At 42.7% G+C, this 72,089-nt stretch overlaps 3 protein-coding genes across 6 annotated transcripts; 1 reads left to right on the top strand and 2 right to left on the bottom strand.

The window, feature by feature from the left end:
• Positions 1-25,981: 25,981 nt before the first annotated feature.
• Positions 25,982-27,978, bottom strand: LOC124049104 (cytochrome c oxidase subunit 5B, mitochondrial-like). The gene is made up of 4 exons (XM_046370452.1): positions 27,822-27,978; positions 27,127-27,197; positions 26,766-26,865; positions 25,982-26,553 (listed from the first exon to the last, which is right to left on the bottom strand). Exons 1-4 carry the CDS (start codon positions 27,916-27,918, stop codon positions 26,441-26,443), a joined length of 381 nt encoding a protein of 126 aa, XP_046226408.1. The 5' UTR covers positions 27,919-27,978; the 3' UTR covers positions 25,982-26,440.
• Positions 27,979-28,324: 346 nt separating this feature from the next.
• Positions 28,325-40,275, bottom strand: LOC124049103 (drebrin-like protein A). Of its 2 annotated transcripts, none has more exons than XM_046370450.1 (16): positions 40,162-40,275; positions 36,968-37,023; positions 36,684-36,796; positions 36,379-36,453; positions 36,138-36,281; positions 35,970-36,056; positions 31,364-31,441; positions 30,966-31,117; positions 30,818-30,872; positions 30,632-30,697; positions 30,259-30,361; positions 29,850-30,035; positions 29,539-29,619; positions 29,300-29,433; positions 29,078-29,147; positions 28,325-28,852 (listed from the first exon to the last, which is right to left on the bottom strand). In XM_046370450.1, the coding sequence occupies exons 1-16, from the start codon at positions 40,257-40,259 to the stop codon at positions 28,716-28,718; spliced, it is 1,635 nt and encodes a 544-aa protein (XP_046226406.1). In that variant the 5' UTR covers positions 40,260-40,275; the 3' UTR covers positions 28,325-28,715. The 2 variants fall into 2 exon arrangements, with proteins under 2 accessions (XP_046226406.1, XP_046226407.1); XM_046370451.1 differs by lacking the exon at positions 40,162-40,275 and adding an exon at positions 37,154-38,920.
• On the top strand, positions 39,139-71,024 carry LOC124049101 (transcription factor 7-like 1-B). Of its 3 annotated transcripts, none has more exons than XM_046370448.1 (12): positions 39,139-40,089; positions 40,233-40,311; positions 41,172-41,338; positions 66,755-66,838; positions 68,061-68,178; positions 68,334-68,427; positions 68,567-68,653; positions 68,795-68,911; positions 68,998-69,160; positions 69,303-69,410; positions 69,493-69,580; positions 69,712-71,024. In XM_046370448.1, exons 1-12 carry the CDS (start codon positions 39,904-39,906, stop codon positions 70,284-70,286), a joined length of 1,866 nt encoding a protein of 621 aa, XP_046226404.1. In that variant the 5' UTR covers positions 39,139-39,903; the 3' UTR covers positions 70,287-71,024. The 3 variants fall into 3 exon arrangements, with proteins under 3 accessions (XP_046226404.1, XP_046226405.1, XP_046226403.1); XM_046370447.1 differs by having other exon boundaries at positions 39,140-40,089; positions 40,230-40,311; XM_046370449.1 differs by lacking the exon at positions 66,755-66,838 and having other exon boundaries at positions 40,230-40,311.
• Positions 71,025-72,089: the final 1,065 nt, after the last annotated feature.

Genomic DNA, 72,089 nt, shown 5'->3' with positions numbered 1-72,089 from the left:
AAAACCAAGATTCAGTCATTTTTTTCAAGAGTGCAGTTAGAGTGGAACGTTAGTAGGTTGGAGAATTAGGGTGGCGAGTTGGTGAATAAGTGGTTGGAGAATTAGGGTGGCGAGTTGGTGAATAAGTGCACAGGGTTATGGTGTTTAGGGTGCCAACTTAGCTGATAGTGAAGGTAGATTGAGTCTGAAGTTATCAGTGTTGGACCAGACCTGGGGGTACCACTTTTTCCAGACCTGGGAGTTAGTTCTGAGGATAAATAGTTTGTTTTAGCTTGAACATGAGCATCTACAGATATACAAACTCCAAAACGAGAATGGTGTAATAACATGCTGTTATACACAACACACACACTCCCCCGCCTCGACATTTGCTTGTTGGCAGATACACCCTCTCCACTGCAATCACAGGACTGTAGGGGCCCGGTTTCCATGACAGCAATTATCACTTTGATCCTCCAATCAGGGGGCGGCGTCAACAGTAAATGTGCTAAATGAAGTAAGTGGTGGCACTGGCTCGCGATGACAGGCTGTGTGTTTTGGTGTAACGGACACCACACTGTCTGCTTAGCGAGGAAGCTGTACTCAAACCCATAACCTCTGACCTGCTAGCACATGAATGCCCTCCTGAAGCATCTTACCTGTCGTGCCACATGAAAAGCTAACTATTGGAACACTTCAGGCTGAGGTGTGTTTCACACATCCCCATGTGCAACAATCAAGTTATATGCTAGTGCTTAGCGAGGCAGACGGGTGTTCGCGCGCACGAGACATTTTTGGATTTTTTTTTGCAACACTCGTGTACTGCAACATGGCAGGTGAGGTTTGGATGAAAGAGAGACAGAGGAAAAAAAGAGAGGTGGGGTGTGTGGGTGGGTGGGAGACTGACAGGCTAGAGATTACACCGATCTGCTCTATCTGTATGCAGACTATGCTGTCTGCCTTCACCATAATAACCACCATGCTAATATTGACATGGTTGATAGAGGTTAATAATTGAAAGTGTTGACTATTTATCTCTCTCTCTCTCTCTCTGTGTAATATTTCCATATTCAGGCAGCCTGCAGGCCAGTGCTTTTGTTCCCATCTCTCAGCTGCGTATCAAATAGAGAAATACATGTGTTAATGAGCTGGACGTGATGGGTGGCATGTGGGCGTGTTAATAGGCTAATGAGCAACAGCTTGATACAACCTCAGTGTGTATGTGTCTGGGAATAAGTTAAACAGACCATCAGCTATCCTTCACAATCATTTACAGCCAGATGTCAATGAAGTGGCCAAGGCGTCGGGGGTCAACTTTAATTTTCACAAAAGAGACACCGAAATACAGCGATGTACCAAGAGAACCTGTAGTGAGAACACACACACAAACATAAATACAGCAGGGTCAGGGAGAGGAAGGTCTGACTGACTCAGATGCATCGGGCTGATCTGACCCTAGTAGCCCCGGGCTGGAGCTGACAGGAGGCTCTTGCAGCAGACATGCCCATAGACATTAAGCCCTCCATGGGGTGGATGACAGGGTCAGACACCCTGGACCTCAAGGAGGGGAGACCAGGCCAGCAGCAGCCTGAAGGCAGGACAATTTCCTCCACATCAGACCTCTGTGTCTGGAAAGAAGGAGAGAAGAGAGAGAGAGACAGGAGTTGCATTGCAAAAGAGTGAGAGTGAGCGAGAGAGAGAAAAAGGAATGAGAAGGAAAGAGCAGTAAACAAGTAGCATCCTCTGCATCTTAAAGTCATTTAAAAAGCTTACATAATCCTCCTGGGTTCTCGTCCCTAAACCCATAGCCTTTCTCCCTCCTTTCTATATACCTCTTCACCTCTCTATGCCATTCACCCTCTCCCTTATCACTCATCATACCCCCCCCCTCTTGTTCTCTCTACACCCTCCCAACCTCCTTTCCTTCAGTATAAATCATTTCCCAAGTTGCCCTGCAAGTCTGGCATTTCTCAGACCTGTAGGACGTGACTGTCCTTCTCTCTTCCACCCCCTCCCTCCCCTTTCATCCTATCCACTCTTCCTCCTCTCAAACTCTCCCCTCTAAGTGAGAGTAAATTACTAGTAATGTGTAGAGGAGAGGACAGTAAAGAAGGACCAGGAATGATTCCTAAATACGCAGAAAAAAGCATACACACACACACACACACACACACACACACACACACACACACACACACACACACACACACACACACACAATGATTAATTGGGCATCAATGTCCTTTCCTTTCAGTAACCATGGAAACCCAACTTCATAGGCCACAGGGGATTATAGCCCTGGGCAAATATCCAGTGACAACCTAAACCTAGGCTATTCCCTCTCCATTTAGTTGCCCTATATGGGGACCAGGGTGCCATTTAAATGTAGTCCACTCTATGGGGATATGGTGTCATTTAAAAGGAGTGCACTCTACGTGATGTGTCATTTAAAAGGAGTGCACTCTACAGATGTGTCATTTAAAAGGAGTGCACTATATGGGATGTGTCATTTAAAAGGAGTGCACTATACAGTATGTGTCATTTAAAAGGAGTGCACTATATGGGATGTGTCATTTAAAAGGAGTGCACTATACAGATGTGTCATTTAAAAGGAGTGCACTATATGGGATGTGTCATTTAAAAGGAGTGCACTATACAGATGTGTCATTTAAAAGGAGTGCACAATATGGGATGTGTCATCTAAAAGGAGTGCACTATACAGTATGTGTCATTTAAAAGGAGTGCACTATATGGGATGTGTCATCTAAAAGGAGTGCACTATACAGATGTGTCATTTAAAAGGAGTGCACTATATGGGATGTGTCATCTAAAAGGAGTGCACTATACAGTATGTGTCATTTAAAAGGAGTGCACTATATGGGATGTGTCATTTAAAAGGAGTGCACTATACAGTATGTGTCATTTAAAAGGAGTGCACTATACAGTATGTGTCATTTAAAAGGAATGCACTATACAGATGTGTCATTTAAAAGGAGTGCACTATATGGGATGTGTCATTTAAAAGGAGTGCACTATACAGATGTGTCATTTAAAAGGAGTGCACTATACGGGATGTGTCATTTAAAAGGAGTGCACTATATGGGATGTGTCATTTAAAAGGAGTGCACTATACGGGATGTGTCATTTAAAAGGAGTGCACTATACAGATGTGTCATTTAAAAGGAGTGCACTATACAGTATGTGTCATTTAAAAGGAGTGCACTATATGGGATGTGTCATTTAAAAGGAGTGCACTATATGGGATGTGTCATTTAAAAGGAGTGCACTATACAGTATGTGTCATTTAAAAGGAGTGCACTATATGGGATGTGTCATTTAAAAGGAGTGCACTATACAGTATGTGTCATTTAAAAGGAGTGCACTATATGGGATGTGTCATTTAAAAGGAGTGCACTATATGGGATGTGTCATTTAAAAGGAGTGCACTATACAGTATGTGTCATTTAAAAGGAGTGCACTATACGGGATGTGTCATTTAAAAGGAGTGCACTATACAGTATGTGTCATTTAAAAGGAGTGCACTATATGGGATGTGTCATTTAAAAGGAGTGCACTATACAGTATGTGTCATTTAAAAGGAGTGCACTATACGGGATGTGTCATTTAAAAGGAGTGCACTATACAGATGTGTCATTTAAAAGGAGTGCACTATACGGGATGTGTCATTTAAAAGGAGTGCACTATACCGTATGTGTCATTTAAAAGGAGTGCACTATACAGATGTGTCATTTAAAAGGAGTGCACTATATGGGATGTGTCATTTAAAAGGAGTGCACTATATGGGATGTGTCATTTAAAAGGAGTGCACTATACAGATGTGTCATTTAAAAGGAGTGCACTATACGGGATGTGTCATTTAAAAGGAGTGCACTATACAGTATGTGTCATTTAAAAGGAGTGCACTATATGGGATGTGTCATTTAAAAGGAGTGCACTATACAGTATGTGTCATTTAAAAGGAGTGCACTATACAGTATGTGTCATTTAAAAGGAGTGCACTATACAGTATGTGTCATTTAAAAGGAGTGCACTATACAGATGTGTCATTTAAAAGGAGTGCACTATATGGGATGTGTCATCTAAAAGGAGTGCACTATACAGATGTGTCATTTAAAAGGAGTGCACTATATGGGATGTGTCATTTAAAAGGAGTGCACTATACGGGATGTGTCATTTAAAAGGAGTGCACTATACAGATGTGTCATTTAAAAGGAGTGCACTATACAGTATGTGTCATTTAAAAGGAGTGCACTATATGGGATGTGTCATTTAAAAGGAGTGCACTATACAGTATGTGTCATTTAAAAGGAGTGCACTATATGGGATGTGTCATTTAAAAGGAGTGCACTATACAGTGCATGGGATGTGTCATTTGTGCACTATATGGGATGTGTCATTTAAAAGGAGTGCACTATACATGGGATGTGTCATTTAAAAGGAGTGCACTATATGGGATGTGTCATTTAAAAGGAGTGCACTATATGGGATGTGTCATTTAAAAGGAGTGCACTATATGGGATGTGTCATTTAAAAGGAGTGCACTATACAGATGTGTCATTTAAAAGGAGTGCACTATATGGGATGTGTCATCTAAAAGGAGTGCACTATACAGTATGTGTCATTTAAAAGGAGTGCACTATATGGGATGTGTCATCTAAAAGGAGTGCACTATACAGATGTGTCATTTAAAAGGAGTGCACTATATGGGATGTGTCATCTAAAAGGAGTGCACTATACAGTATGTGTCATTTAAAAGGAGTGCACTATATGGGATGTGTCATTTAAAAGGAGTGCACTATACAGTATGTGTCATTTAAAAGGAGTGCACTATACAGTATGTGTCATTTAAAAGGAGTGCACTATACAGATGTGTCATTTAAAAGGAGTGCACTATATGGGATGTGTCATTTAAAAGGAAAACAGATGTGCACTATACGGGATGTGTCATTTAAAAGGAGTGCACTATATGGGATGTGTCATTTAAAAGGAGTGCACTATATTTGGGATGTGTCATTTAAAAGGAGTGCACTATATGGGATGTGTCATTTAAAAGGAGTGCACTATATTTAAAAGGAGGATGTGTCATTTAAAAAGTGCACTATACAGATGTGTCACTATATGGCACTATATGTGTCATTTAAAAGGAGTGCACTATATGGGATGTGTCATCATTTAAAAGGAGTGCACTATACAGGATGTGTCATTTTAAAAGGCACTATATGGGATGTGTCATTAAAAGGAGTGCACTATACAGTATGTGTCATTTAAAAGGAGTGCACTATACAGTATGTGTCATTTAAAAGGAGTGCACATTTAGTGCACTATGGGATGTGTCATTTAAAAGGAGTGCACTATATGGGATGTGTCATTTAAAAGGAGTGCACTATACAGTATGTGTCATTTAAAAGGAGTGCACTATACGGGATGTCATTTAAAAGGAGTGCACTATACAGTATGTGTCATTTACAGTATGTGTCATTTAAAAGGAGTGCACTATATGGGATGTGTCATTTAAAAGGAGTGCACTATACAGTATGTGTCATTTAAAAGGAGTGCACTATACGGGATGTGTCATTTAAAAGGAGTGCACTATACAGATGTGTCATTTAAAAGGAGTGCACTATACGGGATGTGTCATTTAAAAGGAGTGCACTATACAGTATGTGTCATTTAAAAGGAGTGCACTATACAGATGTGTCATTTAAAAGGAGTGCACTATATGGGATGTGTCATTTAAAAGGAGTGCACTATACAGATGTGTCATTTAAAAGGAGTGCACTATATGGGATGTGTCATTTAAAAGGAGTGCACTATATGGGATGTGTCATTTAAAAGGAGTGCACTATACAGATGTGTCATTTAAAAGGAGTGCACTATATGGGATGTGTCATTTAAAAGGAGTGCACTATCATTTGGGATGTGTCATTTAAAAGGAGTGCACTATACAGATGTGTCATTTAAAAGGAGTGCACTATATGGGATGTGTCATTTAAAAAACTATGGGATGTGTCATTTGCACTATATGTGTCATTTAAAAGGATATGATGTGTCATTTAAAAGGAGTGCACTATACAGATGTGTCATTTAAAAGGAGTGCAAAGTATGTGTCATTTAAAAGTGCACTATATGGGATGTGTCATTTAAAAGGAGTGCACTATACAGCACTATATGTGTCATTTCATTTAAAAGGAGTGCACTATACAGTATGTGTCATTTAAAAGGAGTGCACTATATGGGATGTGTCATTTAAAAGGAGTGCACTATATGGGATGTGTCATTTAAAAGGAGTGCACTATATGGGATGTGTCATTTAAAAGGAGTGCACTATACAGATGTGTCATTTAAAAGGAGTGCACTATATGGGATGTGTCATTTAAAAGGAGTGCACTATACAGATGTGTCATTTAAAAGGAGTGCACTATACAGGATGTGTCATTTAAAAGGAGTGCACTATATGGGATGTGTCATTTAAAAGGAGTGCACTATATGGGATGTGTCATTTAAAAGAGTGCACTATACAGATGTATGTGTCATTTAAAAGGAGTGGGATGTGTCATTTAAAATGTGTCATTTAAAAGGAGTGCACTATACATGGATGTGTCATTTAAAAGGAGTGCACTATACAGTATGTGTCATTTAAAAGGAGTGCACTATATGGGATGTGTCATTTAAAAGGATGTGTCAGTGCACTATACAGATGTGTCATTTAAAAGGAGTGCACTATATGGGATGTGTCATTTAAAAGGAGTGCACTATATGGGATGTGTCATTTAAAAGGAGTGCACTATATGGGATGTGTCATTTAAAAGGAGTGCACTATACAGGATGTGTCATTTAAAAGGAGTGCACTATATGGGATGTGTCATTTAAAAGGAGTGCACTATATGGGATGTGTCATTTAAAAGGAGTGCACTATACAGATGTGTCATTTAAAAGGAGCACTATATGGGATGTGCACTATATGGGATGTGTCATTTAAAAGGAGTGCACTATATGGGATGTGTCATTTAAAAGGAGTGCACTATACAGATGTGTCATTTAAAAGGAGTGCACTATATGGGATGTGTCATTTAAAAGGAGTGCACTATATGGGATGTGTCATTTAAAAGGAGTGCACTATATGGGATGTGTCATTTAAAAGGAGTGCACTATATGGGATGTGTCATTTAAAAGGAGTGCACTATACAGTATGTGTCATTTAAAACAGATGTGTCATTTAAAAGGAGTGCACTATATGGGATGTGTCATTTAAAAGGAGTGCACTATACAGTATGTGTCATTTAAAAGGAGTGCACTATATGGGATGTGTCATTTAAAAGGAGTGCACTATACAGATGTGTCATTTAAAAGGAGTGCACTATATGGGATGTGTCATTTAAAAGGAGTGCACTATATGGGATGTGTCATTTAAAAGGAGTGCACTATACAGCACTATATGGGATGTGTCATTTAAAAGGAGTGCACTATACAGATGTGTCATTTAAAAGTGCACTAGTGCACTATATGTGTCATTTAAAAGGAGTGCACTATATGGGATGTGTCATTTAAAAGGAGTGTGTCATTTAAAAGGAGTGCACTATATGGGATGTGTCATTTAAAAGGAGTGCACTATATGGGATGTGTCATTTAAAAGGAGTGCACTATATGGGATGTGTCATTTAAAAGGAGTGCACTATATGGGATGTGTCATTTAAAAGGAGTGCACTATATGGGATGTGTCATTTAAAAGGAGTGCACTATATGGGATGTGTCATTTAAAAGGAGTGCACTATAGGAGTGGATGTGTCATTTAAAAGGAGTGCACTATACAGATGTGTCATTTAAAAGGAGTGCACTATACAGATGTGTCATTTAAAAGGAGTGCACTATATATGGGATGTGTCATTTAAAAGGAGTGCACTATACAGATGTGTCATTTAAAAGGAGTGCACTATACAGATGTGTCATTTAAAAGGAGTGCACTATATGGGATGTGTCATTTAAAAGGAGTGCACTATTTCATTTAAAAGGAGTGCACTATATGGGATGTGTCATTTAAAAGGAGTGCACTATATGGGATGTGTCATTTAAAAGGAGTGCACTATATGGGATGTGTCATTTAAAAGGAGTGCACTATATGGGATGTGTCATTTAAAAGGAGTGCACTATACAGATGTGTCATTTAAAAGGAGTTCACTATGTGTCATTTAAAAGGAGGATGTGTCATTTAAAAGGAGTGCACTATATGTGTCAGTATGTGTCATTTAAAAGGAGTGCACTATATGGGATGTGTCATTTAAAAGGAGTGCACTATATGGGATGTGTCATTTAAAAGGAGTGCACTATATGGGATGTGTCATTTAAAAGGAGTGCACTATATGGGATGTGTCATTTAAAAGGAGTGCACTATATGGGATGTGTCATTTAAAAGGAGTGCACTATATGGGATGTGTCATTTAAAAGGAGTGCACTATACAGTGGGATGTGTCATTTAAAAGGAGTGCACTATATGGGATGTGTCATTTCAAAAGGAGTGCACTATATGGGATGTGTCATTTAAAAGGAGTGCACTATACAGATGTGTCATTTAAAAGGAGTGCACTATACAGGATGTGTCATTTAAAAGGAGTGCACTATATGGGATGTGTCATGCACTAAAGATGAGTGCACTATATGGGATGTCTCATTTAAAAGGAGTGCACTATACAGATGTGTCATTTAAAAGGAGTGCACTATACAGATGTGTCATTTAAAAGGAGTGCACTATATGGGATGTGTCATCTAAAAGGAGTGCACTATACAGATGTGTCATTTAAAAGGAGTGCACTATATGGGATGTGTCATTTAAAAGGAGTGCACTATACAGATGTGTCATTTAAAAGGAGTGCACTATATGGGATGTGTCATTTAAAAGGAGTGCACTATACAGATGTGTCATTTAAAAGGAGTGCACTATATGGGATGTGTCATCTAAAAGGAGTGCACTATACAGATGTGTCATTTAAAAGGAGTGCACTATATGGGATGTGTCATCTAAAAGGAGTGCACTATACAGATGTGTCATTTAAAAGGAGTGCACTATATGGGATGTGTCATTTAAAAGGAGTGCACTATACAGATGTGTCATTTAAAAGGAGTGCACTATATGGGATGTGTCATTTAAAAGGAGTGCACTATACAGATGTGTCATTTAAAAGGAGTGCACTATACAGATGTGTCATTTAAAAGGAGTGCACTATATGGGATGTGTCATTTAAAAGGAGTGCACTATATGGGATGTGTCATTTAAAAGGAGTGCACTATATGGGATGTGTCATTTAAAAGGAGTGCACTATACAGGATGTGTCATTTAAAAGGAGTGCACTATATGGGATGTGTCATTTAAAAGGAGTGCACTATATGGGATGTGTCATTTAAAAGGAGTGCACTATATGGGATGTGTCATTTAAAAGGAGTGTGTCACTATATGGGATGTGTCATTTAAAAGGAGTGCACTATATGGGATGTGTCATTTAAAAGGAGTGCACTATACAGATGTGTCATTTAAAAGGAGTGCACTATATGGGATGTGTCATTTAAAAGGAGTGCACTATACAGATGTGTCATTTAAAAGGAGTGCACTATACAGATGTGTCATTTAAAAGGAGTGCACTATATGGGATGTGTCATTTAAAAGGAGTGGATGTGTCATTTAAAAGGAGTGCACTATACAGATGTGTCATTTAAAAGGAGTGCACTATACAGATGTGTCATTTAAAAGGAGTGCACTAACAGATGTGTCATTTAAAAGGAGTGCACTATATGGGATGTGTCATTTAAAAGGAGTGCACTATATGGGATGTGTCATTTAAAAGGAGTGCACTATATGGGATGTGTCATTTAAAAGGAGTGCACTATATGGGATGTGTCATTTAAAAGGAGTGCACTATATGGGATGTGTCATTTAAAAGGAGTGCACTATACAGATGTGTCATTTGCACTAAATGTGAGTGCACTATACAGGATGTGTCATTTAAAAGGAGTGCACTATATGGGATGTGTCATTTAAAAGGAGTGCACTATACAGATGTGTCATTTAAAAGGAGTGCACTATACAGTATGTGTCATTTAAAAGGAGTGCACTATATAAAAGGGGATGTGTCATTTAAAAGGAGTGCACTATACAGGGATGTGTCATTTAAAAGGAGTGCACTATATGGGATGTGTCATTTAAAAGGAGTGCACTATATGGGATGTGTCATTTAAAAGGAGTGCACTATATGGGATGTGTCATTTAAAAGGAGTGCACTATACAGATGTGTCATTTAAAAGGAGTGCACTATATGGGATGTGTCATTTAAAAGGAGTGCACTATACAGATGTGTCATTTAAAAGGAGTGCACTATACAGTATGTGTCATTTAAAAGGAGTGCACTATATGGGATGTGTCATTTAAAAGGAGTGCACTATACAGATGTGTCATTTAAAAGGAGTGCACTATACAGTATGTGTCATTTAAAAGGAGTGCACTATATGGGATGTGTCATTTAAAAGGAGTGCACTATATGGGATGTGTCATTTAAAAGGAGTGCACTATATGGGATGTGTCATTTAAAAGGAGTGCACTATATGGGATGTGTCATTTAAAAGGAGTGCACTATATGGGATGTGTCATTTAAAAGGAGTGCACTATACAGATGTGTCATTTAAAAGGAGTGCACTATACAGTATGTGTCATTTAAAAGAGTGTAAAAGGAGTGCACTATATGGATGTGTCATTTAAAAGGAGTGCACTATATGGGATGTGTCATTTAAAAGGAGTGCACTATACAGTATGTGTCATTTAAAAGGAGTGCACTATATGGGATGTGTCATTTAAAAGGAGTGCACTATATGGGATGTGTCATTTAAAAGGAGTGCACTATATGGGATGTGTCATTTAAAAAAAGGAGTGTCATTTGCACTATACAGTATGTGTCATTTAAAAGGAGTGCACTATACGGGATGTGTCATTTAAAAGGAGTGCACTATACAGATGTGTCATTTAAAAGGAGTGCACTATATGGGATGTGTCATTTAAAAGGAGTGCACTATACAGTATGTGTCAGTGGGATGTGTCATTTAAAAGGAGTGCACTATACAGATGTGTCATTTAAAAGGAGTGCACTATATGGGATGTGTCATTTAAAAGGAGTGCACTATACAGATGTGTCATTTAAAAGGAGTGCACTATATGGGATGTGTCATTTAAAAGGAGTGCACTATACAGATGTGTCATTTAAAAGGAGTGCACACTATATGGGATGTGTCATTTAAAAGGAGTGCACTATACAGATGTGTCATTTAAAAGGAGTGCACTATATGGGATGTGTCATTTAAAAGGAGTGCACTATACAGGATGTGTCATTTAAAAGGAGTGCACTATACAGATGTGTCATTTAAAAGGAGTGCACTATACATGGGATGTGTCATTTAAAAGGAGTGCACTATACTATATGGGATGTGTCATTTAAAAGGAGTGCACTATACAGATGTGTCATTTAAAAGGAGTGCACTATACAGTATGTGTCATTTAAAAGGAGTGCACTATACAGTATGTGTCATTTAAAAGGAGTGCACTATACAGATGTGTCATTTAAAAGGAGTGCACTATATGGGATGTGTCATTTAAAAGGAGTGCACTATACAGATGTGTCATTTAAAAGGAGTGCACTATATGGGATGTGTCATTTAAAAAAGGAGTGTCATTTAAAAGGAGTGCACTATATGGGATGTGTCATTTAAAAGGAGTGCACTATATGGGATGTGTGCACTATATGGGATGTGTCATTTAAAAGGAGTGCACTATATGGGATGTGTCATTTAAAAGGAGTGCACTATACAGTATGTGTCATTTAAAAGGAGTGCACTATACAGATGTGTCATTTAAAAGGAGTGCACTATACAGTATGTGTCATTTAAAAGGAGTGCACTATACAGATGTGTCATTTAAAAGGAGTGCACTATATGGGATGTGTCATTTAAAAGGAGTGCACTATATGGGATGTGTCATTTAAAAGGAGTGCACTATACAGTATGTGTCATTTAAAAGGAGTGCACTATACAGTATGTGTCATTTAAAAGGAGTGCACTATATGGGATGTGTCATTTAAAAGGAGTGCACTATACGGGATGTGTCATTTAAAAGGAGTGCACTATACAGTATGTGTCATTTAAAAGGAGTGCACTATACAGTATGTGTCATTTAAAAGGAGTGCACTATACAGTATGTGTCATTTAAAAGGAGTGCACTATATGGGATGTGTCATTTAAAAGGAGTGCACTATACAGTATGTGTCATTTAAAAGGAGTGCACTATATGGGATGTGTCATTTAAAAGGAGTGCACTATACAGATGTGTCATTTAAAAGGAGTGCACTATACAGTATGTGTCATTTAAAAGGAGTGCACTATATGTGTCAGCACTATACAGATGTGTCATTTAAAAGGAGTGCACTATACAGATGTGTCATTTAAAAGGAGTGCACTATATGGGATGTGTCATTTAAAAGGAGTGCACTATACAGATGTGTCATTTAAAAGGAGTGCACTATACAGTATGTGTCATTTAAAAGGAGTGCACTATATGGGATGTGTCATTTAAAAGGAGTGCACTATACAGATGTGTCATTTAAAAGGAGTGCACTATACAGTATGTGTCATTTAAAAGTGCACTATACAGAGTGCACTATATGGGATGTGTCATTTGTCATTTAAAAGGAGTGCACTATACAGATGTGTCATTTAAAAGGAGTGCACTATACAGTATGTGTCATTTAAAAGGAGTGCACTATATGGGATGTGTCATTTAAAAGGAGTGCACTATACAGATGTGTCATTTAAAAGGAGTGCACTATATGGGATGTGTCATTTAAAAGGAGTGCACTATACAGGATGTGTCATTTAAAAGGAGTGCACTATACAGATGTGTCATTTAAAAGGAGTGCACTATATGGGATGTGTCATTTAAAAGGAGTGCACTATACAGGATGTGTCATTTAAAAGGAGTGCACTATATGGGATGTGTCATTTAAAAGGAGTGCACTATACAGGATGTGTCATTTAAAAGGAGTGCACTATACAGTATGTGTCATTTAAAAGGAGTGCACTATACAGTATGTGTCATTTAAAAGGAGTGCACTATACAGGATGTGTCATTTAAAAGGAGTGCACTATACAGTATGTGTCATTTAAAAGGAGTGCACTATACAGTATGTGTCATTTAAAAGGAGTGCACTATATTTAAAAGGAGTGCACTATACAGTATGTGTCATTTAAAAGGAGTGCACTATACAGATGTGTCATTTAAAAGGAGTGCACTATACAGTATGTGTCATTTAAAAGGAGTGCACTATACAGTATGTGTCATTTAAAAGGAGTGTCATTTAAAAGGAGTGCACTATACAGTATGTGTCATTTAAAAGGAGTGCACTATACAGATGTGTCATTTAAAAGGAGTGCACTATACAGTATGTGTCATTTAAAAGGAGTGCACTATACAGTATGTGTCATTTAAAAGGAGTGCACTATACAGTATGTGTCATTTAAAAGGAGTGCACTATACAGTATGTGTCATTTAAAAGGAGTGCACTATACAGTCATGTGTCATTTCAAAAGGAGTGCACTATACAGTATGTGTCATTTAAAAGGAGTGCACTATACAGTATGTGTCATTTTAAAACAGAGTGCACTATACAGTATGTGTCATTTAAAAGGAGTGCACTATACAGGATGTGTCATTTAAAAGGAGTGCACTATACAGTATGTGTCATTTAAAAGGAGTGCACTATACAGATGTGTCATTTAAAAGGAGTGCACTATACAGTATGTGTCATTTAAAAGGAGTGCACTATACAGATGTGTCATTTAAAAGGAGTGCACTATACAGATGTGTCATTTAAAAGGAGTGCACTATACAGTATGTGTCATTTAAAAGGAGTGCACTATATGGGATGTGTCATTTAAAAGGAGTGCACTATACAGGATGTGTCATTTAAAAGGAGTGCACTATACAGTATGTGTCATTTAAAAGGAGTGCACTATATGGGATGTGTCATTTAAAGGAGTGCACTATACAGTATGTGTCATTTAAAAGGAGTGCACTACTATGTGTCATTTAAAAGGAGTGGGATGTGTCATTTAAAAGGAGTGCACTATATGGGATGTGTCATTTAAAAGGAGTGCACTATACAGTATGTGTCATTTAAAAGGAGTGCACTATATGGGATGTGTCATTTAAAAGGAGTGCACTATATGGGATGTGTCATTTAAAAGGATGCACTATCATTTAAAAGGAGTGCACTATACAGATGTGTCATTTAAAAGGAGTGCACTATATGGGATGTGTCATTTAAAAGGAGTGCACTATACAGGATGTGTCATTTAAAAGGAGTGCACTATACAGATGTGTCATTTAAAAGGAGTGCACTATACAGTATGTGTCATTTAAAAGGAGTGCACTATATGGGTGTGTGTGTCATTTAAAAGGAGTGCACTATATGGGATGTGTCATTTAAAAGGAGTGCACTATACAGATGTGTCATTTAAAAGGAGTGCACTATACAGTATGTGTCATTTAAAAGGAGTGCACTATACAGTATGTGTCATTTAAAAGGAGTGCACTATACAGTATGTGTCATTTAAAAGGAGTGCACTATACAGTATGTGTCATTTAAAAGGAGTGCACTATACAGTATGTGTCATTTAAAAGGAGTGCACTATATGGGATGTGTCATTTAAAAGGAGTGCACTATATGGGATGTGTCATTTAAAAGGAGTGCACTATATGGGATGTGTCATTTAAAAGGAGTGCACTATACAGATGTGTCATTTAAAAGGAGTGCACTATAGGGGATGTGTCATTTAAAAGGAGTGCACTATATGGGATGTGTCATTTAAAAGGAGTGCACTATACAGATGTCATTTGTCATTTAAAAGGAGTGCACTATACAGATGTGTCATTTAAAAGGAGTGCACTATACAGATGTGTCATTTAAAAGGAGTGCACTATACAGATGTGTCATTTAAAAGGAGTGCACTATAGGGGATGTGTCATTTAAAAGGAGTGCACTATATGGGATGTGTCATTTAAAAGGAGTGCACTATACAGATGTGTCATTTAAAAGGAGTGCACTATACAGATGTGTCATTTAAAAGGAGTGCACTATATGGGATGTGTCATTTAAAAGGAGTGCACTATACAGTATGTGTCATTTAAAAGGAGTGCACTATACAGTATGTGTCATTTAAAAGGAGTGCACTATACAGTATGTGTCATTTAAAAGGAGTGCACTATACAGTATGTGTCATTTAAAAGGAGTGCACTATACAGTATGTGTCATTTAAAAGGAGTGCACTATACAGTATGTGTCATTTAAAAGGAGTGCACTATACACTATGTGTCATTTAAAAGGAGTGCACTATATGGGATGTGTCATTTAAAAGGAGTGCACTATATGGGATGTGTCATTTAAAAGGAGTGCACTATACGGGATGTGTCATTTAAAAGGAGTGCACTATACGGGATGTGTCATTTAAAAGGAGTGCACTATATGGGATGTGTCATTTAAAAGGAGTGCACTATATGGGATGTGTCATTTGAGACACAGCTGGTGCCTTTGAAAGAATCCATATATTTCTTGCCACAATAGCACCACCAGCACTGTGGTAAGACTTGGGTCATCATCAACATACTATGAAAGAGAATGGAATAACACTAATGAGACTATGATTCAAGACTAAAAAACAGACATTTGTTGATGTTCTGTCTGATACAGGATGAATTGTGGCGAGAGCATGACAGAGATGTAGACGAGCTTGAAACAAACAGCTGTTCCTCTCTCCAAACTAACCAGCTCTATGACTCCCTTACAAAGTGTGAAGAACTAGCCAGATGAGATGTGGTTTTATAATGACACCAATCGGTCAGTGCCTGAATAACATCTGATGTCATTTTATAGGATGTCTATGGAACATCTGAAGAGAAACACAAAACTGGGATCATCTGGTGGTAAATATTACCCTCTGCTGGTGACTCCACAAGTTGCAGAAGCAAGTCATATCGAATCAAATCAAATATGATGTCGCATGCACCAAATACAACATCGTGAGATGCTTACTTAGAAGCCCTTAACCATCAATGCAGTTAAGAAAATATTTACTAAATCACCTAAAGTAAAAAATAAAAAAGTAACAATAATGAGGCTTTATACAATGGGCACCAGTACCGAGTCAATGTGCGGGGATACAGGTTAGCTGAGGTCATTTGTACAGGTAGAGGTAGAGGTAAAGTTTTATGGCTTGGGGATAGAAGCTGCTCAGCAGTTTTATGGCTTGGGGATAGAAGCTGCTCAGCAGTTTTATGGCTTGGGGATAGAAGCTGCTCAGCAGTTTTATGGCTTGGGGATAGAAGCTGTTCAGCAGTTTTATGGCTTGGGGATAGTAGCTGCTCAGCAGTTTTATGGCTTGGGGATAGAAGCTGTTCAGCAGTTTTATGGCTTGGGGATAGAAGCTGTTCAGGAGTTTTATGGCTTGGGGATAGAAGCTGTTCAGCAGTTTTATGGCTTGGGGATAGTAGCTGCTCAGCAGTTTTATGGCTTGGGGATAGTAGCTGTTCAGCAGTTTTATGGCTTGGGGATAGAAGCTGCTCAGCAGTTTTATGGCTTGGAGATAGAAGCTGTTCGGGAGTTTTATGGCTTGGGGATAGAAGCTGTTCAGCAGTTTTATGGCTTGGGGATAGTAGCTGCTCAGCAGTTTTATGGCTTGGGGATAGAAGCTGTTCAGCAGTTTTATGGCTTGGGGATAGAAGCTGTTCAGCAGTTTTATGGCTTGGGGATAGAAGCTGCTCAGCAGTTTTATGGCTTGGGGATAGAAGCTGTTCAGCAGTTTTATGGCTTGGGGATAGTAGCTGCTCAGCAGTTTTATGGCTTGGGGATAGAAGCTGCTCAGCAGTTTTATGGCTTGGGGATAGAAGCTGTTCAGGAGTTTTATGGCTTGGGGATAGAAGCTGTTCAGCAGTTTTATGGCTTGGGGATAGTAGCTGCTCAGCAGTTTTATGGCTTGGGGATAGAAGCTGCTCAGCAGTTTTATGGCTTGGGGATAGAAGCTGTTCAGCAGTTTTATGGCTTGGGGATAGTAGCTGCTCAGCAGTTTTATGGCTTGGGGATAGAAGCTGTTCAGGAGCCTTTTGAACGTAGACTTGGCTCTCCGGCACCAATGGCCGAGTCTTTGACATTTTTTGGGGCCTTCCTCTGATACCTCCTACGATATAGGCACTGGGTGGCAGGAAGCTTGGCCGTACTCAGTTTGTTGGTGATGTGGACACTAAGGAACTTGAAAGTCTTGACCCGCTCCACAGCCCCGTCGATGTGAATAGGGGTGTATTCAGACCTCCTTTTCCTGTCATCCACGATCATCTCTTTTGTCTTGCTCTCGTTGAGAGAGAGGTTGTTATCCTGGCACCACACTGCCAGGTCTCTGACCTCCTCCCTATAGGCTGTCTCATCATTGTCGGTGATTGTCGGTGATTTCACAAAAGTTCTGAACCTATATATATTTTACAGATCCCGTATGCTTTACATTGTTTATCTTGTTATTAGTCCCACCTTTCAGCTCCATTCAACCCCTCCCATCTGTCTCTCAACATCATCCATTTCGGATTTCTACTTGCCATATATTTTTCAACTGTGCTGTGATGCTTCACAAAATAATTGAACCCTCCTATTCTCATAGCTTCTACAGATTGTAAATTAAAAATAAACATTTTTGCTAAAATAATTATTATATTATTGATTGATTGACTATGGCTTTTCAAATCACCCAGTATTGCTATCTGTAGTGTTAGTTCCAGGCAAATGTTGCAATTCTTCAGCCATTCCTGGACCTGTGACCAAAAATGAGCTACATATGGACAGTACCAAAATAAATGATCTAATGACCCTGCCTCTTCACAGCAGAATCTGCTGAGCTGGGAAGATTGTATCCCCCCATATATATAACATTCTATTAGTTGCAAGAATTTTGTATAGTAATTTATATTGAAAAATGAGAAGTTTTGAATCCGGCGTTGTTTTGGGTATCAATTCATAAACCATGTGCCATGGAATGGGTTCATCGAAAATAACTTAATGATGGTGTAGGAGTTGTGCTTTGCCACGCAGTCGTGGGTGAACAGCGAGTACAGGAGGGGACTAAGCACTCACCATTGAGGGGCCCCCGTGTTGAGGATCAGCGTGGCAGATGTGTTGTTGCCTACCCTTACCACCTGGGTGCAGCTCATCAGGAAGTCTAGGATCCAGTTGCAGAGGGAGGTGTTAAGTCCCAGGATCCTTAACTTATGGCACTACGGTGTTGAACGCTGAGCTGGAGTCAATGAACAGCATTCTCACATAGGTGTTCCTTTTGTCCAGGTGAGAAAGGGCAGTGTGGAGTGCAATTGAGATTGCATCATCTGTGGATTTGTTGGTCTGGTATGCGAATTGGAATGTGTCTAGGGTTTCTGGGATGATGATGTTGATGTGAGCCATGACCAGCATTTTAAAGCACTTTATGGCTACCGACGTGAGTGCTATGGGGTGGTAGTCATTTAGGCAGGTTACCTTCACTTTCTTGGGCACAGGGACTATGGTGGTCTGCTTGAAACATGTACAGTTGAAGTCGAAAGTTTACATACACTTAGGTTGGAGTCATAAAACTCGTTTTTCAACCACTCCACAAATTTCTTGTTGACAAACTATAGTTTTGGCAAGTCGGTTAGGACATCTACTTCGTGCATGACACAAGTAATTTTTACAACAATTGTTTACAGACAGATTGTTTCACTTAAAATTCACTGTATCATAATTCCAGTGGGTCAGAAGTTTACATACACTAAGTTGACGGTGCCTTTAAACTGCTTAGAAAATTCCAGAAAATTATGTCATGGCTTTAGAAGCTTCTGATAGGCTAATTGACATCATTTGAGTCAATTGGCGGTGTACCTGTGGATGTATTTCAAGCCCTACCTTCAAACTCAGTGCCTCTTTGCTTGACATCATGGGACAATCAAAAGAAATCAGCCAAGACCTCAGAAAATAATTGTTGACCTCCACAAGTCTGGTTCTTCCTTGGGAGCAATTACCAAATGCCTGAAGGTACCACATTCATCTGTACAAAAAATAGTATGCAAATATAAACACCATGGGACCACGCAGCTGTCATACCGCTCACACATTCTGTCTCCTAGAGATGAACGTACTTTGGTGAGAAAAAAGCTAAATCAATCCCAGAACAACAGCAAAGGGCCTTGTGAAAATGCTGGAGGAAACAGGTACAAAAGTATCTATATCCACAGTAAAACGAGACCTATATCGACATAACCCGAAAGGCCGCTCAGCAAGCAAGAAGCCACTGCTCCAAAACCACCATAAAAAAGCCAGACTACAGTTTGCAACTGCACATGGGAACAAAGATTATACCTTTTGGAGAAATGTCCTCTGGTCTGGTGAAACAAAAATAGAATTGTTTGGCCATAATAACCATTGTTATGTTTGGAGGCTTACAAGCCGAAGAACACCATCCCAACTATGAAGCACGGGGGTGGCAGCATCGTGTTGTGGGGGTGCTTTGCTGCAGGAGGGACTGGTGCACACACAAAATAGATTTCATCATGAGGGAGGAAAATTATGTGGATATATTGAAGCAACATCTATGTGATGAAAGAAATAAAAGCTGATATAAATAATTCTCTCTACTACTATTCTGACATTTTACATTCTTAAAATAAAGTCGTGATCGAACTGACATAAGACAGCAAATATTTACTAGGATTAAATGTCAGGAATTGTGAAAAACGGAGTTTGAATGTATTCGGCTATGATGTATGTAAACTTCCGACTTCAACTGTAGATATTACAGACTTGGTCAGGGAGAGGTTGAAAATGCCAGTGAAGACACTTGCCAGTTGGTCTGCGCATGCTCTGAGTACACATCCTGGTAATCCGTGTGGCCCCATGTCCTTGTGAATTTTGACCTGTTTAAAGGTCTTGCTCAATTCGGCTACGGAGAGCGTGATCACACAGTCGTCTGGAAAAGTTGGTGCTCTCATACATTCTTCAGTGTTGCTTGCCTTGAAGCAATAATAAAAAAGGCATTTAGACTGTCAGGTAGGCTCACGTCACTGGGCAGCTCGCGGCTGGGTTTCCCTTTGTAGTCCGTAATAGTTTGTAAGCCCCTTCACATCCGACGAACGTCAGTGCCGGCATAGTAGGATTCAATCTTAGTCCTGTAGTGGCACTTTGCTTGTTTGATGGTTCTTCTGAGGGCATATCCGGGATAGTGTCCCACTCCTTGAAAGCGGCAGCTCTAGCCTTTAGCTCGGTACGGATGTTGCCTGTAATCCATGGCTTCTGGTTGGGATATATACTGTACGTACGGTCACTGTGGGGACGACATCGTCGATGCACTTATTGATGAAGCCGGTGACTGAGGTGGAATACTTCGAAAATGACATTGGATAAATCCCAGAACATATTCACCTTAGCAATCTCACTAGGATAAAGACCTCCTCCATTCCTGCCATTATTGAAAGAGATTGTGATACCTCACATCTCAAAATAGGGCTACTTAATGTTAGATCCTCACTTCAAAGGCAGTTATAGTCAATGAACTAATCACTGAACATAATCTTGATGTGATTGGCCTGACTGAAACATGGCTTAAACCTGATGAATTTACTGTGTTAAATGAGGCCTCACCTGGTTACACTAGTGACCATAACCCCCGTGCATTCCGCAAAGGCAGAGGTGTTGCTAACATTTACAATAGCATATTTTAATGACGTTTTCGTCATTAAAAATGACGTTTTCGTATTTTGAGCTACAAGTCATGAAATCTATGCAACCTACTCAATCACTTTTTGTAGCTACTGTTTATAGGCCTCCTGAGCCATATACAGAGTTCCTCACTGAGTTCCCTGAATTCCTATCGGACCTTGTAGTCATAGCAGATAATATTCTAATTTTTGGTGTATTTAATATTCACATGGAAAAGTCCACAGACCCACTCCAAAAGGCTTTCAGAGCCATCATCGACTCAGTGGGTTTTGTCCAACATGTCTCTGGACCTACTCACTGTCACAGTCATACTCTGGACCTAGTTTTGTCCCATGGAATAAATGTTGTGGATCTTAATGTTTTTTCTCTACATCCTGGACTATCGGACCACCATTTTCTTACGTTTGCAATCGCAAAAAATAATCTGCTCAGACCCCAACCAAGGAGCATCAAAAGTTGTGCTATAAATTCTCAAACAACACAAAGATTGCTTGATGCCCTTCCAGACTCCCTCTGCCTACCCAAGGACGTCAGAGGACATAAATCAGTTAACAACCTAACTGAGGAACTCAATTTAACCTTGCGCAATACCCTAGATGCAGTTGCACCCCTAAAAACTAAAAACATTTCTCATAAGAAACTAGCTCCCTGGTATACAGAAAAACGGAAATGGCGCCACACCAAACTGGAAGTCTTCCGACGAGCTTGAAAAGACAGTACCGTGCAGTATCGAAGAGCCCTCACTGCTGCTCGATCATCCTATTTTTCCAACTTAATTGAGGAAAATAAGAACAAACCCGAAATTGATTTTTGATACTGTCGCAAAGCTAACTAAAAAGCAGCATTCCCCAAGTGAGAATGGCTTTCACTTCAGCAGTAATAAATTCATGAACTTCTTTGAGGAAAAGATCATGATCATTAGAATGCAAATTACGGACTCCTCTTTAAATCTGCGTATTCCTCCAGACCTCAGTTGTCCTGAGTCTGCACACCTCTGCCAGGACCTAGGATCAAGAGAGACACTCAAGTGTTTTAGTACTATATCTCTTGACACAATGATGAAAATAATCATGGCCTCTAAACCTTCAAGCTGCATACTGGACCCTATTCCAACTAAACACCTGAAAGAGCTGCTTCCTGTGCTTGGCCCTCCTATGTTGAACATACTAAACGGCTCTCTATCCACTGGATGTGTACCAAACTCACTAAAAGTGGCAGTAGTAAAGCCTCTCTTGAAAAAGCCAGAAAATAAAAATATAAATACTTTCGGCCTATATCGAATCTTCCATTCCTCTCAAACATTTTTGAAAAAGTTGTTGCGCAGCAACTTACTGCCTGCCTTCCTGAAGAGAAACAATGTTTTCAAAATGCTTCAGTCTGGTTTTAGACCCAATCATAGCACTGAGACTGCACTTGTGAAGGTGGTAAATGACCTTTTAATGGCGTCAGATCGAGGCTCTGCATCTGTCCTCGTGCTCCTATACCTTAGTGCCGCTTTTGATACCATCGATCACCACATTCTTTTGGAGAGATTGGAAACCCAAATTGGTCTACACGGACAAGTTCTGGCCTGGGTTAGATCTTATCTGTCAGAAAGATATCAGTTTTGTCTGTGAATGGTTTGTCCTCTGACAAATCAACTGTAAATTTTGGTGTTCCTCAAGGTTCGGTTTTAGGACCACTATTGTTTTCACTATATATTGTACCTCATGAGGATGTCATTCGCAAACATAATGTTAACTTTCACTGCTATGCGGATGACACACAGCTGTACATTTCAATGAAACATGGTGAAGCCCCAAAGTTCCCGTGGCTAGAAGCCTGTGTTTCAGACATAAGGAAGTGGATGGCTGCAAACGTTCTACTTTTAAACTCGGACAAAACAGAGATGCTTGTTTTAGGTCCCAAGAAACAAAGAGATCTTCTGTTGAATCTGACAATTAATCTTGATGGTTTAACAGTCGTCTCAAATAAAACTGTGAAGGACCTCTGTATTACTCTGGACCCTAATCTCTCTTTTGACGAACATATCAAGACTGTTTCAAGGACAGCTTTTTTTCCATTTACGTAACGTTGCAAAAATCAGAAACTTTCTGTCCAAAAATGATGCAGAAAAATTCAACCATGCTTTTGTTACTTCTAGGTTAGACTACTGCAATGCTTTACTTTCCGGCTACCTGGATAAAGCACTAAATAAACTTCAGTTAGTGCTAAATACAGCTGCTAGAATCCTGACGAGAACAAACCAATTTGATCATATTACTCCAGTGCTAGCCTCTCTACACTGGCTTCCTGTTAAGGCAAGGGCTGATTTCAAGGTTTTACTGCTAATCTACAAAGCATTACAGGGGCTTGCTCCTACCTATCTTTCTGATTTGGTCCTGCCGTACATACCTACACGTACGCTACGGTCACAAGATGCAGGCCTCCTAATTGTCCCAACAATTTCTAAGCAAACAGCTGGAGGCAGGGCTTTCTCCTATAGAGCTCCATTTTTATGGAATGGTCTGCCTACCCATGTGAGAGACGCAGACTCGGTCTCAACCTTTAAGTCTTTACTGAAGACTCATCTCTTCAGTAGGTCATATGATTGAGTGTAGTCTGGCCCAGGAGTGTGAAGGGGAACGGAAAGGCTCTGGAGCAACGAACCGCCCTTGCTGTCTCTGCCTGGCTGGTTCCCCTCTCTCCACTGGGATTCACTGCCTCTAACCCTATTACAGGGGCTGAGTCACTGGCTTACTGGTGCTCTTTCATGCCGTCCCTAGGAGGGGTGCGTCACTTGAGTGGGTTGAGTCACTGACGTGATCTTCCTGTCTGGGTTGGCGCCCGCCGTGGCAGAGATCTTTGTGGGCTGTACTCGGCCTTGTCTCAGGATGGTAAGTTGGTGGTTGAAGATATCCCTCTAGTGGTGTGGGGGCTGTGCTTTGGCAAAGTGGGTGGGATTCTATCCTTCCTGTTTGGCCCTGTCCGGGGGTATCTTCGGATGGGGCCACAGTGTCTCCTGACCCCTCTTGTCTCAGCCTCCAGTATTTATGCTGCAATAGTTTGTGTCGGGGGGCTACGGTCAGTTTGTTATATCTGGAGTACTTCTCCTGTCTTATCCGGCGTCCTGTGTGAATGTAAGTATTCTCTCTCTAATTCTCTCTTTCTTTCTTTCTTTCTTTCTCTCTCTCTCTCGGAGGACCTGAGCCCTAGGTCCATGCCTCAGGACTACCTGGCATGATGACTCCTTGCTGTCTCCAGTCCACCTGGCCGTGCTGCTGCTCCAGTTTCAACTGTTCTGCCTGCGACTATGGAACCCTGACCTGTTCACCGGACATGCTACCTGTCCCAGACCTGCTGTTTTCAACTCTCTAGAGACAGCAGGAGCGTTAGAGATACTCCAAATGTTCGGCTATGAAAAGCCAACTGACATTTATTCCTGAGGTGCCTTCTTGCTGCACACTCGACAACTACTGTGATTATTATTATTGGACCATGCTGGTCATTTATGAACATTTGCACATCTTGGCCATGTTCTGTTATAATCTGCAACCGGCACAGCAAGAAGAGGACTGGCCACCCCTCATAGCCTGGATCCTCTCTAGGTTTCTTCCTAGGTTTTGGCCTTTCTTGGGAGTTTTTCCTAGCCACCGTGCTTCTACACCTGCATTGCTTGCTGTTTGGGGTTTTAGGCTGGGTTTCTGTACAGCACTTTGAGATATCAGCTGATGTACGAAGGGCTATATCAATAAATTTGATTTGATTTAATATTCCAGTCTGTGCTAGCAAAACAGTCATGTAGCGTAGCATCCATGTCATCTGACCACTTTTGTATTGAGCAAGTCACTGGTACTTCCTGATTTAGTTTTTGCTTGTAAGCAGGATTCAGGAGGATATAATTATGGTCAGATTTGCCAAGGGGGAACTTTATATGTGTCTGTGTGTGGAGTATTGGTGGTCTACAGTTTTTTCCCCCCTCTGGTTGCATGTGACATGCTGGTAGAGATGAGGTAAAACAGATTTGTCTGCCTGCATTAAAATCCCCATCCATTAGTAGCGCCGCTTCTGGATGAGCATTTTTCTTGTTTGCTTATGACCTTATACAGACTTGGTGCCAGCATCTGTTTTGTGATGGTCAATATACGGCTACGAAAAATATAGATGAAAATTCTCTTTGTAGATAGCGTGGTCTACAGCTTATCATGAGTTACTCTACCTCAGGCAAGCAATACCTCGAGACCTTCTTAATATTAGACATCTCCCACCAGCTGCTATTGACAAATAGACACACCACCACACCTTCTCTTCCCGGACGTAACTGTTGTTCTGCCGATGCACAGAAAACCCAGCCAAATGTATATTATCCGTGTCGTCATTCAGCCAAGACTTGGTGACACAAAAAATGTTACAGTTTTTAATGTCCTGTTCATAGGAGTCTTAAACTGAGCTCATCCAGTTTATTCTCCAATTATTATACGTTGGTCAATGGAATGGATGGTAGAGGCGGGTTAGCCACTCACCAAACTAATTATCACATAGCACCCAGAACTGTCCCCCCTGGACATCGGTCTTTTTTTCATGCAAATGACAGGGATTTGGGCCTGGTCTGGGGGAAACAATATCCTTCGCATCAGACTCATTAAAGAAAACAATCTTCGTCCAGTTACAGGTGAGTAATCGCTGTTCTGATATCCAGAAGCAAAAACATGTATAGAATAAGTTAATGAAAAAAAAAAATAGGTTAGGAGCCCATAAAACGTAATGTATCCCCTCCGTGCCATTAGCTCGCTCTTACAAAAAGCAGGGTACTATACATTACACATGGCACCACAATGAAAACTGTCAAAATAAGTGTGACAATCATAGTCCTTGAATAAATACACCATTATATGCGTCAGCTTCTCAGATCCAGATGACCTAAATCTTCAATTTTGGCTCGAGGGCCACATTGGGATTTCAAAATTAAACAGAGTGCCACTGATTTTATGTTGACAGATTTGCTGGTCAAAATCAAATTACAGCCTAGAAAACTGGCACTCATTTCTAATTATATAGGTCTATTATCATTTCTACATACTTTCCATCTGGTTTTAGAGATTTAGTATTATTTAAATTTTCACAAGCTGTATTTTGCCCACCACTGACCAAAACCATCACGCTATTCTACATCGCCACCAAAACAGTAACAGGAGTTAAGGAGTATACTTTATTGATTTGATAAGACCAAGTGTACAGTACATACATCAACATAAACTGCTGTTTGAATGGAATTGCTTGAAAAATAACATTGCGTCCCACACCATTAGGCCTAGGCCTTCGGTAAGTTTTAAACAATAACTGGTCCTGTGCTCAGACTGACATTGAGGTTAGCAGGTTAGATAGATTTTCAAGTAGACGTTAGGATGAGATAAAGATAAATTGGACAGCAAACACATGATTAAAAGAAACCAAAGGGTAAACACAGAGGCCCAACATTCTAATTTAAAACGCCTAACTCCACATGCAAATACACTTCCTGAAAGAACATTGAGATTTGACATCACTATCTAACCCCCTTCATCCTAAAGCTTAAATCTTTCAGTGAATGTAATGTCATGTAAAGGTACTAGGTGATGTGTATGTATATAAGAGGGTGTGTGTTGGTGTGTATTTTAGTGGGGCAGCTCGTGGGGCACCAGTTTGTAGTGGGAGCCACATGAGGGACAGCGCTGAGCATCGCCCTGATGGAGCCAGAACCACACCACTGCAGTGTTATCCTCCTCACCTAGAGAGAGAGAGGATGGAGAAAGTGAGAGAGAAGGGGGAGAAAGGGAGGAGGAGGAATATAGGAGGGAGGGAGAGATCAGTTGAAGGAGACATTAGATATGAGCAGGAAGGACAACCCTCAGACAGCCATTATAAATCAGAGTGGTACAGCTTCTGGCCACAGAACTACCAGACAGCTGTAGAAAGACTAATATAAAGCTAGTCACATACAGACACAGCCCACAATCCTCTTGGTAGTGATGGAGGGCACCAGATGGGGGTCAGCCTTTGAGCCAGCATACTCTTTGGGCTTCAACATGCTGTAGGGGTCCTGGAAAGAAATAACACAAGACAGGTTCAGTTTTAGACCTAGGTATGACTTGGTGACATGGAGAACAAAGCACACAGAAACCTTTTAAGGATCCTAAATGTGGCTAGAGGCATGTCGGGCCAGTGCTGAGAACAGTGTGAGATTACTGCCAAACTAATGAATACTTGACATGTTAAACTACCGGTGTCACGTAAATGTTGGCCATAGCAACACAGTTGACGCAAATAATATTAATTTCAAACAAATGTAATCTCGACTCACCGCGCCCTGTTGTGCAGCCTTCATAACTATCTTCTCCAGACCAGTGGCCTGCTCCTCGTCGGTGGGGATACCTGAAAACATGTCATCAGTGTTAACCTTACTAGCTAACTAGTTAGTTGGCATTAGCTAGTTTAAAAGTTAGCAAAATGAGCAGTGGGCTACTTCCGCGCTAAGCACATTCAAAGATAGTCGACACGGATAGCTCGCTGACGCGCTAGCTAGAACCCTAAACTAAGGTACCATCTTTGACTTAAAAAAAAACAACCTTTATTTAACCAGGCAAGTCAGTTAAGAACAAACTCTTATTTTCAATGACGGCCTAGGAGCAGTGGGTTAACTACCTTGTTCAGGGGCAGAACGACAGATTTGAACCTTGTCAGCTCGGGGGTTTGAACTTGCAACCTTCCGGTTACTAGTCCAACGCTTTAACCACCTGCCGTCCCTTTGACAGGTCGCTTTAAGGCAAAATAGCTCAATATAGGACATGAAAACATAATCTGCTCAGCTAGCTACTTAATGAGAACAATGTGGACAGATTGAAATTTGTATTTCGATACAACGAATATTGTGTTAATTTGACTAGAAAGCCTTGCGCCATTGCCTGGCAATTCATCGCCTGTCCTTGGCAAGACATCAATATGTCAAATACGATGCTTCCATGGCTTCTGCCCAAAACCTCCACATTACCGACTCACCACCAACCGCCATGCCGCGGGTGAGAGCAGGGACCGGGGCGGCCCGGCAAGTTGTAGCGGCCCTTACGGCCGAGCGAAGCAATAACCTTGCAGCCATTTCTCCTTCTGGTCGAAAGCACTGCTGTAATAAGAGGTCGCAATACAACTGGCAGCACACTGATGACGTTTAATATTTACGTGACAGTCGCATTATTCTGACGTCTGTGCTCTTGTATTTAAAAAATAGAAGCGTTCAAGCCTCGAGTCGTTGACTAACGTTACCTGAAAAGGTAGGCTATGAATATACTTTATCATGCAAACTGATTCAACCTTTCGTTCCCAAAACAACTAAGAAAACATTGCAGTCCAATCAGTAGGCCTACATGACATCATCTGTTAATAATCTATTATTTAACCTTTATTAAACTAGGCAAGAATAGTCCAAATGAATACACCGTCCCCATTTCATAGAAGGGGGATGAGCATAAATAATCTAGAACTCAAGAAAAGATTAAGCACATGGAAACAGTTGGACATTCATCTTTATTTATTGAAAAGTGGATCAAAAGCAAAGGTCTGACTAATTCAAGACACATATAAAACCCCAAACATCCCCATAATCCCATATAAGACTGCTAGTCTGAGACCTGACTAAAACTAGACATTCACAAAGACTAGAATACACTGACATGAGCTCTGTTGTACATTAAAATACAGTAATCAAGTGACAGTCACTTTCCCTGACATCCCTGATAAGCCCTGCACCTCCATTCTCTTCTCTTTCTACTTATAAACCTAATATCTGTGCAGAGAGAAAAACATCCCCCTTCCTACCCCTGTATTGTTCGCATTGGTCGCAGTCAGAATGATCTGATGCTCTAATTGGTTGTACAGGCATGTGGGAGGGCTTTGGAACTACAGGAGCTCAACGTAATTAGCAGGGAACATTCCGTAGTGTCCATCCGGTCCGTAGCCTCTCCACCAACCCACATCTTCCATGTCTATCCCTATGATGATGTCATCAGGATCAAAGGTAATCTCAGAGTCGTCAGCTGAGGAGGAGAGGAGAGAAGGATGAAAGAAGATTAAATTCAATACAACTTTATGGATAGAGATGAGATAGGGATGAGTGGTGCCAGAAGAGATGAAAGAAGGAAAGCAATATGAGGTGGGACATCAGAGAAAAGATTAGAAAAGCAAAGAAGGATCAGATGAAAGAAGATGAAATGAGAAAAAGAGAGGGACTTGATTTGAACCCAGAGCTGGGCAACACTCACTGGCTTGGTAGTCATACAGAGCCCTGGCACGCACATCCTGTCCACTGGCCTCCTCTCTCTGCTCCAGCACCTGAGAGAGATTGTTCAAGTGATAGGGAGTTAAAGAAGATTTGAACAGAATAAAACAGTGGAGTTATAACACCACAGAATTTTCCAACCTATTTGGAATAATATTTAATAACATGGCTAAGAGCAACATCATCATACTTCCTGTAGACTTACTGTGGGTGTGTCCTGGTAGATATCATCATAAATGTTATCCTCCTCATTTGTTGCTGCCAATGGCAGGAGCTCGTATACCTCATCTAGGTCAATGTGCCCTTCTCTACCCTGAACCAGGTCGGCAACTGTTGGCTCTGAGAGATTCAATATTTAAAGACCCTCACCAGCTGTAGTTTTTAAGTGGTAACAATGTGAGAGTGGAAATGAGTTTGCGTTTGTGTGTGAGGCGGAGGCCTTACCGTCCTCCGGTGCTGGTGCTGTGTCCTGTGTATCACCATCAAAATCATCTGACCAGTATTCCTCTTCAGTGAAGGAAGACTCTGTGACACACATACACACACATATTATTTAGACAGCCTTATCACTACGACATGAATCAATCAGCCTGTGGTGGAAAGAGTTAGCTGCATGCCTGTATGCATGCGTGTTTGACTTGTGGGTTATGACATGTGAGAGTGGGGCAGCTGCTTCTGGGAGAAGTGGAACAGGGTTTAAAGGGTTATCTATGATACAGGTGTGTGTGTGTGGGGGGGGGGGGTGCATGTATTACCTGCGGGTTGGACAGGTGAAGGTGGGGCTGCCTGTGCCTTACGCTCTGAGAGCAGAGCAGGTGTTTTTGGGACCAATGGAGCCGGGGCTTCTGGGTGAAGAAAAGCAGGGTATTGTAGGGAACGTGGTTCGTTGGGTGTTTCTCTCTCAGTGGACTTCTGAGTCAGGAAGTGGCTCTGCAGCTTCCCTGAGGGAGGGGGAGAGGGGAATAATATGTGTTTTATGTTATTGGGGCTAGGGGAATGTGTGTTATGGGGGGGGGGCAGAATGTGTTATTGATATGTCATAATGATTTATTGCTAACTTTATTTAAGTTATTAAGTGTGTTTAGCGTTGACCAGTTTTCTATATCGATACCCACCTTGTTGCTTATCTATAAAACGCTATTACAACATTCTAGGTGATTTTACCAGGTCTGGAGCTGGGCGTGTTGTCCAGTGAGGCACTCTGCTCTCTCTTTTTAAACAGCTCTCTGGGGTTCAAGGACCTCTGGGAGATCAGACGTGCTGCCTCCTGACACACACACACGAACACACACACACACACACACACACACACACACACACACACACACACACACACACACACACACACACACACACACACACACACACACACACACACACACACACACACACACACACACACACACACACACACACACACACACACCTGTATCATAGATAACCCTTTAAACCCTGTTCCACTTCTCCCAGAAGCAGCTGCTCAGTAAATTATGACATATTGAACACACAAACACAGTGAGTGAGTGCGGACTCTCACGTTTGCTTTTTGTACAGATGCAGGTCTTATCCTCTGAGTGTTCTGACGCTCACTGTCATGCCGTTCCTAAAAAGCAGACACACACACAAAAACACACACACTCAAATAAGTTTGGAATACTGCAACTCACAGAAGCATTTTGTGCAATGCATAGAAATCACACATAGTACCACATAAAAGGCTCACCGGCTGATGTTGTTCCTGGTCTCTATACCCTGACTCCTGCTGCTTCTGGTAAGTCCTGTCAAACGGACACACAGACAGACAATATTATATTATTGAGCATGTGTTTGTGTGTGTCTCCGCATGTGTGCGTGCATCTGTGATGACTGACTTTGCCTGGTCGATTTGAGAGGTTCTCTCCTTTGCCCTCATTTCTCTCTCTGCAGCCTCCTTTTCATCCCTCTCTTTTCGCTCTCTTTTCGCCCTTTGCCTCTCCTCCTCCACTCTCTTGCTCTCCTCCTTCTGACGCACCTCCTCATCTCTCTGAGAGAGAGAGAGAGAGAAAGAGTGAGAAATGTAACATTCTATTGGAATCAAACTCCCAAAGTACCAGCAGCAGAGTAACTCAAAACAGGATTGCATACCATATTAGGAATAGGGAGATAACAATATAGTATAGTATTACTTTTGTCTGGAATTTTGTTATGTCTTAAGAGCAAGCACTTCAATGTAGCTTACTAGTTACATACGACAAATAAAATGTAGGCTTGGCTATCTGAGAAGGTCTACCTGAGATTGGGCCCAGAAGTTGTCCTTGTTGGTTTGCAGAATCTCATCCACAGCATTAGTCTTCTGGTACACCGACCCCTGAAACACAACAATACATTATCTGCTGCCAATGACTGGAACGAATTGCAAAAATCACTGAAGCTAGAGACTCATATCTCCCTCACTAACTTTAAGCATCAGCTGTCAGAGCAGCTCACAGATCACTGCACCTGTACATAGCCCATCTGTAAATAGCCCATCCAGCTACCTCATCCCACATTGTTCTTTATTTATTTTGCTCCTTTGTACCCCAGTATCTCTCCTTGCACATTCATCTTCTGTACATCTATCACTCCAGTGTTTAATTGCTAAATTGTAATTGCTTCGCCACTACTGCCTATTTATTGCCTTACCTACCTAATCTTACCGCATTTGCACACACTGTATATAGATTTTTTTTCCAAATGTGTTATTGACTGTACGTTTGTTTATTTCATGAGTAACTCTGTGTTGTTGTTTGTGTCGCACTGATTTGCTTTATCTTGGCCAGGTCGCAGTTGTAAATGAGAACTTGTTCTCAACTGGCCTACCTGGTTAAATACAGGTGAAATAAAATAAATACAAACATTACAGCTGTTTGTGTGTGTGTGTGTGTCAAATGAATATCAAATTGTATTGGTCACATACACATGTTTAGGAGACGTTATTGTGGGTGTAGCAAAATGCTTGTGTTTCTAGCTCCGCCCGTGCGGTAATATCTAACAAGTAATATATAACAATTTCACAATATATACCCAATACACATAAATCTAAGTAAAGGGATGGAATTGAGAATATATAAATATATTGACAAGCAACGTCAGAGAGGCATAGACTAAGTTACAGTAGAATAAAATAGAATACAATATGAGTTGAGTAATGCCCAATATGTAAACAGGGTAGGGTAGCCTAGTGGTTAGAGCATTGGACTAGTAACCGAAAGGTTGAAAGTTCATATCCCCGAGCTGACAAGGTTCAAATCTGTCGTTCTGCCCCTGAACAGGCCCCTGAACAGGCAGTTAACCACTGTTCCGAGGCTGTCATTGACAATAAGAATTTATTCTTAACTGACTTGCCTAGTTAAATAAAGGTAAAATAAAAAAAGTGACTATTGTTCCATTTTTTAAAAGTGGCCAGTGATTTCAAGTCTATGTACAGTTGAAGTCGAACGTTTACATACACCTTAGCCAAGTACATTTAAACTCAGTATTTCACAATTCTTGACATTTAATCCTGGTAAAAAGTCCCTGTCTTAGGTCAGTTAGGATCACCGCTTTATTTGAAGAATGTGAAATGTCAGAATAATAGTAGAGAGAATTATTTATTTCAGCTTTTATTTATTTCATCACATTTCCGGTGGGTCAGAAATTTACATACACTCAATTAGTATTTGGTAGCATTGCCTTTAAATTGTTTAACTTGGGTCAAAGCTCCCCACAATAAATTGGGTGAATTTTGGCCCATTCCTCCTGACAGAACTGGTGTAAATGAGTCAAGTTGGTAGGCCTCCTTGCTCGCACATGCTTATTCAGTTCTGCCTACAAATTTACTATAGGATTGAGGTCAGGGCTTTGTGATGGCCACTCCAACACCTTGACTTTGTTGTCCTTAAGCCATTTTGACACAACTCTGGAAGTATGCTTGGGGCCATTGTCCATTTGGAAGACCATTTGCGACCAAGCTTTAACTTCCTGACTGATGTATTGAGATGTTGCTTCAATATATCCACATAATTTTCCTCCCTCATGAAGCCATCTATTTTGTGAAGTCCATCAGTCCCTCCTTCAGCAAAGCACCCCCACAACATGATGCTACCCCCCCGCCCCTCCCTGTGCTTCACCATTGGGACGGTGTTCTTCGGCTTGCAAGCACCCCCCCTTTTCCTCCAAATATTGACGATGGTCATTATGGCCAAACAGTTCTATTTTGTTTCATTAGACCAGAGGACATTTCTCCAGAAAGTACGATATTTGTCCATGTGCAGTTGCAAACTGTAGTCTGTTTTTTTTATGGCGGTTTGGGAGCAGTGGCTTCTTCCTTGCTGAGCAGCCTTTCAGGTTATGTTGATATAGGACTCGTTTTACTGTGGGTATAGATACTTTTGTACCTGTTTCCTCCAGCATCTTCACAAGGTCCTTTGCTGTTGTCCTGGGATTTATGTATACTTCCCCCCCCATAGTACATTCAACTCTAGGAGACAGAACACGTCTCCTTCTTGAGCGGTATGATGGCTGCGTGGGCCCATGGTGTTTATACTTGCGTACTATTGTTTGTACAGTTGAACTTGGTACCTTTAGGCGTTTGGAAATTGCTCCTAAGGATGAACCAGACTTGTGAAGGTCTACATTTTTTCTGAGGTCTTGGCTGATTTCATTTGATTTTCCCATGATGTCAAGCAAAGAGACACTGAGTTTGAAGGTAGACCTTGAAATACATCCACAGGTACACCTCCAATTGACTCAAATTATGTCAATTAGCATACCAGAAGCTTTAAAAAGCAATGACATAATTTTAGGGAATTTTCCAAGCTGTTTAAAAGCATAATCAACTTAGTGTATGTAAACGTCTTAAATTTGTAATACAGTGAATTATAAGTGAAATAATCTGTGTGTAAACAATTGTTGGAAAAATTACTTGTGTCATGCACAAAGTAGATGTCCTAACCGACTTGTAAAAACTATAGTTTGTTAACAAGAAATTTGTGGAGTGGATGAAAAACAAGTTTTACTGACTCCAATCTAAGTGTATGTAAACTTCCGACTTCAACTGTATATAGGCAGCAGCCTCTAATGTGCTAGTGATGGCTATTTAACAGTCTGATGGCCTTGAGATAGAAGCTGTTTTTCAGTCATTCAGTCCCAGCTTTGATGCACCTGTACTGACCTCACATTCTGGATGATAGCGGGGTGAACAGGCAGTGGCTCGTGTTGTTGTTGTCCTTGATGATCTTTTTGGCCTTCCTGTGACATCAGGCGCTGTAGGTGTCCTGGAGGGAAGGTAGTTTGCCTCTGGTGATGCATTGGGCAGACCGCTCCACCCTCTGGAGAGCCCTGCGATTGTGCGCTGTGCAATTGCCGTACCAGGCGGTGATGCAGCCCAACAGGATGCTCTCAATTGTGCATCTATAAACGTTTGTGTGGGTTTTAGGTGCCAAGCCAAATTTATTCAGCCTCCTGAGGTTGAAGAGGCGCTGTTGCGCCTTCTTCACCACACTGTCCATGTGGGTGGACCATTTCAGTTTGTCTGTGATGTGTATGCCGAGGGACTTGAAGCTTTCCACCTTCTCCACTGTGGTCCGTCAATGTAGATAGGGGGATGTTCCCTCTGCTGTTTCCTGAAGTCCACGATCATCTCCTTTGTTTTGTTGACATTGAGTGGCACCACAGTCCCAGAGCCCTCACCTCCTCCCTGTAGGCTGTCTCATCATTGTTGGTAATCACGTCTCCTACTGTTGTGTCATCTGCAAACTTGATAATTGAGTCGGAGGCGAGCTTGGCCACGCAGTCATGGGTGAACAGGGAGTACAGGAGAGGGCTGAGCACGCACCCTTGTGGGGCTCCAGTTATGAGGATCAGCGAAGTGGATGTGTTGTTTCCTACCTTCACCACCTGGGAGCGGCCCGTCAGGAAGCCCAGGACCCAGTTGCACAGGGTGGGGTTCAGACCCTGGGCCTCAAGCTTAATGATGAGCTTGGAGTGTACTATGGTGTTGAATGCTGAGCTATAGTCAATGAACAGCATTCTTACATAGGTATTCCTCTTGTCCAGTTGGGATAGGGCATTGTGCAGTGTGATGGCGATTGAATCATCTGTGGATCTATTGGGGCAGTATGCAAACTGAAGTGGGCCTTAGGTGACAGGTAAGGTAGAGGTGATACGATCCATAACTAGCCTCTCAAAGCAATTCATGATGACAGAAGTGACAGCTAAGGGGCAATAGTAATTTAGTGCAGTTACCTTTGCTTTCTTGGGTACAGGAACAATGGTGGCCATCTTGAAGTATGTGGGGACAGCAGACTGGGATATGGAGAGATTGAACATGTCCGTTAACACATCAGCCAGCTGGTCTGTGCATGCTCTGATGACGTGGCTAGGGATGCCGTCTGGGCCAGCAGCCTTGTGAGGGATAACACGCTTAAATGTCTTACTCGAGAAGGCCACGGAGAAGGAGAGCCCACAGTCCTTGGTCGCGGGCCGCGTCGGGTGGCACTGTGTTATCCGCAAAGCGGGCAAAGAAGGTATTTAGCTTGTCCGGAAATAAGAGGCCGATGTCCGTGACGTGGCTGGTTTTCCTTTTGTAGTCTGTGATTGTCTGTAGACCCTGCCACATATGTCTCGTGTCTGAGACGTTGAATTGCAACTCCACTTTGTCTCTACACTGACGTTTTGCCTGTTTGATTGACTTGAGGAGGGAATAACTAAATTGTGTGTGTGTGTGTGTGTGTGTGTGTGTGTGTGTGTGTGTGTGTGTGTGTGTGTGTGTGTGTGTGTGTGTGTGTGTGTGTGTGTGTGTGTGTGTGTGTGTGTGTGTGTGTGTGTGTGTGTGTGTGTGTGTGTGTGTGTGTGTGTGTGTGTGTGTGTGTTCTCACCACAGGCCCTCTGGGTGTGTCATATTTCTGTGTCTCTTTGGTTTGCAGAATCTCATCCACAGCATTAGTCTTCTGGTACACCGACCCCTGAAACACAACAACACATTACTCTGTGTGTGTGTGTATGCTTGTGTGTGTGCATGAGTGTGTATGTGTGTGTGTTCTCACCACAGGTCCACTGGGTACATCGCTGTATTTCTGTGTCTCTTTGCGAAAGTTAAAGTTGGCCCCCGACGCCTTGGCCACTTTACCCATGATGCTCTCTGGCTCCACGTCATCCTCTCCCCGTGCATTGATGGTCACATGGGCACCCTGCAGGAAAGAGATTGGTCAGAGAGAATCTACACAGCGCGAATTTAGAGAATTAACATTTTGGAGCATCTCTCTCTTTAATGCAGGTAAAACTCACCCTTAGGAAGTTACCCATGGAAATGACATGGTTGGCGCACTGTCCTTTCCGAGAGTCCTTTACCCCTTCACCTGTCTAAAACACACACACGCAAAGGTGAATGGCTGATTTGACAAAGGTCTCTAGTGATCGTTATGCTTCGAGGGTGGTGTGTGTGTGTGTGTGTGTGTGTGTGTGTGTGTGTGTGTGTGTGTGTGTGTGTGTGTGTGTGTGTGTGTGTGTGTGTGTGTGTGTGTGTGTGTGTGTGTGTGTGTGTGTGTGTGTGTGTGTGTGTGTGTGTGTGTGTGTGTGTGTGTGCTACTTACCCAGTTGATGAGAACATATTTACACAGGCCAGAGTTGGGGTCCTTGACACGACAGAAGGCATACATCACCTTCCCACTGCTCAACTCCTCCACCATCTCCTCCAGACCGCCGTCTACATACAGATACACATACACACAAATCGAACGTGGGTCATCAACGTTACTGATGACCATGTCAGCCAGCTAAACTAAAGCCTACGTGGTATGGTGTATCTTCAGTTTTCATACAACAAATTCCCTGAACCCCCCCCCATTACACACATGCACAAACAACCCACACTCACCTCCCTTCTCTGCCAGGCGGATGTCATTGGTGTTCCCCTCATAGGTGAACAGAGCCCTGTAGACAGACAGAAAAACAACTGGAAGATTCTCTCTCTCTTGTCATTGCTGACTCACAAACACACACATACAGATACAACTGTGATACCAAATCAACTGATCTAATCCTTCTCTCAGTTCTTGCTCACCAGTTGGTATCAGACTTCACATCCACCACTTCTTTATACGCGGCCGTGAGTGCTGCTCCGTTTTTACTTAGATTCACCGACATTCTCCTGTGTGTCTACCTGTGCCGTGGCATCCACTGCGTCAAAGAAAACGCAGCACCAAAACTTTATCCAGGAAATAAGAAATGGTCTCTTCAGTTGGAGTAGCTGAGATATACTGAATGATGAAAGAGCACTCTAGTGGGTAAAGGCAGAGCTTCCAATGACAAGCGAGTCTTGTACCAAGGGGATTCTTTCAGCTTTGTCAAAACGGGGATGGATCAGGATCAAATCGGCAAAATAATGGTCTCCTCTCTGTGTCAAAGTAAGATTAAAATATTCTACCTAGAGAAATCAAGGAAAGAGGACCGCTAACACACACAGGCTGTCCGAGCTGATTCAGTATGAAGGAACTACCACACACACACTCCTCTGAAACTTGTCGGGGCAGTGTGTGTGTGTGTGTGAGAGAGCGAAAGAGAGAGAGAGAGGGAGTGAAAGAAACCGGTCAGGGCAGAACCGGAAAAGTCAAATTTTTTAGATTGGTGCTGCAGTACCGCAAGTTCTTCAGTACAAGCAGGTCGGCAGACTAAATGCTTCCTGCTAACTATCCAGGTGGTGGAAGAGTCTACTGTAAAGGGACTGAGGGTGATTGCTGGTTAGACTACAGAAGGTTCACAAACATCAGCCTTGTTGATAAGTAGATCTCCACTCTTTCTCTATCCTATCACATACTCTCTTTCTATCTCATTATCTCTTTGCTGTTGGTGAGCAGTTCCCTCTCTCCCTCCTTTTCTATCCCTGCCAACCCTCTCTCTCTCTCTCCTGCACGCTCTCTCTCTCTCTCTGTGTGTAGATGAGCACCCTCCAGCTTCCTCTTTTACACATACACACACATACACAAACACACACACATACTGAACATACACTAGCTTTCTCAGGAACAAAAGAGGGAATTCCTTTTCACCAATGCACACAGACAGACATAGAGGCGTAGACACAAATCCACTCACACACACACACTATTTCAGATGGAGCCTAATCCCTTGTCTCCTTTGCTCGTTGGTGGGTGGTTTTATTATGAGGGAGGGGGGCATGACACTCATCATTCCCAACACCCCCATCACACACACGTTTGCACTACACACACATGCACAAATACACTATTGTGCAATAGTATTATGTTAGCTTGGAAATGCCTGTGGTTTGCTTGAGGGTTGAGTGTCAATTTTGTAGCAAGGACCTGCAGTCACAGATAACAGACCAAGGGAGGGCTCGGGTTACAGTCCCACAGAAAAAAGTACACACACAAAGATTAAAGAGAGAAGGAGAGCGGGCATTATCAACACCATTATCTTCATCATAATCATTAGCCTCCCATTACCATTACCGAAAGGTTGCAAGTTTGAATCCCCGAGCTGACAAGGTACAAATCTGTCGTTCTGCCCCTGAACAGGCAGTTAACCCACTGTTCCTAGGCCGTCATTGAAAATAAGAATTTGTTCTTAACTGACTTGCCTAGTAAAATAAAGGTAAAAAAATATATATTTAAAAAATACATCCTTCAGTTCTCTCCTATGAATATGCACATGAAGCCAGCTGGAATCCAATATAATTCAGTGTGGTGAAACAACAGTAAAACTGAGCGATATTCAGTGCGGAGGCAAACTGATTTGTATTTTTAATTGTGTGCCACCCTATGGGACTCCCAATCACAGCCTGATGTGATACAGCCTGGATTTGAACCAGGGACTGTAACTCTCACTGAGATGCAGTGCCTGTATCACGGGTGATCTGGCTGGGAATCCAGACATTGCAAAGATATACTTTCCCCCTGACCAATATCTTTTTTCAGCTCAAGAAATCAGATGGGGAAAAACTCCTGTCACCATTGACACATACATCATTGATAGCTGGACTGGAATTACTCTGCCCAAACGTCTTCCCTCCCCACTTACTTTCTTCCTCCAGTCTCCCGTCTTCCCTCCTCCCCCACCCCCAGTCTCCCGGCGGCGGCCTAGCTCTTCCTTCCACTCCACCTCAGAAACACCAAGCGACTTGTATTTCCCATGCGACCATATACACTCACACAACCAGCGGCTAACTTTTTCTCAAACTCGCAAGGATTGCATTTTCTATTTTTGAAGGAAAATGGACGACAAAATAATTAAGAAAGTAGGCTTGTGAGCTGACTTTTCTTCGGGCTGATTTTACTCGGGAGGGTAACGTTAAGTAGGAGGAGAACGTGTGTGCAGGAGGACAACTTATGTGCGTGCGTGTTTTAAACTTCTGCGACGTACAGCTTTCCATTGTTTTCGTTTTCCATTTCAGTTTTAAGAGACTGCTAGTTGTTTTCACATCAGTATACGGTTATTCGTGGGATCGTCGATGTGGGTTGTAACGTTATCTAGTTTTTCTAGCCCAAAATAAAAGACGCGACAAGAAACGAGTGGAACAACTCCAAGAATCGACTAGCTAGTTAACTAGTTAGCTTAGCATGGCTAACTAACGTTAGCTAGCTAACAATGAACAGTCGTTGGATGCTTATTTTTGCAAAGTTTTCAACAACTCGTCTTGTTCATGGCTAATCTCGTTACTACCACTGGAAATCGTGGAAATCCAAAGAATACAGTGTACTAGCTAGCTAACGTTAGCAGGGTGTTTTGAAACTCGGTGGGTACGACATCACTTCCACGGCAAGACAACAGTGAGTGTGTTTTTAGAAATTCAAGATGCCGCAGCTGGACGGAGGAGGAGGAGATGATTTGGGAGCCAACGATGAGTTGATCTCGTTTAAAGACGAGGGGGAGCAGGAGGAAAAGACCGCCGAGAATGTGTCCTCTGAGCGGGACCTGGACGATGTCAAGTCTTCACTGGTCAACGAGACGGAGAACAACAGCAGTTCGTCTGACTCCGAGGTAGCTAACTTTACTAGCTAGCCAGCTAGGGACAGAAGATCGAATCACTATATAAACCATTACGGTACTAACCTTTTTCTTCTAGCTACCAATCTCCAGTTTTTTTTTTTTGGCAAACAACGTTTGTGTGTGTTTGTCAGCAGGCAGTCAGTCATAGACGTCCCCAGCATCACATACCGGATTGGGAGAGTTATGTCAGACAGAGAGAGTTCGTTGCAGAAGGTAAAACACGCCAAACCCATAGTAAAACTATAGCTCTGTATACCTGTAACTCTCACTTTGATCCATCATATGAGTGCCCCCCTCTCCCCACTTTTCTCTATATCCCCCTCTTCATCCTCTCCTCCTTTATCTCTCCCTCCCAGTCCATTCCTTTATTTATCAATTCATTTTAAAAAAGCAGCGGGGAAAGAGTTAGGTCATCTTACACCCCTTACAAGAAACACAGAACATATAGCAATAAATCAACAACCACAAGCATTCTTGCCTTGTTGGCAGCTCTGCAGAGTGGTCACTAGCTGGCACAGTCATACAATCTGATTTTAAACGCACTGCAAACCCGAATGCCTAAACTTAAATTAAGACCAAAAAGCTAATTTTTGTTTATATGAATTTTTGCTTTAGAGCCAATTATGACTTTGCAGCTGGAACATCTAGTGGAAACCGCTCAGTTCTTCTTCCAGAATTCTCCTCTCTCCAGCCTAATCCCCCCTCACCCATCTCCCACACCCCCCATTTCTCTCTCAATTCAATGAGCCCTGTTGACAAGAGATGTCACTGTCTTACATGCTAACAAAGCAACTAAACAGATTATAATAGATTGACAACAACCCATCCCTAGTCTATCCCCCAGCTCTGAGGAGGCAGTTGGTCAATGGTTGTTGAAGTTAACCAATTTAGGCTCTCTGTTGGCATGGGTAACATATGTTAACATTGCCAAAGCAAGAGAAGTAGATAATAAACAAAAGTGAAATCAATGGAAATTAACAGTAAACAATACACTCAGAAGTTCCAAAAGAATAAAGACATTTCAAATGTCATTATGTCTATATACAGTGTCTCTCTCTCCCTCTCTCTCCCAGCTCTGAGGAGACAGCAACACGACAGTGGGTTGTTCAAGGCATCTCTGTACGCTGGCTATCCCTTACTAATGATCCCTGACCTGGGTAACCTATCCAACCTGGGCCACTTGGGGAACCTTGGTAACCCCTACCTTTCTCCTGGAGTCCTCTCACCCGGCTCCAGGACGGTGAGTCAGTCACATGCACGCAGGAACATGCATCACATGCTGCCACTCTGTTATTGTTCTTATAATTTTTGCAAGTAAGGCTGCTGTACTAACATAGCTGTCTGTGTGTGGTGTCTGGCGGTGTGTGTATCGACTGTGTGGGATGTCTGTTATGTGGTTATAAGGGACAGTGAAGGATGAGTTGTGTGTTTGTGATCCTACTCTGAGCAGTGTGATGTATCTCATAGCGATTAATGGTGTGTTAACACACTGGCACTACCGCAGCAGACAGGCCCCAACACACCCCTGATAAAACACTGTTGCTGGAATGTGTGTGACAGAGTGAGCGAGGGGGGAGAGAGAGGCTACAGTATTTCATCACCATCCATGCGGAACTATGCTACAGTTGTAGCTAACGTTGTTGTTTTTTTGGTTTCCTTTCTGTGTTTTGGGATTGAGGTTAGAGGTCGACCGATTATGATTTTTCAACGCCGATACCAATTTTAGGAGGACCAAAAAAAGCCAGGACCGATTAATCAGCCGTTTTTTATATATATTTGTAATAATGACAATTACAACAAAACTGAATGAACAATGAACCCTTTTGTTTAAAAAAAAGTAAAAGTGCAATATGTGCCATGTAATAAAGGCTACCGTTTAAGTTCCTTGCTCAGAACATGAGAACATATGAAAGCTGGTGGTTCCTTTTAACATGAGTCTTCAATATTCCCAGTTCTTCAATATTCCCAGTTAAGAAGTTTTCAGTTGTTATTAAAGGAATTATGATGCGTTGACTATTTCTCTATACCATTTGTATTTCATACACCTTTGACTATTTCTCTATACCATTTGTATTTCATACACCTTTGACTATTGGATGTTCTTATAGGCACTTTAGTATTACCAGTCTAATCTCGAGTTGATAGGCTTGAAGTCATTAACAGCGCTGTGCTTCAAGCATTGATTGCTAAGAGCTGCACGCAAACGCAGTAAAGTGCTGTTTGAATAAATGCTTATGAGCCTGCCGCTGCCTACCACCGCTCAGACTGCTCTATCAAATATCAAATCATAGATTTAATTATAATAAACACACAGAAATACGAGCCTTTGGTCATTAATGTGGTCAAATCCGGAAACTATCATTTCGAAAACAAAACGCTTGTTCTTTCAGTGAAGTACGGAACTGTTCCATAAGTCTAAATATTGCTGTTACATTGCACAACCTTCAATGTTATGTCATAATTATGTGAAATTCTGGCAAATTAATTACGGTCTTTGTTAGGAAGAAACACAGTTTGCAATGAGCCAGACGGCCCAAACTGTTGCATATACCCTGACTCGGCTTGCACTGAACGCAAGAGAAGTGACAACATTTCCCTAGTTAATATGGCCTGCTAATATTCATTTTAACTAAATATGCAGGTTTAAAAAAAATATATATACTCTGTGTGTTGATTTTAAGAAAGGCATTGATGTTTATGGTTAGGTACTTTTGTGCAATTTACGTGCTTTTTTTCACGAATGCGCCTGTTTGGCGAAGTTGAAGTAGGCTGTGATTCGATGATAAATTAACAGGCACCGCATTGATTATATGCAAAGCAGGACAAGCTAGTTAACCTAGTAATATCATCAACCATGGGTGGTTATCTAGTGATTATGTGAAGATTGATTGTTTTTTTTTTTTTATGCTTGCTAGCAACTTATCTTGGCTCCTTGCAGCCACAAGGTCATTTTGACGCTACACTGCTGTAACAGGTGGCCTGCCAACCAGTTTCCTCATGGATTGCAATGTAATCGGCCATAATCAACGTCCAAAAAGGAAGATTACCGATTGTTATGAAAACTTGAAATTGGCCATGCCGATTAATCGGTCAACCTCTAATTGAGGCCCTCTTTGGGTATCTTCACTCTGAATCGTGTAAGTAGACAAAAAGCTAACATTCCGATCAAAGGTTTTATAAGTTGATGTGGAAATGTTTCCCTTCAACACAACTGGTAGTAGTTGCTCTTTTTTGTATACATTAACTCCACACCCTGTCTGCCTGCCTTTGCATTCCCCCTCCCCAGGTATTAATGGGATATTGTTGTCATTGGGAGGAGGTGGAGAAGCTGAATGGACCTAATACTGTTCTCAATAGGAGATCATCCCCACACAGTGGTTGATACTCCTTCCTCATCCCCCAGCCTTCCTCCCCTATGCCCACTTCTCTGTCTGAGAGAAGATAAACATACTAATGTTAACCCCTTAAATGTAGGGATGCACCAATATTACATTTTTTTTTCGATACCCGATAATACATTTTTTTGCGGCCTTTTTAGCATTCTAATACAGTTAGAGTTGAAACGCACACGGACCTTCTGTTTCGTTGTTCATTTGTTCAATCGTTTCATTCTCAACCAGGATTTCATCATACATGTCAAGCAGTGAAGTTTCAGCTCTGTGTCCGTGGCCTCTTCTCTCGGGGGGGACCTCTTCAGTGCGCACTGTCACTGTCCGTTTCTATCTTGTCCAGCTGTGTCATGTAAATCCTGTTTCTTGTCTGCATCGAAGTAGCGGTCCTTGTACCTAGCATCGAGCATGCTGGCGACACAGTAAAGAGGCTCGGAGAGAATGAGTTACTTGTTCACAGCCTCTAGTAGAGTACTTTTGCAAGTTTTGTTGAGCAGGCGTTTCAATGCCATGACAGAGGGTGTCACGTCTGCTGCAGACGCAGTTGATGAGCTTATTTCTCCAGTCAGTTGTTCAAATGGAGCTAGGAGTGTTTTCATGTTTCCAAGTTTCACACATGTTCTCAAATGCCATTGAAATGGCAGCGGCAGTATGAGAAATCAGCACATTCATGAGCATACAATAAGACTTTCCTCAGTACGAAATCCTTGTTGACCCACTGTGCTGTCAGACTCGGCATGCTCATGGGGCTGATATCACTGGTCCAAATGTCAGTTGTGAAACTAATAGCAGTGATGCCCATAGCAAGTAGCTCATGAATGTGCGTTTCAACGATACTGTAGAGCAACATCTGAAAAATAGTGCCTGCTTGGAAGTGTGTACCGGGGCTCGAGGTGCCCGACCAGTCGGCGAAAGCCAACACCATCCACGACAGAAAATGGTTGTTTATTAAGGGCAATTATCTTGCCGTTAATGGATTTTACCTTTGAGGTGTCTCGTTGAAATGTTCTTACTTTTTCAAATGACTGCTCAACTTGAACTTGTTTAGTTGTTGGAAGTGTGCACTTAGTTTTTTTTCTGCTTTTCTTCTAAATAGTCGCCTAACGTCTGGGGGTGATGCACTTTCAAATGAGTAATTAGGTTTGTGGTATTGAAAGATTTCACTTTCTCCCCTCAGGAAATAATAACAGCACAAACATTGCATAAGGCCTTTTTGTTATCTTCCTCTGAAACTTCAAAGTAGATCCACACAGCAGACATTGTGGGCCAGGTCAGGAATACTGTGTTGCGCGTGTAGCGTTGTATTTTTTGTGGTGTCATTACGTCATCTACCTAACGTTATATAGGTATACATGTCAGCTTTGACATCGGTGTTAAACTAGACATTTGTCCGATGTTGTCATTTTTGGCTAATATCGTCCGATTCTGATATGCTTACCGATATATCATGCACCCCTACTTAAATGTAAAGTCCCCATGTTTGGGGAGCCTATTAGATTATATATATATTTTTTTCAATTCAGTTCAATGAGAACGCTAGCCCCTAGCTGCAAAAGCAGGGTGTCTGTCTGCAGAAAGCTGAGTATCTTGGTTATTGATCTGTGCCTTAATCTTTGGTGTGGCCTCAATCTGCCTGACTAACCGGTGTCTGTATGTAGCCTCGCTACTGTATATAGCCCGTCTTTTTGCTGTTCTATTTCTTTACTTACCTATTGTTCACCTAATACCTTTTTTAGCATTATTGGTTAGAGCCTGTAAGTAAGCATTTCACTGTAAAGTCTACACCTGTTATATTCGGTGCACGTGACAAATGAACTTTGATTTGACTTACTACATTATATGGGCATACTAATGTATTAAGGGCAGGCCAAGCCAATGACCTAATTTCAAGGTAAGCTTCCATTTGGTCTGTGTTTGAGCTATAGCTACATGGGGATATAAAATTAATTCTTAGGTTGGTAGGTTGGGGCGGCAGGGTAGCCTAGTGGTTAGAGCGTTGGACTAGTAACCGGAAGGTTGCAAGTTCGAATCCCCGAGCTGACAAAGGTACAAATCTGTCGTTCTGCCCCTGAACAGGCAGTTAACCCACTGTTCCTAGGCCGTCATTGAAAATAAGAATTTATTCTTAACTGACTTGCCTGTTTAAATAAAGGTAAAATAAATAAAGGTACAATAAATAAAGGAACAAATCTAGCCTATTGCCAATGTTATCTGATGATATATGACTTAATGGCAACATCGAATGTCCACCAAGTGACTTTTTGCTCATCATAAATATGATGTCCGCGTAGGCATCCTTTACACAGGGTATTGGCTACTATGGCACCTTAGTCTTGTAGCCAATGGGATAAGCTTTTCAGGAATATGCAGTTGGCCTGGGTGGGCAAAGCAAGGCCGAGAACATTTTATGCGTAATACAAACTATTGCTACCTGGCTCGGAGACGAGACGCACCGAGCACGCTACATTACATTGTAAACAGATTTCATCTCTATAATTTCATCGCTTTAGCACAAAATAACGCTTCTCAAGGAAGAAAAAGGGGGGGGGGGACTAAGAATATCGAACAGGAAGCTAGAAAAAAAGGCTGCTATGTATACCGATCTCGGATCAGGGGAGCGATTTGGGCAGCGACTATTTCGACTCAGCCGAGGAAGATTGCTTTCTAGAAGGATTGGATCCACTTTTAGCTCTAAGTAAATTATTTTCATGACTTTATATAGATAATTTACTAAAAACATATAAAAAATGTAATGTATTCTGCGATTTGTGCTTTGGATCTGCTATTTGTGCATTGGATTTAGTTTACATAGGCCTATGTAACACGTCATTTCTATGTTTCATATTAGTTCACTGTTCTAAGTTTCATCCTTGTAACTTTGGAGAGGCCACTAAACTCTCCTAGCCATTGTTTATTTGTGGTTCTCACTGTTTGCATTGTGTGTGTGCTTCACACCTATGTGAGTCACTGTATAGATACAGTTTAGGCTTAGTGTGTTTACAGTAATATTTTGTAAATAGTCAACTGTAATTCTGTCATCAACAATATATACATTTATTTAATTCACAAGAGAGTGGAGGAATCAGAGGATATGGAGGATGACATTTGGGCACCATGCCTCCCCAGCAAGCGCCCCAGCCGGTCAACGTCTTCACCCACACTGCTATGTCAATCACCCCATCTGATGGTTCCACATCCACTTTTAATAGACTTCTTGAAAAAGAAAATAGTGTCTTGTGGCACCATTCATCCTAACAGAATCGGTTTCCCCAAACGACATGACAAAGACAGCGGAGAGGGGGACCATACTGTCGATCAGGACTAACAAGCTGCTTTTTGTGAAATGGGAAGATCACTAGCGAAGTAACCATACTCACCACACAGCATAAGGCATTCAATAACAACCATGTCTCTAGGAGGGTGAAAAAGGAAGAATATCTCTAACTGTTTCTGAGAAGGACTACAATGCTATCATGGGGGGTGTCGACCTATCTGATGTTCTGATAGGCTACTACCAGGTCCTCCACAAGACCAGGAAGTGGTAGATTTAAAAAAAAAAACATTTTTTTAACACTTTGTGGAATATGCTACAGTAAATACTTTCATTCTCCACAAGCATATGGCCAAAGCAAAAGGTCAAGCTCCTCTTTCCCAGTTGGCCTTCCGAGAGCAGCTGGTGTTGGAAATAGTTGAATTGGGGGCCCAAAGCAACCTCATAACCATCACAAGACCACCCACTCAAGGTGAGTGCCACTATCTAACACACATGACAAAAGGAAAATCTGGAGGGTAAAATGCCAGATCTTCTGTCCGAAATGCCAGTTCGCTTTTTGTTTCCTGGTAGAGAGGGACTGCTTCAAAGACTCATGACATGCACAAGCTACAGTGAAATCTAATCATCTACACCCGGGATGTAAAACGAACACGACTGCCATTTGTAAATAGTAAAGCTTATTTCTATTTTTATACCTTTTTTTGTGAAGGACACGTGTGTAACCAAGTTAGTTTTTTATGTACAGTACCAGTAACAAGTTTGGACACACCTACTCAGTCAAGGGATTTCTTTATTTTTTACAATTTTCTACATTGTAGAATAATAGTGAACACATCAAAATTATGAAATAACACAAATAGAAACATGTATTAACCAAAAAAGTGTTAAACAAATCAAACTAATGTTATATTTGAGATTATTCAAAGTAGCCACCCTTTGCCTTCATGACAGCTTTGCACACTGTTGGCATTCTTTCAACCAGCTTCACCTGGAATGATTTTCCAACAGTCTTGAAGTTCCCACATATGCTGAGCACTTGTTGGCTGCTTTTCCTTCACTCTGCCGTCCAACTCATCCCAAACCATTTAAATTAGATTGAGGTCGGGTGATTGTGGAGTCCAGGTCATCTGATGCAGCACTCCATCACTCTCCTTCTTGGTTAAATAGCCCTTACACAGCCTAGAGATGTGTTGGATCATTGTCCCTTTGAAACACAAATGATAGTCCCACTAAGTGCAAACCAGATTGGATGGCATATCGCTGCAGAATGCTGTGGTAGCCATGCTGGTTAAGTGTGCCTTGAATTCTAAATAAATCACAGACAGCCGCACCATCACACCACCACCTCCATGCTTCACGGTGGGAACCACACATGCCTAGATCATCCGTTCACCTACTTCGTGTCTCACAATGACACGGCAGTTGGAACCAAAATCACACATTTTGACTCATCAGACCGAAGGACAGATTTCCACTGGTCTAATTTTCATTGCTTGTGTTTTTTGGCCCAAGCAAATCTCTTTTTATTGTTGTCCTTTAGTAGTGGTTTCTTTGCAGCAATTCGACCATGAAGGCCTGATTCACGCATTCTCCTCTGAACAGTTGATGTTGAGATGTCTGTTACTTGAACTCTGGGGGGCATTTATTTGGCCTGCAAATTCTTAGGCTGGTAACTTTACTGAACTTATCCTCTGCAGCAGAGGTAACTCTGGGTCTTCCTTTCCTGTGACGGTCCTCATGAGAGCCAGTTTCATCATAGCGCTCAATGGTTTTTGTGACTGCAAGTTCTTGAAATGTTCCGGTTTGACTGACCTTCATGTCTTAAAATAATGGACTGTCGTTTCTCTTTGATTATTAGAGCTGTTCTTGCCATAATATGGACTTGCTCTTTACCAAACAGGGCTATCTTCTATATACCACCCCTACCTTGTCACAACACAACTGATTGGCTCAAATGCATTCATTTGTGGAATTTCTTTCCTTAACTTTTAACAAGGCACGCCTGTTAATTGAAATGCATTCCATGTGACTACCTCATGGAGTTGGAGAGAATGTAAAATGTGCAAGGCTGTCATCAAGGCAAAGGGTGGCTACTTACATTTACATACATTTAAGTCATTTAGCAGACGCTCTTAACCAGAGCGACTTACAAATTGGTGCGTTCACCTTATGACATCCAGTGGAGCAGCCACTTTACAATATTGCATCTAAATCTTTTAAAGGGGGGGGTGAGAAGGATTACTTTATCCTATCCAAGGTATTCCTTAAAGAGGTGGTTTCAGGAGTCTCCGGAAGGTGGTGATTGACTCCGCTGTCCTGGCGTTGTGAGGGAGTTTGTTCCACCATTGGGGGGCCAGAGCAGCGAACAGTTTTGACTGGGCTGAGCGGGAACTGTACTTCCTCAGTGGTAGGGAGGCGAGCAGGCCAGAGGTGGATGAACGCAGTGCCCTTGTTTGGGTGTAGGGCCTGATCAGAGCCTGGAGGTACTGAGGTGCCGTTCCCCTCACAGCTCCGTAGGCAAGCACCATGGTCTTGTAGCGGATGCGAGCTTCAACTGGAAGCCAGTGGAGAGAGCGGAGGAGCGGGGTGACGTGAGAGAACTTGGGAAGGTTGAACACCAGACGGGCTGTGGCGTTCTGGATGAGTTGTAGGGGTTTAATGGCACAGGCAGGGAGCCCAGCCAACAGCGAGTTGCAGTAATCCAGACGGGAGATGACAAGTGCCTGGATTAGGACCTGCGCCGCTTCCTGTGTGAGGCAGGGTCGTACTCTGCGGATGTTGTAGAGCATGAACCTACAGGAACAGTGGTGAGGAGACAGATTCTCGCCACGCCACCTGGTAGGAGCGACCTGTCAGGTAGGACGCAATCCATGCGTGGGCCGCGCCGGAGATGCCCAACTCGGAGAGGGTGGAGAGGAGGATCTGATGGTTCACAGTATCGAAGGCAGCCGATAGGTCTAGAAGGATGAGAGCAGAGGAGAGAGAGTTAGCTTTAGCGGTGCGGAGCGCCTCCGTGATACAGAGAAGAGCAGTCTCAGTTGAATGACTAGTCTTGAAACCTGACTGATTTGGTAGGGAGGCGAGTTTTCCTCCATTTCCGCTCGGCTGCCCGGAGCCCTGTTCTGTGAGCTCGCAATGAGTCGTTGAGCCACGGAGCGGGAGGGGAGGACCGAGCCGGCCTGGAGGATAGGGGACATAGAGAGTCAAAGGATGCAGAGAGGGAGGAGAGGAGGGTTGAGGAGGCAGAATCAGGAGATAGGTTGGAGAAGGTTTGAGCTGAGGGAAGAGATGATAGGATGGAAGAGGAGAGAGTAGCGGGGGAGAGAGAGCGAAGGTTGGGACGGCGCGATACCATCCGAGTAGGGGCAGTGTGGGAAGTGTTGGATGAGAGCGAGAGGGAAAAGGATACAAGGTGGTGGTCGGAGACTTGGAGGGGAGTTGCAATGAGGTTAGTGGAAGAACAGCATCTAGTAAAGATGAGGTTGAGCGTATTGCCTGCCTTGTGAGTAGGGGGGGAAGGTGAGAGGGTGAGGTCAAAAGAGGAGAGGAGTGGAAAGAAGGAGGCAGAGAGGAATGAGTCAAAGGTAGACGTGGGGAGGTTAAAGTCGCCCAGAACTGTGAGAGGTGAGCCGTCCTCAGGAAAGGAGCTTATCAAGGCATCAAGCTCATTGATGAACTCTCCGAGGGAACCTGGAGGGCGATAAATGATAAGGATGTTAAGCTTGAAAGGGCTGGTAACTGTGACAGCATGGAATTCAAAGGAGGCGATAGACAGATGGGTAAGGGGAGAAAGAGAGAATGACCACTTGGGAGAGATGAGGATCCCAGTGCCACCACCCCGCTGACCAGAAGCTCTAGGGGTGTGCGAGAACACGTGGGCGGACGAAGAGAGAGCAGTGGGAGTAGCAGTGTTATCTGTGGTGATCCATGTTTCCGTCAGTGCCAAGAAGTCGAGGGACTGGAGGGAGGCATAGGCTGAGATGAACTCTGCCTTGTTGGCCGCAGATCGGCAGTTCCAGAGGCTACCGGAGACCTGGAACTCCACGTGGGTCGTGCGCGCTGGGACCACCAGATTAGGGTGGCCGCGGCCACGCGGTGTGGAGCGTTTGTATGGTCTGTGCAGAGGAGAGAACAGGGATAGACAGACACATAGTTGACAGGCTACAGAAGAGGCTACGCTAATGCAAAGGAGATTGGAATGACAAGTGGACTACACGTCTCGAATGTTCATTTTAGTCTTATTGACTAAAATGATACAGTACTGCTGAAGTAGGCTAGCTGGCAGTGGCTGCGTTGTTGACTTTGTAGGCTAGCTGGCAGTGGCTGCGTTGTTGACACTACACTAATCAAGTCGTTCCGTTGAGTGTAATAGTTTCTACAGTGCTGCTATTCGGGGGCTAGCTGGCTAGCTAGCAGTGTTGATTACGTTATGTTGCGTTAAAATAACGACAATAGCTGGCTAGCTAACCTAGAAAATCGCTCTAGACTACACAATTATCTTTGATACAAAGACGGCTATGTAGCTAGCTATGTAGCTAGCTACGATCAAACAAATCAAACCGTTGTACTGTAATGAAATTAAATGAAAATGTGATACTACCTGTGGAGCGAAGCGTAATGCGACCGGGTTGTTGAGTGGGGAAGTTCTATTCGGTAGACGTTGGCTAGCTGTTGGCTAGCTAGCAGTGTCTCCTACGTTAAGGACGACAAATAGCTGGCTAGCTAACCTCTGTAAATTAAGATAATCACTCTAAGACTACACACTCTAAACTACACAATTATCTTGGATACGAAGACAGCAAAGACAACTATTTAGCTAGCTAACACTACACTAATCAAGTTGTTCAGTTGAGTGTAATAGTTTCTACAGTGCTGCTATTCGGTGGACGTTTGCTAGCTGGCTAGCTGCTGGGCAAATAGCAGTGAAGACTACGTTAGGACGACGAAATGCGATAATTACGCAATTATCTTTGATACAAAGACGGCTATGTAGCTAGCTAAGAAGAAATTGCTAAGATTAGACAAATCAAACCGTTGTACTATAATGAAAAGTAATGAAATGTGAGCTGGCTAGCTAACATTGCTAGCTGGCTAGCTGCTGGGCAAATAGCAGTGAAGACTACGTTAGGACGACGAAATACGATAATTACGCAATTATCTTTGATACAAAGACGGCTATGTAGCTAGCTAAGAAGAAATTGCTAAGATTAGACAAATCAAACCGTTGTACTATAATGAAATGTAATGAAAAAGTTATACTACCTGCGGCGCGAAGTGCGGATGCGACCGCTCGCTCCAACCCGGAAGTACTTTGTAGAATCTCAAATGTAAAATATATTTTTAATTGTTTAACACTTTGTTTTTGTTACTACATGATTCCATATGTGTTATTTCATAGTTTTGATGTCTTCACTATTATTTTACTATTTAAAAATAAAGCAAAATCCTGGAATGAGTAGGTGTGTCAAGTTGAGACTGGTACTGTGTATCTCTTGCTTTTATATTGTTTTTGTAAACAGTTCATTTGTATGTGGGACCAATACATTGGATATGCCTAGGCTAAACTTTCAGGCACTTTGGAAGATTGAATAACACTTGGATGTCCCCTGACACTCCCACAATGTTTGAGAGATGTTTGTGTTGTAGAGATTTTGTTTTTATAGCGAACACTAACATTTAGGCACATCCAGTGTGCAAAAACAGTGCAATTACCACATTTGGACACTTTGGAGAAGTGAAAGGAAACTTGAATGTACCATGGATACCCCATAACACCACTACACTGTTTAAGTGAGGTTGATATGGTAGAAATTGTGTTTTTATGCTGAACAAATACATTTAGGGTTTGCAAATATGTAATGGCACTGGAATTGTCTAATTTACAGACATATCAAAATCAAATCAAACTTTATTTGTCACATGCGCCAAATACAACAAGTGTGGACTTTACTGTGAAATGCTTACTTACAAGCCCTTAACCAACAGTGCAGTTCAAGAAGAAAATACTGACATATGCCACTTTGGAGAGGTTTAGGGACACTTCGAAACGTCCCGTGACCACACCTAACACCACTTACTAAAACCATCTGTCCATTTTTATTTGTTAGGTCTATCGATCCATTGTTTTCCCTGATTGTTCACATGTTGTGGAAGCCATCTAACGTGTTTCCAGCTCTGGGAATCAATTAACTTATAGATTGTCATTGAAAGATGACTTTCAAAATAAAAAACTGATTTTGTGTGTGTGTGATCTTGTGTATTCTGAACTATGTAACTCATATCTTCTGACCATTTCCGCATCTCCCAGATGTCTTCTTTCCAAATATACCAAGTTTTGGCATGTCAGAATCATGTAATTACACATGAATAGCAGTTACTTTTGGGTATGTCTATTTAGGTGAAAAAAACATTTTGTCATTACATTTAAATGGTTAACTGTAGAATAGCCAGAAATGGCACTGACAGAAAGGGGAGCCATGCTTCTAGCTCCTAGGCAACTTTACAGTATTTTGTTTTTGTAAAGTCATGGCCAAAAGTTGAATGACACAAATATTAATTTCCACATAGTTTGCTGCTTCAGCATCTTTAGATGTTTTTGTCATGTGTTGCTATGGAATACTGAAGTATAATTACAAGCGTTTCATAAGGAGTTAAAGGCTTTTATTGACAATTACATGAAGTTGATGCAAAGAGTCAATTTTTGCAGTGTTGACCCTTATTTTTCACGACCTCTGCAATCCGCCCTGCCATGCTGTCAATTAACTTCTGGGCCACATCCTGACTGATGGCAGCCCATTCTTGCATAATCAATTCTTGGAGTTTGTCAGAATTTGTGGGGTTTTGTTTGTCCACCCGTCTCTTGAGGATTGACCACAAGTTCCCAATGGGATTAAGGTCTGGGGAGTTTCCCGGGCCATGGACCCAAAATATCGATGTTTTGTTCCCTGAGCCACTTAGTTATCACTTTTGCCTTATGGCAAGGTGCTTCATCATGCTGGAAAAGGCATTGTTCGTCACCAAACTGTTCATGGATGGTTGGGAGAAGTTGCTCTCGGAGGATGTTGGTAACAGTCTTTATTTATGGCTGTGTTCTTAGGCAAAATTGTGAGTGAGCCCACTCCCTTGGCTGAGAAGCAACCCCACACATGAGTGGTCTCAGGATGCTTTACTGTTGGCGTGACACAGGACTGATGGTAGTGCTCAACTTGTCTTCTCCGGACAAGCTTTTTTTTTATGGATGCCCCAAACAATCGGAAAGGGGATTTATCAGAGAAAATGACTTTACCCTAGTCCTCAGCAGTCCAATCCCTGTACCTTTTGCAGAATATCAGTCTCTCTCTGATGTTTTTCCTGGAGAGAAGTGGCTTCTTTGCCGCCCTTCTTGACACCAGGCCATCCTCCAAAAGTCTTCGCCTCACTGTGCGTGCAGATGCACTCACACCTGCCTACTGCCATTCCTGAGCAAGCTCTGTAATGGTGGTGCCCCAATCTCGCAGCTGGATCAACTTTAGGAGACGGTCCTGGCGCTTGCTGGACCTTCTTGAAGCCTTCTTCACAATTGAACCACTCTCCTTGAAGTTGTTGAGGATCCGATAAATGGTTGATTTGGGTGCAATCTTACTGGCAGCAATATCCTTGCCTGTGAAGTCCTTTTTGTTCAACGCAATGATGACTGCACGTGTTTCCTTGCAGGTAACCATGGTTAACAGAGGAAGAACAATGATTCCAAGCACCACCCTCCTTTTGAAGCTTCCAGTCTGTTATTCGAACTCATCCAGCATGACAGAGTGCTCTCCAGTCTTGTCCTCGTCAACACCCACACCTGTGTTGACGAGATCATCACTGACATGTCAGCTGGTCCTTTTGTGGCAGGGCTGAAATGTAGTGGAAATGTTTTTTTTTGGGGGAGGGGGGTTCAGTTAATTTGCATGGCGAAGAGGGACTTTGCAATTAATTGCAATTCATCTGATCACTTTTCATAACATGCTGGAGTATATACAAATTGCCATCATACAAACTGAGGCAGCAGACTTTGTGAAAATTAATATTTGTGTCATTCTCAACTTTTGGCCACGACTGTATGTGTTATTTCTTAGGTTATTAGGCCAGATTTTCTTTTGTGTAATTACATACAGCCGGGAATAACTTTTGGATATCAGAGTGACGGTAACTCACCAGCATTATGACCAGGAATGCGACTTTCTTGAATTGGATCCTTTGTTCGTATCCCCCAAGGCAGTTTAACTGATTCCAGAGGCCGATCGCCAGAGGAGAAGAGGTATTCGGAGTGGACTTCTCTGGAAGAATTTCCTTCCAATGACACATCAGGACTTGTAACGCACTCTGTTTCACGGAAACATTGCATTTGGCTTCTCAGTTCATCGCTCAGACAGGAATAAATATCTCTCTGGGAAGGAGCGCTGGGGTGTATGTTTCAATATTAACTATGATTGTGATAACATACAGGAACTTAAGTCCTTTTGTTCACCTGACCTACAATATCTCACAATCAAATACCGCCGTGTTACCTCCGGAGAGAGAATTATCTTCGGTTATAGTCACAGCCGTGTATATCCCCCTCAAGCCAATTCCCACGACGGCCCTCAAAGACCTTCACTGGACTTTATGCAAGCTGGAAACCACACATCCTGAGGCCGTATTTATTTTTGCTGGTGATTTTAACAAAGAAGATTTGAGGAAACCGCTGCGAAGTTCTATCAACACATTGACTGCAGTGAAACACTTGACCACTGCAACTCCAACTCCCGAGATGCCTACATAGCCCACCCCTTCCCTCCCTTCGGCAAATCTGATCATGACTCCATTTTGCTCCTCCCTTCCTATAGGCAGAAACTCAAACAGTAAGTACCCGTGCTAACGACTATTCAACGTTGGGCTGACCAATCGGAATCCACACATTGTTTTGATCATGTTGACTGGGATATGTATCCTCTGAGAATAACATTGATGGATACAGTGACTTGAGTTTCTCATGAAGTGTATAGGAGATGTTGTACCCACTCTGACTATTAAAACCATACAAACAGTGTAGTTATTCCCTCCGCAATGCAATCAAACAGGCAAAACGTTAGTATAGAGACAAAGTGGAGTCTCAATTCTACACAAGACATATGTGGCAGGGTCTACAGACAATCACGGACAACAAAGAGAACCAGCCTAGTCACGGACACCGACGTCTTGCTTCCGGACAAACTAAACACCTTCGCCTGCTTTGAGGACAACACAGTGACACAGAAGCGACCCGCTACCAGTGAATGTGGGCTTTCCGTCTCTTTGGCCAACGTAAGACATTTTAAGCGTGTTAACCCTCGCAAGGCTGCTGGCCCACACGGCATCACTAGCCGCATCAGAGCATGTGCAGACCAGCTGGTTGGTGTGTTTACGGACATATTCAATCTCTCCCTATCCCAGTTTACTGTCCCCACATGCTTCAAGATGGCCACCATTGTTCCTGTACCAAGAAAGCAAAGGTAACTGAACGAAATAACTATTGCCTCATAGCACTCACTTCCGTCATCATGAAGTGCTTTGAGAAACTAGTCAAGGATCATATCACCTCTACCTTACCTGATACCCTAGACCATTTCAATTTGTTTACCACCCCAATAGATCCATAGACGATGCAATCGCCATCACACTGCACACTGCCCTATCCCATCTGGACAAGAGGAATACCCATGTAAGAATGCTGTTCATTGGCTATAGCTCAGCATTCAACACCACGGTACCTTCCAAGCTCATCATTAAGCTCAAGGCCCAAAGAACACTTCCACTTCGCTGATCCTCAATTCATACAAATAGACTTGAAATCACTGGCCACTTAAATAATGTTTACATATTTTGCAGTACTCATCTCTTATGTACAGTTGATGTCGGAAGTTTACATACACCTTAGCCTACATTTAAACTCAGTTTTTCACAATTCCTGACATTTAATCCTAGTAACAATTCTCTGTCATAGGTCAATTAGGATCCCCACTTTTTTTGATGAATGTGAAATGTCAGAATAATAGTAGAGTGATTTTATTTCAGCTTTTATTTATTTTGTCAAATTCTCAGTGGGTCAGAAGTTTACATACACTCAATTAGTATTTGGTAGCATTGCCTTTAAATTGTTTAACTTGGGTCCCTTTACACTTGTGTGTGTATAAGGTAGTAGTTTTGGAATTGTTAGGTTAGATTACTCGTTGGTTATTACTGCATTGTCGGAACTAGAAGCACAAGCATTTCGCTACACTCACATTAACATCTGCTAACCATGTGTATGTGACAAATAACATTTGATTTGTACTGTTGGAGCTAGAAATGCAAGTATTTCGCTACACCCGCAATAACATCCGCTAAACATGTGTATTTTACCAATGACATTTTATTTGATTGAGCTGAACCATAAGCACACCATCTATCCTCACTGAAATATGGACCAAAAACCCTAGGGGTGAAAACAGATTGTCACAGAAGGAGATATCTCCTCTCCAGGACTAGAAGTAAAACTTTTATATAATTTCAGACAGTAATTTTGAAAGGTGCTCACGAGCCAAAATGTTTATTTTTTTAAGTACTATATCTGTTTCGTATGATGTTACGTCCTGCTATGATTATTATTTATAATAGCATATCATACTGACAACTTTTTTTTAAGTGTACAATATGTTGCACATTTTTTTGTGCTTTAGAACCCGGGCTGCATCTTTAAGTCTAGCTCTCCAGGACTAGGGAAACCCAAAAAGCTGTTTCCCACGGATACTGTAACCCCAGGGAGAGTTGTTCAGGAACCCTTTCCCCTTTTAACACGCACCCTTTTTTCCTTTTTTTGTCTCCTTTTTCTCCCCAATTTCATGGTATCCATTTGGTAGTTACTGTCTTGTCCCAACGCTGCAACTCCCGTTCGGACTCGGGAGAGGCGAAGGTCGAGAGCCGTTCGTCCTCGGAAACACAACCCAGACAAACCGCACTGCTTCTTGACACAATATCCACTTAACCCTGAAGCCAGCTGCACCAATATGTCGGAGGAAATACCGTACGCCTGGTGATCGTGTCAGCGTGCATTGCACCCGGCCCGCCACAGGAGTCGCTAGAGCACGATGGGACAAGAACATCCCTGCTGGCCAGCGTCCACTCTTCTGGGAAGGGTTCCCACTAGATGTTAGAACATTGCTGCAGTGATTTGCTTCCATTCAGCCACGAGAGCATTAGTGATTCATTTCTCCAGAAAACGCGTTTCCACTGCGTTTTCCACCACTCCAGCTGCTTTCCACCACTCCAGCTGAAGCTTGGCACTTTGCATGGTTTTGTTAGACTTGTGTGCGGCTGCTCGGCCATGGAAACACATTTCATGAAGCTCCTTACGAACAGTTATTGTGCTGATGTTGCTTCCAGAGGCAGTGCTGCAACCAAGGACAGACGATTTTTACGCGCTTTGTCACTCGCTTGTCCCTTTCTGTGAGCTTGTGAAGTCTACCACTGAGCCGTTGCTGTTCCTAGACGTTTCCACTTCACAATAACAGCACCTACAGTTGACCGAGGCCGCTCTAGCAGTGCAGACATTTGGAAACGTGGCATCCTATGACTGCTACGCTGAATGTCACTGAGCTCTTCAGTAAAGCCGTTCTACTGCCGATGTTAGTCTATCGAGATTGCATGGCAGTGTGCTCGATTTTAAACACCTGTCAGCAACTGGTGTTGCTGAAATAGCCGAGTCCGCTAATTTGAATGGGTGTCCACATACTTTTGTGTATATATAGTCTACCTTCGACCTGCATTTAAAAAGAACTTTGCTTGGACAACAATAAAAAGGCGGCAGTAGTACTGTTTGTCTGTCTTGAAACACCGTGGCCAGTATACACTCCCTCAAAATAATTAGACTTAATCTAAGAACTCGGAATCTGTCATTAATTGTGACATTTTTGCTGAGGTGATCTTAGTCACTCAATGTTAGATTTAACTTTGGTATTTGGTGCCGTGAAGTGAAGAAATGTAATGAAAACGAGTCATGTCTCGTTGAATTACGACAAACACTTCATCGAGGAGTCCCTACTGATGACCAATCACCAACAAAGGGGCGTTGACTTTGGCTTGCCTCGAGGGAAAAATTCTTGCCTGATGCCAAAACGTCACAAAATGTCATCATAATATATGCATAAACTGTTTTGGATGGGAAGCTTGCAGAGGCCTTTAGAGTTAGGCAGGAGATATTAAGATGGCGCCGAAGAACACGGCTGACGTTTTACATTCTCCCAACCAAAATTCTGCAATTTTGTTTTGCAGTTTGTGTATCTTATTTGTTAACATATTGTGTAGATAATGTTGCTGCTGCCGTCTCTTATGAACAAAAATAACTTCTGGACATCAGGAAAGTGATTACTCACCGCGGACTGGAAGAAACGTTTTCCTTTAACAAGTCCAGTGAGAAGTAGTATATCCTGCCTTCTGCGTGAAGAAAAGATGCCGGAAAAATGCAGATCGGGGATCCTTCTGAGAATCCAGAGGCGAGAGAGTAAACTCCCACTGCCATCCGTTCTTCTTGCTAACGTACAATTATTGGAAAATAAAATTGATGACCTACGATTTAAGATTATCCTACGAACAGGACATTAAAAATTGTAACATCTTATGTTTCACCGAGACGTGGCTGAATGGAGAAATGGACAATAAAGAGCTAGCGGGATTTTCCATTCACTGGCAGAACAGAGACGCTACCTCTGGTAAGACGAGGGGTGGTGTGTGTGTCTATTTGTCAATAACAGCTGGTGTGTGGGGGGGGGGTCCTGGACCACCTTTTACTCCACACCTTTACTCCACACACAGAGATGCATACAAAGCTCTCCCCTGTCCTCCATTTGGCAAATCTGACCACAATTCTATCCTCCTGCTTACAAGCAAAACCTAAAGCCGGAAGTATCAGTAACTTGCTCAATACGGAAGTGGTCAGCGGCAGTTTATAAGAAATCCTGCTATGTCCTGAAGACAAACAAGCAAAGCATCAATACAGGATTAAGATTGAATCCTACTACACCGACTCTGACGCTCGTCGGATGTGGCAGGGCTCGTCGAATGTGGCAGGGCTCGTCGAATGTGGCAGGGCTCGTCGAATGTGGCAGGGCTCGTCGAATGTGGCAGGGCTCGTCGAATGTGGCAGGGCTCGTCGAATGTGGCAGGGCTCGTCGAATGTGGCAGGGCTTGAAAACCCAGACGCGAGCTGCCCAATGATGCGTGCCTACCAGACGAGCTCAATGCCTTTTATGCTCACTTCGAAGCAAGCAGCACTGACGCATGCACGAGAGCACCAGCTGTTCTGGAAGACTGTGTGATAACGCTCTTGGTAGACCATGTGAACAAACCTTTTAAACAGGTCAACATTCTCAAAGCAGCTTGGCCAGACGGATTACTAGGACGTGTACTCAGAGCATGCGCGGACCAACTGTCAAGCGTCTGCACTGACATTTTCAACCTCTCCCTGACCAAGTCTGGAATACCTAAATGTTTCAAGCAGACCACCATAGTCCCTATGCCCAAGGAAGTGAAGGTAACCTGTCTTAATGATTACCGCCCTGTGGCACTCCCGTCGGTAGCGATGACATGCTTTAAAAGGCTGGTCATGGCTCACATCAACAGCATCCTCCCTGACACCCTAGACCCACTCCAATTCGCATACCGCCCCAACAGATCCATAGATGATGCAATCTCAATCGCGCTCCACACCGTCCTTTCTCACTTGGACAAAAGGAACACCTATGTGAGAATGCTGATCATCAACTACAGCTCAGCGTTCAACACCATAGTGCACACGAAGCTCATCACTAAGCTAAGGACTCTGGGACTAAACACCTCCCTCTGCAACTGGATCCTGGACTTCCTGACAGGCCACCCCCAGGAGATAAGAGTAGGCAACACCACATCTGCCATGCTGATCCTTAACACTGGGGCCCCTCTAGGGTGTGTACTTAGTCCCCTCCTGTATTTACTGTTCACCCACGAATGGTTGCCAAACACGACTCCAACACCATCACTAAGTTTGCTGACGACACAAGTGGTAGGCCTGATCACCGACAACGATGAGACCGCCTATTGGGAGGAGGTCAGAGAACTGGCAGTGTGGTGCCAGGACAATGACATCTCCCTAAATGTGAGCAAGACAAAGGAGCTGATCGTCTACTACAGGAAAAGACGGGCCGAACAGGCAGGCTGTAGTGGAGCGGGTCGAGAGTTTCAACTTCAAGTTCCTTGGGATCTACATCACCAACGAACTATCATGGTCCAAACACATCAAGACAGTCTTGAAGAGGGCACGACAAAACCTTTTTTCCCTCAGCAGACTGAAAAGATTTGGCATGGGCCCCATGATCCTCAAAAGGTTCTACAGCTGCACCATCAAAAGCATCCTGACCGGTTGCATCACCGCCTGGTATGGCAACTGCTCGGCATCTGACTGTAAGGCGCTACAGAAGGTGGTGCGAATGGCCCAGTCCATCACTGGGGCCAAGCTTCCTGCCATCCAGGACCTTAATAGACGTTGTCAAAGACTCCAGTCACCTAAGTTGTAGACTTCTACCCCCAAGCCATAAGACTGTTGAGCAATTCATAAAAAGTGCCACCGGACAATTTACATTTACCCCCCCCTGCTGTACACTGCTGCTACTCGCTGTTTGTTTGTTACCTAGTCACTTCGCCCCCACCTACATGTACAGATTTCCTCAACTAGCCTGTACCCCTGCACACTGACTCTGTACCGGTGCCCCGTCTTTATATAGCCTCGTTTTTGTTATTCTTATTGTTACTTTTTATTATTACTTTTTTATTTTTGCCTACTTGGTTCATATTTTCTTCTTCTTGAACTGCACTGTTGGTTAAGGGCTTGTAAGTAAGCATTTCACGGTAAAGTCCACACTTATTGTATTCGGCACGTGTCACATAGTTTGATTTAATTCCAGTGTTGGAGATGGAGGCAAGTGTGGCTCAGGTTGCTCTCTCAGCAATCTTTCACCTTACACAATCGGTGTTCAGTCATCCCTGGGCGTTAGTGCATTTCAGAAGGGAATGGATGGAGAGATTAGTGACTGTTCTAACATTACCTCTCTCCCTCTTGTATGTGTACAGGTTGGTGGTGATAGCCTTCTCTCCTGTTATTTTAAGACCAGTGAGACAATATGGAGTCAAAACAGGCAATAGGGCCTCAAACTTAACATAACACACACTGCAACCTTTACACACACACAGACATGAACATTATATCATATTTGTGTACTCAAATGGGACAATGAGGTCAGTTTCTCTAAGTCTGCAGTAGGGATGTGCATGGTTATTTTAATATTGTGTATTGAATATTCATTTGTAAAAAAATAAATAAAAAGAAATGCCTATTGTAACAGTTTTTTTCTAAATTAAATCATCCATGTCATTTTTGTGTTCAAGGATATACCGTGACATTTCAAATGATTAATATAATAAAACAAACTTTAGAATTCGGTTTTTATGGTGGTGCACCATAAAAAGATCGGTAGACTTCACGTGTGTAATGTTGCCTTGTTGTGTATGTTGGCCAATCAAAGCGACAGAGGCTTAATGTGTAGGAAGTGGAGTGGGAGTTGACTAATGCAATGCAAGATGGAATAAAATTACGGAATTTAAAGTTAGCAAAATGAGAAGGAGTAGGCTACAACGAGCAACCAAAAAGCAGGCTGGTGGTTTTATCTGAATGGGGTTGGGGAGAAAGCGCAGCCTGAGCCTAGGTAGCCATAACTGGCTAGCTTGGCTAATTACTGAGCTAGCTTCTTTATGCAAGCTAGGTTCTCTAGCGAGCTAGCTTCTTACAGTCAAGACAGGCACTGTTATATGGGATGATAAATAACATTGTGGCTGCTACAAGTTAGGTAGTTTTGGCTGTAGCCGAATTGTCTCGCTCTCCCTCCGTCTGCTCGCTCCCATCTGAACTCACAGATGGAAGCTGCAGCAATAGAGTACCAGCCTCTCCTCGGCAGATTTGCAAAGAAAAAGACATCTCAGACTGGCCAATAAAAGTTTAAGATGGGCAAAAAATAACAGACACTGTACAGAGGAACTCTGCCTAGAAGGCCAGCATCCCAGAGTCGCCTTCACTGTTGACGTTGAGATTGGTGATTTGCGGGTACTATTTAATGAAGCTGCCAGTTGAGGACTTGTGAGGCGTCTGTTTCTCAAACTAGACACTCTAATGTACTTGTACCTCTTGCTCAGTTGTGAACCGGGGTCTCCCGCTCCTCCTCTTCTAGTTAGAACCAGTTTGCGCTGTTCTGTGAAGGGAGTAGAACACAGCGTTATACGAGATCTTCAGTTTCTTGGCAATTTCTCGCCTGGAATAGCCTTAATTTCTCAGAACAAGAATAGACTGACGAGTTTCAGAGGAAAGTTATTTTGTTTCTGGCCATTTTGAGCCTGTAATCGAACCCACAAATGCTGATGCTCCAGATACTCGAACTAGTCTAAAGAAGGCCAGTTTTTATTGCTGCTTTAATCAGCACAAAAGTTTTCAGCTGCGCTAACATAATTGCAAAGGGGTTTTCTAATGATCAATTAGCCGTTTAAAATGATTAACTTGGATTAGTTAACACAATGTGTCATTGGAACACTGAAGTGATGGTTGCTGATAATGGGCCTATTATTCCATAAAAAAACAGCTGTTTCCAGCTACAATAGTAATTTACATGTCTACACTGTATTTCTGATCAATATGATGTTATTTTAATGAACAAAAATGTGCTTTTAAAAAACAAGGACATTTCTAAGTGACTCCAAACTTTTGAACGGTAGTGTGTGTATATATTTTTTTACCTACCTAGTGTGCAGAGAGAAACTGCCGTGGACTTAAATTCCTTTGTTTCTCTCGCTGAACTTCAAAAGTGATTCTGTTGTTTTCTGCAATCAAATGTTTTTGCAACATACAAAGAAAGCTACATCATGCTACCTACTGCTGTTTACAGCTTTTTATTTATGGTGAATAGTGTTCGCAAAACTGGTTATGGAACCTATTATGCTAAATTAAGGAGGGTGGGGGGTGTTGGTGTGTGTGTGGTTTGTGTCTTGGTGTTTTATAAGAAGCAGTATGTTTAGCCTCCAGCTGTGCAGTGACTTCATGATAGAGCAGCTAACTACTTATTGTTCAGGGATAAAGAGAGAGAGAGAGAGAAAGGGAGAGTGTATATGTGTGTAGGCTTCATCAGTATGGTATTTCTAACAGCTGGTTTCAGTTAGAGCTCACAGCTAGAACTTCCTGGGGCCTTGGGGTGTGTGTGTGTGTGTGTGTGTGTGTGTGTGTGTGTGTGTGTGTGTGTGTGTGTGTGTGTGTGTGTGTGTGTGTGTGTGTGTGTGTGTGTGTGTGTGTGTGTGTGTGTGTGTGTGTGTGTGTGTGTGTGTGTGTGTGTGTGTGTGTGTGTGTGTGAGAGAGAGAGAGCGAGGTAACAATAGAGAGTATGGAGGAAGAGCTGCTCAGCCTCTCACACACTTTTTCTTCTTGTGCAGTGTACACACACTCCCTGCACAGGCAAACACCTATGTTCTTGTGGTCCTCATTATTTTAGTTTTATTTGGCCTGCTACACAATGGGACCCTTATTCATGATGTGTGTGCTGCATTAGTTTTTTCCTCAACTGTAGTCAGCGACTCAATGTAGCATGTTGGTCTGCTGTGAACAAAACTGGGACCCATTTTGTGATTGCGAATTCATCAGTGACCCCTCATATTCACAACACAAGGAGTTCTACTATGACTTTGGGAAGGAACATTGTCCCCGGGAAGGAACATTTTAAAGGCCCATCTCTTGGAAATGGTGAGAACGTTAAGCAAATGTTCTGCAATTCTACACATTTTTATCATGGGGCGGAGAGAGACCTTTGCAGTTTTAAAGTTTAAATTACAGTACATTTATGCCTGTAATTGTTGGATCCCAATATCCCAGTGAGTATCCCAGGCCCAGGTGACCAAGGGTTACACAAACTGTAGATTAATAATATTGTATTATACTCTCTAAACTTATTCCATGGAGCCCTTGGCCAAAATTAGTTTGAGCTGTTAGTAATATAAATTTTTTTAAATAATATACTCCCTGCAGTACCTCCGCAGACCCTATCCACTTTGAGATCCCCTGCATTATACCCGTCACACACATTCTCTCTCCCCCTCTATGGCACATCTTACTACTCCTCTCTCGACCTCTAGGTCACTTTGCACCTCAAGATTCTTGTCCCTACACAGATACTAGACCTCTCTACTCCTACAAATTGCCATGTCCATTTTTAGCCCCCTCGCTTATCCCTTCTTCCTTCCTGTCTCACTTCCTTTGAGTGGAGACTGACCCCTGAGCTGTTGTAGTTTACGTCAATGTGTTCTCCCTTATATGCATTTAGCAGTGGTGCACTGCCGCTGCTAAATCGTGGCCAGGGTTTCGGGAAGGGAAAACATTTTCAGTGTAAGCGTAAACAGCTAAAACCAGATATAAAGTATGTAGAAAAGATTGAGAGCAATATATATATATTTTTAATTTGATTATATTTGAGAGCTAACAATCACCAAAATAAAAACTACATCCAGGGAGAATCTGAAATTCCAAAAATGGCACGGCATCAAATCAAAGTTTATTTGTCACGTTCGCCGAATACAACAGGTGTAGCTTTACACACCTTAAAGTGAAATGTTTACTTACGGGCTCTAACCAATAGTGTGGAGGGGAAAAAAGTGTGTGTAAGTAAGTAAGTAAGTAAAGAAATAAAACAACAGTAAAAAGACATTTGAAAATAAGAGGAGCAAGGCTATATACAGACACCGGTTAGTCAGGCTTATTGAGGTAGTATGTACAGTGCCTTGCGAAAGTATTCGGCCCCCTTGAACTTTGCGACCTTTTGCCACATTTCAGGCTTCAAACATAAAGATATAAAACTCTATTTTTTTGTGAAGAATCAACAACAAGTGGGACACAATCATGAAGTGGAACGACATTTATTGGATATTTCAAACTTTTTTAACAACTCAAAAACTTAAAAATTGTGCTGTGATAGCAAAACAGTCCTGTAGTTTAGCATCTGCTTCATCTTCATTTTTTTCATAGACCGAGTAACTGGTGCTTCCTGCTTTAATTTTTGCTTGTAAGCAGGAATCAGGAGGATAGAGTTGTGGTAGGATTTACCAAATGGAGGGCTCTGTACGCATCTCTGTGTGTGGAGTACAGGTGATCTAGAATTATTTTCCCTCTGGTTGCACATTTAACATGTTGATAGAGATTTGGTAAAACTGATTTAAGTTTTCTGCCGTAAGATACGGTTGCAGAAACATTATGTACAAAATAATTTCGAAATATAGCAAAAATAAACACATAATAGCACATGGGCCCCACATGGTTTGTTTCAGTAACTCAGATCGCATAAGAGCAAGGCATAAGCCATGACCATTGCAGGAGATTAGCTTTGAAACTGTGAAATACTCCATCTTCCTCATGGTAAAATGTTTATAATTGCAGGAAATTAGCTTTAAAATAAAGGTGAAATAAATTAAAAAAATATATTTTTTAGTCCGCGGCCAAGAGGGCCTCTAAAACCACACCATTGTCCATGCCCACTACCCCTTCCAACCTGCTAACTTAAGCGCCGGTTGTGTGTGCACTGCTTTTCTAAAAGCAAGCGTTCACACACATAAACCTTAATGTAGAGAGACGTGCAGCTGAGGCCTGACTGATACACTCACCAGATAGAGGGGTGTGTGTGTGTGTGTGTGTGTGTCTGCATACATAATCTGACCCAGACCCATGTGGAGAGTCATCGGAGTACACACTCTCAACCTCTCACATTCTGTAACACACACATCCTCCCTCGTACGTCCCTCCACAGACACCCCTCTTCATACCCGTTTCACGATATGTCATATTTGTCCATTAAATATTTTTTAATATGTAGTGCATGCAAACAATGAATCAAAGTGGTATGTTTTAAATCACGCTCGCTCTCTCTAGTATCTACAGATGAAGTGGCCCATGCTGGATGTTCCTGGAACTTCTGCTTTAAAAGACCCTCGCTCTCCCTCCCCTGCTCACATGGTGAGTGTGTGTGCACTACAGTCTAGTGACTGTGCAGTGACATCACTTGCCCTGACACATAACATGTAAAAGGGCAACTGTACGTAGCAAGTAAAGCTTCTAGCTTTACATACTTTATTGAAGTACCTTGTTTTTATTACATAACTTACCCTGGTTAGTTACCCTGCTCTGCTACTATCAGCCATTTAGCATGTCTCCCGGAGTATCCACACACGGCACTCAGGTGACCTGAATCGTGTCCTCCCTCACCCTCTCCAGGCTCACACACACACCCTCCTGACCTCCCTCACCCTCTCCAGACTCACACACACACCCTCCTGACCTCCCTCACCCTCTCCAGGCTCACACACACACCCTCCTGACCTCCCTCACCCTCTCCAGGCTCACACACACACCCTCCTGACCTCCCTCACCCTCTCCAGGCTCACACACACACCCTCCTGTCCTCCCTCACCCTCTCCAGGCTCACACACACACCCTCCTGACCTCCCTCACCCTCTCCAGGCTCACACACACACCCTCCTGACCTCCCTCACCCTCTCCAGACTCACACACACACCCTCCTGACCTCCCTCACCCTCTCCAGGCTCACACACACACCCTCCTGACCTCCCTCACCCTCTCCAGGCTCACACACACACCCTCCTGACCTCCCTCACCCTCTCCAGGCTCACACACACACCCTCCTGACCTCCCTCACCCTCTCCAGACTCACACACACACCCTCCTGACCTCCCTCACCCTCTCCAGACTCACACACACACCCTCCTGACCTCCCTCACCCTCTCCAGACTCACACACACACCCTCCTGTCCTCCCTCACCCTCTCCAGGCTCACACACACACCCTCCTGACCTCCCTCAAACCTGCTGCAGACAGACAGACGCTGGAATGTTAAAGCCGAATGGTGTTAATCCGTCAGAGACAATGAGGACTTTAGCACCTCCGGGTGGTGTGTGTAGCGATGGCTGTGTGTGTTCTGATACAGAGACCAGGACCGTGAGTGTGTATGTAACGGAGTGTGTGTTCGGTATCTGAGGATATCCCTGAAGACCTGGTGGAGGACTCACCCTCTGTCACTGATACAGCCAGGCAGCCCAGAAACAACCGCAGGCCCTAGGGCCAAGGCTCATGTCGATTTGAAAGCATTGTATAGCTGTTCCAAATCTAATCCCTGCCTCTTTCCTCTCTATCTCCCTCTCTCCTCTCTTTCTCTCTCTAGTCCAATAAGGTACCAGTGGTGCAGCATAGTCACCTGTCCCCCTTTTCCCCACTCCTGTCCTACAGTCCAGACCCCTTCCCTCCACGGACACCCCCTCCTCACCTCTCAGCTGACACGGGTATGAAAGTTCCTCTCCTCTCTCATCCCTCTTTCTGAGTTTGTCTGGAATACTCAGTATAAATGTTAAAACCTAGGTGATTCACATTTTACGTTTGATATCTGTCAGATGACACTTGTCACTATATAACAACAGATATATATGTTGCTCTCCAGGTCTTCCCCCCACCCCCCACCCAGCAGAGCTCTCTCCTTACTACCCTCTCTCTCCTGGAGGCATGGAACACATGACACACCCGCTGAGCTGGCTGTGAGTCACACACACACGCCCATTCAAACTCTCATGATGAATACAATAATGGTTTAGTTTATTTTGCCAACCTTTTTTAGCACAACATATGCTATTACAAAAGTGCCACTGTTTCCCCTCCCTCGTTTTCTGTCTCCAGGCAGGGCCAGTCCATGTACGGTATTCCAGTGGGGGGGTTTAGACCATCCTACCCTGCAGCTCTCGCCTTGAACTCTTCCATGTCCAGGTACAGCTCACCTAATCACTCACACACATCCACCTATCACTCCTCTGGAGACTACATACTGTGATGACTGGACTTCTGTAAAGATTGCAAACATGTCATTTAATTGTTATTTATGTTTGTGGTATGGTGTGTGTTTGACAGCTTTGTGTCCAGTCGTTTCTCACCCCACATGGTCCCGCCTCCCCAGACGTCAGTCCCCCACCCTGCCATCGTTTCCACGGCGATCAAACAGGAACCGAGAGACAGCAACCAGCACGGGTACGCACACACACAGCTCTTTAAACCACACACCTTTTCCACCCCCCCATTGCTGACTCCGTAACTCTGTGCTGTGGTGTGTGTAGGAGGTGTGCTGTGTCTATGGGGGACAGAGAGGAGGAGAAGAAGCCTCACGTGAAGAAGCCTCTGAATGCCTTTATGCTGTACATGAAGGAGCAGAGACCCAAGGTGGTGGCTGAGTGCACCCTGAAGGAGAGCGCTGCCATCAACCAGATTCTGGGACGCAGGGTGAGTGGCAGTGTGTGTGTGTGTATGCGTGCTCACACACGGTCATTGTTTGTACGATGTGTGCGTTCATGCTGAACGTTGTGGTCAATGACCTATGCTCCAGAAGGGAGTGTGTGTGTTAACCCTGTGCGTCTGTCTACAGTGGCACACTCTGTCTCGTGAGGAGCAGTCTAAGTACTATGATATGGCCCGCAAGGAGAGACAGCTACACTCCCAACTCTACCCTGGATGGTCAGCTAGAGACAACTACGTAAGTAGTAATTATTTAGTAGTGATTTGATTGGTTGCTGTGCGGTGGTGGTGGAGGACGTGATGTGATTGTGTGTGTGCAGGGGAAGAGGAAGAAAAGGAAGAGAGATGGCAGGCCAGAGACTGCTCCAGAGGGACCGATGACACACCCCCAGTCAGCTGCTCCAGAGGGTAAGAACCACCTAATACATTCAAGATCAGAGCAATATGAAGACGTGAGAAGTGACCTACTCTGTTCTACTTAATGACATAACTGGGAAGTAACAGCAAGACTGATCAGTGTGTTTTTATTTTGTCTCTAGAGCACTTCTCCGCGCAGCTCAAGAAGTCGTGTGTGTCGTATGGAACTCAGGAGAGACCCAGTGTGTCTCACACACACCTGACACACACACACCTGTCCCAGGCTAGTCCCGCCTCCTCTCTGGACTCTCCAGCCACGCCCACCACTGCTCTGGCCTCCCCTGCTGCTCCCGCACCCACACACACCGAACACACACACTCACACTCCGAGCACACACATCCTGAGCAGGTCCAGCCCCTCTCCCTCACCACCAAACCCCCTCGTCTGCAGTCACACAGGGACACACACGGTCAGGCTTACACCCACATCCAGTCTCACACACATTCACATGTATTAACTCACACACACCTCCCCCTGCCCCCTACTCCCAATAATTCTTCATCCCCCTACTCTCATCCCCCATTTTCTCTCCACATGAGCTCATCCAGCAAACAGACTCCACCACTTCTATCTCGACCAATCCCCTTTGCCTCTGGCTTAGCTCCTCCCACCTCTATCCACCAATCAACAATGAGCTCCCATCATGCCATGCTCCAGTCCCAGCCACTCTCCCTCGTCACTAGAAATAATAGTTAAAACCCAAAGACGCTAACCACAGATCTATGATCAGATTCCTCTAAGGCCAGCCGTAATCTTAAGCATTACACTACCCCAACCACAGATACCTCTAAACCCTGTCTAATCATGGGTGGGATGAAAAAATATATGACCCCTTATCAGTGTGTAGGAGAGTCCACTCTACTATGTGGGCAGGGGTGAACAACTCCTTGAGGGCTACATGATGCTCCAGCCTAGCAACATACACAATTGAAATAGTGTTTGAATAGAGGTTTAAATAAAGATCATTATTAATTGATTAGCAGAATCATGTTAGTGATTGGGGGGGGGAGCCTGCAACACCCCCTGTTTGTTGCCTTAGGATTAGGGTCAATTTCTTCCTACTTTTTTAATTGCTTTTTTTGACTGTAAATAAACTTTTTTTTAACCTTTTATAGATATTAGACCAGGTTTTATATTAGTATGGAAAGGAAACAATTATTGGTCAATATTTGACCACACCTCTTAACTTCATGTAACTACATTTGTTTGTGAAATGGTGTTGCAACATCTTACCTTTTTTGTATTCATTTGTCCAATTTGCTACTTGTATAAAATACAAAAAAGGAAAGGTAAATTTTTTAAGAAAAATAGATCAAAGTATGTTTGTCTTTGTGGTAGTAATGTGTATAGATCTGTTTTCCCTCCCTCCCCTATTCTTTTATAACCCCCCGTATGACTTGAGTCTTGATAATAAACATCTACTTATTTCTGAAACATGTCTGTTCCTGCGTTGTCTTTGCCTTTGGTAGCATAGTCTTTCTAATAAACACACTGCATCTTCAATGGATCTCATCATCGAAGGTAGGTGTTTCCTATGAACCTCAATGTTTGATCAGCACAAATAAAATGTGTGTGCTTAGTCCCCTCCTGTTCACCCATGACTGAGTGGCCAAGCACGACTCCAACACCAAGTTTGCTGCCGATAACGGTGGTAGGCCTGATCACCGACAACGATGAGACAACCTATAGGGAGGAGGTCAGAGACACCAGGACAACAGTCTCTCAATGTGAGCAAGATAAAGGAGATGATCGTGGACTATAGGAAAAGGATGGCCAAACACACCCCCATTCACATCGACGGGGCTGTAGTGGAGCGGCTTGAGAGTTTCAAGTTCCTTAGTGTCCACATCACCAACAAACTATCATGATCCAAGCACACCAAGACAGTTGTGAAGAGGACACGACAAAGCCTATTCCCCCTCAGGAGACTGAAAAGATTTGGCATGGGTCCCCACATCCTTAAGTTCTACAGCTGTACCATTGAGAGCATCCTGACCGGGTTCATCACTGCCTGGTAAGGTGCTACAGAGGGTAGTGTGTACAGCCCAATACATCCCTTGGTCCAAGCTTCCTGACATCCAGGACCTATATACTAGGTGTTGTCAGAGGAAGACCCCAAAAATTGTCAGACTCCAGTCACTCAAGTAATGCTGTTCTCTCTGCTACCGCATGGCAAGCGGTACCGGAGTGCCAAGTCTAGGTCCCAAAAGGGTACTTAACAGCTTCTACCCCAAATCAATAAGACTGCTGAACAATAAATCAAATGGACACCCAGACTATTTACATTGCCACCTCCGCCCCCTTTGTTTTTACACTGCTGCTACTCACTGTTTATTTTATATGCATAGTCACTTTACCGCTACCTAAAAGTACAAATGACTTCGACTAACCTGTACCCCCCACATTGACTCGGTACCGGTACCCCCTGTATATAGCCTCGTTATTGTTATTTTGCTATTTATTTTGTAAAAGTTTTTTTACTTTAGTTTATTTAGTAAA

This window comes from Oncorhynchus gorbuscha, linkage group LG11 (assembly GCF_021184085.1).
Source record: "Oncorhynchus gorbuscha isolate QuinsamMale2020 ecotype Even-year linkage group LG11, OgorEven_v1.0, whole genome shotgun sequence".
NCBI lineage: Eukaryota > Metazoa > Chordata > Actinopteri > Salmoniformes > Salmonidae > Oncorhynchus > Oncorhynchus gorbuscha.
Note: the sequence above shows the minus strand (reverse complement) of the source record. Positions and strands in the feature narration are given on the sequence as shown.

Excerpts from the sequence above, each read along its gene's own strand:
- LOC124049103 (XM_046370450.1), bottom strand. The coding sequence starts at position 40,259 with ATGCTGGGGACGTCTATGACTGACTGCCTGCTGACAAACACACACAAA. Across the intron at positions 30,362-30,631 it reads CATCTGTACAAAAAGCAAAC|GAGGCAGCACGTCTGATCTC; the intron begins GTGAGAGTCCGC and ends TGTGTGTGTCAG. Across the intron at positions 29,434-29,538 it reads AGCACCAGCACCGGAGGACG|AGCCAACAGTTGCCGACCTG; the intron begins GTAAGGCCTCCG and ends TGAATCTCTCAG.
- LOC124049101 (XM_046370447.1), top strand. The coding sequence starts at position 39,904 with ATGCCGCAGCTGGACGGAGGAGGAGGAGATGATTTGGGAGCCAACGAT. Across the intron at positions 41,339-66,754 it reads TCTCACCCGGCTCCAGGACG|TATCTACAGATGAAGTGGCC; the intron begins GTGAGTCAGTCA and ends CGCTCTCTCTAG. Across the intron at positions 68,179-68,333 it reads TCACCTCTCAGCTGACACGG|GTCTTCCCCCCACCCCCCAC; the intron begins GTATGAAAGTTC and ends GTTGCTCTCCAG.
- LOC124049104 (XM_046370452.1), bottom strand. The coding sequence starts at position 27,918 with ATGGCTGCAAGGTTATTGCTTCGCTCGGCCGTAAGGGCCGCTACAACT. Across the intron at positions 27,198-27,821 it reads CCGCGGCATGGCGGTTGGTG|GTATCCCCACCGACGAGGAG; the intron begins GTGAGTCGGTAA and ends ACATGTTTTCAG. Across the intron at positions 26,554-26,765 it reads GAGGATTGTGGGCTGTGTCT|GTGAGGAGGATAACACTGCA; the intron begins GTATGTGACTAG and ends CTCTCTCTCTAG.